The sequence below is a fragment of the Cupressus sempervirens genome, chromosome 9, assembly GCF_028749045.1.
Source record: "Cupressus sempervirens isolate cs-2001-9-10 chromosome 9, ASM2874904v1, whole genome shotgun sequence".
Lineage (NCBI taxonomy): Eukaryota > Viridiplantae > Streptophyta > Pinopsida > Cupressales > Cupressaceae > Cupressus > Cupressus sempervirens.
The window spans coordinates 511,368,161-511,440,249 of record NC_143126.1 but is presented as its reverse complement, the minus strand read 5'-3'; the positions used below and the strand labels follow the sequence as shown (position 1 = coordinate 511,440,249).

The 72,089-nt window shown below is 36.2% G+C and overlaps 1 protein-coding gene across 2 annotated transcripts; it reads right to left on the bottom strand.

The window, feature by feature from the left end:
- Positions 1–40,224: 40,224 nt before the first annotated feature.
- LOC149539598 (omega-hydroxypalmitate O-feruloyl transferase-like) lies at positions 40,225–44,558 on the bottom strand. Of its 2 annotated transcripts, none has more exons than XM_089800827.1 (3): positions 44,201–44,558; positions 42,394–42,986; positions 40,225–41,363 (listed from the first exon to the last, which is right to left on the bottom strand). In XM_089800827.1, exons 2-3 carry the CDS (start codon positions 42,856–42,858, stop codon positions 40,503–40,505), a joined length of 1,326 nt encoding a protein of 441 aa, XP_089656953.1. In that variant the 5' UTR covers positions 42,859–42,986; positions 44,201–44,558; the 3' UTR covers positions 40,225–40,502. The 2 variants fall into 2 exon arrangements, with proteins under 2 accessions (XP_089656953.1, XP_089656952.1); XM_089800826.1 differs by having other exon boundaries at positions 44,116–44,262.
- Positions 44,559–72,089: the final 27,531 nt, after the last annotated feature.

Sequence of the window (72,089 nt, the reverse complement as noted above, 5' to 3'; positions counted from 1 at the left end):
ACATATGATGAAAAACCATGAATGCCAACTATTATTTGTTTTGAGTTGATGGTTTCATATAGCTTCCCTAAAAACCTATCCAAGAGTTAATCAGTTGAATACAGAAACATATATAGCCTATACATGCCTTGATATATTCTTTACTCTCCCTTTAGCATACTTTCCCTCATAGGTATTAATCATTAGAAAATTTTGTAGTGCTCCCCTCAAGATTCATTTCAAGAACCTAACCACCTCCTGTGTATTATAAGTTGAGTGGTTGTATCATCTATTGATGTATCACTCTTTTGTTGCAATGAAAACCCCACTCTAACAAGTGGTATTAGAGATTAGTCACTATTTTTAATTATCAAACCTTCGGGTAACATTGAGGGGGATATTGGTAGAAAAAAAATTAGTGTTCTCCTTGGGATTCAAGATAAGGGTTTAAGTGCCTCATGTATACTAGAAGTTGACTGGTTGTATTAGAAATTAATAAATTGGTATTTTGGTGGAATGGAAACCCCACTCTAACATTACTACCCCCCTTAGTTTTTTCATGTATAACTCTCCCCCGTTGACATCAATGACAAAGGTGTTAATATGCCAATTTGAGAATCTAAAGTGCTCTCATTATTGTTCCAGCATTAGATCTAGCCAATCATACCAAGTGCCAATAGACACGGTTATACCAAAACATTCACAAGAGTTCTTGAATTAACTCTACCAAAAGAGACCACTCCCCCATAGGAGAAACATTAAGCATCCAATCTAGATATATGAGTAGTGCTTTGATTGTACTAGACTAATGTAACTCTGCATCAATTTATCTAAATCAAGTGGGGAAATTACACCAAGTACACCTCTAAGGTATTCAAATGTATCCTTGGCCAATGGTTTAGTAAAGATATTTTCCATTTTTTATTATGTAGTGACACAATCCAATCTGAAATCCTTTTTTGCAAATTTTTTCTAGAAAATGATACAATATAGAAATGGGTTTTGTCTTTGAGTGTAAAATTGGGTTCTTTGGCATGCTTATTGTATGTGTTTTATCATAGTGAGTACTAATAGGTTCTAAAAACTTATTACCTATATCCTTTAGCATTTGCTTCATCCATATGTTCTAGCTATAATTATTTGTCACTACCATATATTATTCTTCTATTGTAGATTGTGAAATACAATCTTGTTTCTTGGTTAGTCAAGAAATTAATCTTCCTCCTAAATAGACTGCACTACCATTTGTGCTCTTCCTATCATCAACATTACTTTCCCAATCAACCTTAGTGTATATAAAAAATATAAAATCATTAGACTTGCCATACCATAACCCAAAATCTAGTATTCTGTTCAAATATTTGAATATCCTATTTACTGCAACTAAATATATCTCTTTGGAGTCTTCTTGAAATCTTGCAATAATTTTAAATGCATTCACTATGTCTAGCCTTTTATGAGTTAAATATTTCAATCTTCCTATCATTGATTCTTACTATATTTTCATAGTACTGTGAGACTCATCCTTACATGATAATTTACTTCCTATAACCATAAGTGTTCCAACTGACTTACAGTTCTCCAATCCAAATCTTGTTAAAAGGACCTTAAGATAGTTGGTCTGTGATATGAAAATGTTTTCCTTGCTCTAATTTATTTACAATCCCAAGAAGTATTTAATTTCACCAATCATAGACATTTCAAACTCATTTATCATATCTTTTGAAAATTTTGCAGTAGCTTCATCATTTCCACCAAGAATGATATCATCAATACAACAATTATCAGTAATCCATATGATTTTTTCCTTTAAGTACATGTTACTATATGCATTACCTTTCTTGAATCCCAAGCTCAGCAATTATTTGTCTAATCATGCATACCATGCTCTAAGTGCGTGTTTTAGTCCATATAATGCCTTATTCAATCTGCAAACCATGTCTTTATCTTCTGTGAGTAGAAAACCATCAATTTGTTCAATGTAGACTTCCTTCTCAAGTTCTCCATTCAAAAATTATAACTAAACATCCATCTGATATACCTTGAATTTTTGTTCAATGAATATGCTAAAAACATTCTTACTACTTCCAATCTTGCAATAGGGGAAATTATTTATTCACAATCAATTCCTTCTTGTTGTGAGTATCCTTTTCATTCCAACCTTTCTTTATTTCTTACTAATTTTCCTTGCACAGTCATCTTGTTCCTTAAAACCCATTTAGTACAAATAACACTCTTATTTTTAGGTCTTGGGACTAATCCCAATTCTTGTTCTTCTTTATCTAATCAAGTTCGTCTCTCATAGCCTCCATCTAGTTTTCATCTTTGCATGTTTCATCTATAGTCTCTGGTTCAACCTATGATATCAAACATATCTCTTCTCTTACCTTGTTTCTTGTTAATACTCCTCTATTTCTATTACCAATTATTTGTTCCTCAAGGTGATTCCTTGCAACATCATTTGGTTTCCTTTGTTCTTGTCTAGGTTCCTCTCTAGTTTCCTCAATCTATACTTTTATATCCTTATCCATCTCAAAAAAGTGTTCATGTTTTGTGTTTTGATTGTTTGGTCTGTGACTTGTATTGGCTTCATTATTTGAATCATAATCAAATATTATTTCTTGTATCTTGAACTTTTCATCAATTTTTACCTTTGCACTTTCATCATTGTCAAACTCTTATTACAACATCTATATGTTTTTCTCTTTAAATAATAACCAAGTAATATAGCCTCATAAATTCTAGGATCAAATTTCCCTATGTCATTTTCTCTCTTGATATAGCATTTTCTTCCAAAGATTCTAAAATATATTATAGTAGGTCTATCCCAAACCAAAGTTCATGAGGTACCTTACTAGTTCCTTTTATGGTTTGAACTCTATTTATAGTGTATACTGTTGGATACAATTTTTCAATTATGTATTGTCTTTGATGTCACACAAATGTCATATCAGTCATCAGATAGTGTCTACCGAACTCAGAAGGTCAGCAAGGCAAAAGATAGTGTCTATCGAGCTTAGAAGGTTAGCAAGGCAAAGGATGGTGTCTACTAAGCTCAGAAGGTCAGGAAGGCAAAGGACAATGTTTATTGAGCTTTCAAGGTAATCAAAGAAATTTAGTTCTTACCAAGCTCACTCGGTAATCGAAGAAAATGTGATGGATTCAGTTCTTACTGAATTCACTCGGTCATCAAAGGTAATTTGGAAGAAGTGGTTCTTACCGAGTTCACTCGGTCATCAAAGGTAATTTGGAAGAAGCAATTCTTGCCGAGGGATTCAGTTCTTACTGAGAAAACTCAGCAGCCAAAGGATTTTAAGGATATTGCAATTTTAACCGAGTCAAGATGGTTAACTCAGGAAATTTCCAGAAGCCGTATTTACCGAGCAGGGTCAACCAGTAAAGGATTTCATTGTCTTATGAAATAATGTTTATTTTTTTAAGAGTAATATCTGTAGTCGACTGATGAATGGTTTATTAGTAAATGTAACATGTAAATGGCCCGACTTGATAATCTGAATGGTATAAGTAAGAGGTCAAGTTGTCAATTCAAAAGGGTATGATGTGGAGGTATGAAAAGTTAATGTGATATGAAGGTTGATTATTGTGGAAGCAAATTTGAAGGATGATCAGAGATCATTGAGGAGTAGTAGAGTCATATTTGATTAAAGAGGATCTAATGATGCTGAACAGAGACCTGTATCCAGAAATTTCAATTGCATCTTGTTCAGGTCAATTCATTGTTGCTTTCTAACCATTGTAGCAGTGATTTCAAATCTCTTAACAGAGTTGGTTTAACAGCCATTTTGTAAATCCTCTAACAAGGTGATAGTTCAGTTGAATTGTTCTAAAGACCTCTAGCAAGGCCACTCCTAATAGGGTGATTAAATCTTCTAACAGGGTCACACCTAACAGTGTGTATTGTAACTTTTAATAGGGTTGTCTCCTAATAGGGCTCACTTCAGAAAAGTGAAAAATTGGTGACTAGTTACTTGGTGGTTTTTCCCATATTGGGTTTCCACGTTAAATCTGGTGTCTCTTGTGCTCACTTTATTTTCAGTTACATGCATGAATGCTTGAAAAGAAAGTAATAGTTTAATTTATCGAGTTACAGCATTTGTTTACTAAGTACATGCAGTAACTAGATCTTTAAGACGTCTAAGGGATTTGTGGGTTAATTTTTTTTAGTAACTAATTCACCACCCCCCCCCCCCCCCCCCCCCTCTCAATTACTCTATCTTTAATCCCAACAATTGTTATCAGAGATTTTGGTGCTTACAAGAAAAGATTTCAAGGATCTAAGCTAAAGATCAAGATGTCTTACAAAAGGGAAATTCCAAGACTTAACAGGGACAACTTCTCAGCATGGCAAGGATTGATGAGGCTTCATCTAGCTTCCATTGGTGATACAAGGATGCAATACCTTGATGAAAAATATGAAGAATCTTCTGGTACATTATCTATCAATGATATTGCTAAAAAGAAGACTCACAATAACATGATGATAGATATAGCATATGCTCTGAGTTATGAAGAATTTGATGACATCAAGGATTGCAAAACTACCTTTGAAATGTGGAACAAGCTAAAAGAAATCTACGGAGGAGATGATAATGTGAGAAGAGCCAAAGCAAAAAGTTTGAGAGGGCAATTTGATCAAATGAGGATGAGAGAGGATGAAAACATTGCAAAGTATGTTGAAAGAGTTAAAGCATGTGTTAGTGCAATCAAAGCATCTAGAAGAAATACCAGTGAGGAGACAGTTATAAGTAAAGTTCTTAGAACCCTACTTCCTATTTATGCAATCAGAGTCTCTGCAATTCAAAAAAGGAGATGTGAGGCAAATCATAAAATAAATTTAGAGGCCATAGTTGGAAGATTGACTACATTTGAGCTAGACAACTATAACAACTATGTTCCAGCAGCCAAGAATGTTGAATCAACATTTGAAGCCAAGCTTTCACTAAAAGAAAAAGGGAAAAAGATGAAGGATCCACAATCAAAAAGTGATGAAGAATCAGAAAAAAGTTCAGACAGTGATCTTGAAGTGGTTGAAGTTCTACTAGTAAGAAAACATTCAAGAGGCAAAGGAAAATACAAAGGTAAAGTTTCTCTAATCTGTTTCTCTTGTGAAGAAATTGGACATATTACTACTAGGTGCCCAAATAAGCAGAACAAAGATGAGAAGAAAGGTCACAAGTACAATGGCAAGAAAGACTTCAAATCATTCAAGGATAAAGGTAAGAAAACATGTTTTATGGCTAAAGATTCTAATGATTTTGATGATGAAGAAGAAGATGAAATTGTCTACATTGTTGTGAAAGATGAATCTGATAATGATGAGGAAATGGCACTAATTTCTCATATGATAAAAAATGATACATGGATCATAGTTAGTGGTTGTTCTCATCTCATGACTGGTGATAAAACTAAGTTTGAATATTTTGAAGACTATGATGGTGGTAGTGTAAGATTTGGTAACAATGAACCATGTTGTATAAAAGGAAAAGGAAGAATCTCACTAACCAAGGAACTTGTATGTGATAATGTATATTGGGTAGAAGGAATAAAGAATATTTTTTTGAGTGTGACACAACTACTCAATAATGGATTCAAAGTAGAATTTATGCATGGAAAAGAAAGATTGCTGGATGGCAAAGGAAAGTTGATTGGATCAGGCATTCAAACAAAAGGTAACTTATTTTATCTTGAACTTGGTGAATGTTCATGTTGCATTGCTCAAATTAAAGAAAGTTGGTTATGGCATAGGAGGTTGTGTCATGTAAAATTTGACAACTTAATAAAGATCAGTAAATTCAGAAAAGTAAGAGGTAATCCTGAAATAAAGAAACCTAAGGTTGGTCTATGCAAGAATTGTCAAATTGGTAAAATGGGAAAGACTAGCTTTAAAAGCAAGAACTATCAAACTAAAGAAGTTCTAGAAATTGTGCATACTGATTTGTGTGGACCTATTGGCATTGAAAGTTATACTGGTGAAAAATTCTTCATTCTGTTTGTTGATGATTATTCAAGAGTGATGATTGTCATGTACCTTAGAGAGAAATCAGAAGCATTTGAAAAGTTCAAATGGTATTTAGCCAAAGTAGAAAAGGAAATAGGTAAATGACTAAAATTCTTAAGGTCTAACAGAGGTGGTGAATTCATTTCACATGAGTTCAATAACTTTTGCATTGAAAGGGGAATCAAAAGATAGATTTCAGCACCTAGAACTCCTGAACAAAATGGAATAGCAGAAAGAAGGAATAGATCTATAATGGATTGTGCAAGAACCTTAATGATTGAGAAAGGCATTATTATCAAATATTGGAAGGAAGCTATTAGCACTACAATTCATACCTTGAACCGAGTACAACTAAAAAAGGACTCATTCAAAACACCCTATGAGTTGTGGTATGGCTACAAACCCAATGTAAGTTATCTAAAAGTATTTGGAAGCAAAACATTTTGAAAGAGTCTAGAAAAGGTAAATTTGATGTAAAAAGTGATGAAGGGATATTTTTGGGATACTCTTGCAAAAGCAAAGCATATAGATGTTTGAACTTATCTACTCACAAAGTTATAGAAAGTGCACATGTGAAAGTTGATGAGTTTTCAGAAAGAATAGAAGAAGAAAGCAAAAAGGAATATGAAGACTACAGAAGATTCGTTTACATTGAACCTAATACAATACCAAGTATACCTATCAATTAGGAATCCTCAACTCCAGAGTCTTCATTAACCGAGTCACAAGAAGTTCAAACTGAGTCAACATCTACCGAGCTGCGAGAACCTGAGTTGCAAACAGAAGCTACTGAGTTAGCATCTAACGAGCTCGAGCAACCAAAATCAGAACTAGAAGTTGAGATATAGAAGGATAACAATGCAAGTCATTCAAAAGGAAAGGATCATGTGTTAGCCAAGTATGTCAGAAAGCATCATGCACCAGATCAGATCATTGGTGATAAATCAGAAGGAACAATGACAAGAAGTAAGTTGAAAGGCACTTGTTTACTTGCTGATTTTGAACCTAGAAATGTCAAAGATGCACTAGAAAATGAAATTTGGATTGAAGCTATGAATGAAGAGATAGAATAGATAGAGAAAAACAAAACATAAACTCTTGTACCTAGACCCAAAAACAAGAATGTGATTGGAACAAAGTGGGTATTCAGAAAAAAACTAAATGAAGATGGTAAGGTATCAAGAAACAAAGCTAGACTAGTATGCAAAGGATACTCTCAAGAAGAAGGTGTAGACTATGGAGAAACTTTTGCTCCTGTTGCAAGATTGGAAGGTGTCAGAACCTTACTTGCATATGCTACATTCAAAGGATACAAATTTTATCAGATGGATGTCAAGTCAGCATTTCTCAATGGCATATTGGAGGAAGAGGTTTACATTGAGCAACCTAAAGGTTTTGTTGATCTAGACAAGAAGGACATGGTCTGCAAATTGCATAAAGCATTATATGGTCTGAAACAAGCCACTAGAGCATGGTATGAAAGGTTGCATAACTATCTTATTCAGATTGGTTTTCAAAGAACTAATGACAACAACAGTTTGTACTTAAAGGAAGGACCAAATAATAAGATTGTTTTGGCAAAAATATTTGTAGATGATACTTTTTTCACAAGAAATGATGATCTTTGCAAAGAATTTTCAAAACAAATGAACAAGGAATTTGAAATGTCAATGTTTGGTGAGATCAAATTCTTTTTTGGTCTTCAAATTCAATAGAATAAGAATGGCATTTACATCACTTAATCTAAATACATTAAGGAGCTACTAAAAAAGTTTGGTATGGAAGACTGCAAACCAGTTGGGACTCCTATGTATACTAGATTAAAACTCACCAAGGATGATGAATCAAAGGAAGTGGATCAGACATTGTATAGATCTATGATTGGAAAGTTGTAATATGTAGTGCACACAAGACCAGACATTGCCCTTGCAGTAGGTATTGTAGCAAGATTCTCAGCAAAACCAAAAGAAAATCACATGATGGCAATCAAAAGTATCATGAGATACTTAAAAGGAACTGAAGATTATGGATTATGGTATAAACTTGGGGGAAAATTGGATTTAAAGATGTTCACTGATGCAGATTGGGTAGGAAATATTGATAACAGAAAGAGCACAAGTGGAGGGGCTTTCTTTCTCGAAAAAAGGTTGGTTTCTTGGACAACCAAAAAGCAGAATTGTATGTCTCAATCCACAGCAGAGGTTGAATATGTTGCAGTAGTAGTAAATTGCTCAAACATTGTGTAGTTTAAATAATTATTGAAAGTTATGAAGCAAGAAATCATAGAACCAGTGGTTATGTTTTGTGATAACACAAGTGCAATCAACATCTCCAAGAATACAGTGATGCATTCAAAAACCAAGCATATTGCCATAAAATATCACTTTGTTAGAGAATTGGTGCAAGAAAAGGAAATAAGATTGGAATATGTGCATACAAAAGAACAAATTGTTGATATATTCACAAAGCCTTTACCTAAGGATGCATTCTTGTATCTAAGAGGTAAGTTAGGGGTCATTCCCCTATCTGAAGCTCACTAAAATATAGTTTTAGTGATGCATCAACAGGAACAGAATTGAAGATCTATCAGTTGATGCAGCAAACCAATGAAGACATTGCATATGAATCAATACATCAGGTATAATACTATTCAGTTGTTTTATGTTGTCTTTGGCATCTGTTGTCAAAGAGGGAGAATATACTGTCATATGTTTCTGAAATTTGCTTAATAAGAATTTGTGTAAGAGGGAGAGATTATTATGAAAGAGGGAGTTTTGTATTCTCTCATTAAAAGACTTGTTTTCAAATTTCATTCTGCTATGACATGTTGTGTTGCCATCAATGCCAAAGAGGGAGATTGTTGGATACAATTGTTCAATTGTGTGTTGTCTCTGATGTCACAAAAATGTCATATCAATCATCAGATAGTGTCTACCAAGCTCAGAAGGTCAGCAAGGCAAAAGATAGTGTCTACTGAGCTCAGAAGGTCAGCAAAGCAAAGGATAGTGTCTCTCAAGCTCAAAAGGTCAGCAAGGCAAAGGACAATGTTTACCGAGCTTTCAAGGTAATCAAAGAAATTTAGTTTTTATTGAGCTCACTCGGTAATCGAAGAAAATGTGGTGGATTCAGTTCTTACTGAGTTCACTCCGTCATCAAAGGTAATTTGGAAGAAGCAGTTCTTATCGAGTTCACTCGGTCATCAAAGGTAATTTGGAAGAAGCGGTTCTTACCAAGGGATTTAGTTCTTACCGAGCAAACTCGGCAGCCAAAGGATTTTAAGGATATTGCAATGTTAAGCGAGTCAAGATGGTTAACTCAGGAAAATTCTAGAAGCTGTATTTACTGAGTAGGGTCAGATAGTAAAGGATTTCATTGTTTTATGAAATAACATTTATTTGTTTAAGAGTAATATTTGTAGCCGATTGATGAATGGTTTATTGGTAAATGTAACATGTAAATGGGCTAATTTGACAATTTGAATGGTATAAGTAAGAGGTCAAGTTGTGAGTTCAAAAGGGTATGATGTGGAGGTATGAGAAGTTAATGTGATATGAAGACTAATTATTGTGGAAGCAAATTTGAAGGATGATCAGAGATCATTGAGGAGCAGCAAAGTCATATTTGATCAAGGAGGATCTAATGATGTTGAACAAAGACTTGTATCCAGTAATTTTAGTTGCATCTTGTTCAAGTCAATTCATTGTTGCTTTCTAACCATTGTAGCAGTGATTTCAAATCTCTTAACAAAGTTGGTTTAACAGCCATTTTGTAAATCCTCTAACAAGGTGATAGTTCAGTTGAATTGTTCTAAAGACCTCTAGCAAGGCCACTCCTAATAGGGTGATTAAATCTTCTAACAAGGTCACACCTAACAGTGTGTATTGTAACCTTTAATAGGGTTGGCTCCTAACAAGGCTCACTTCAAAAGCGTGAAAAATTGGTGACTAGTTACTTGGTGGCTTTTCCCATATTGGGTTTCCACGTTAAATCAAGTGTCTCTTGTGTTCACTTTATTTTTAGTTATATGCATGAATGCTTGAAAAGAAAGTAATAGTTTAATTTACCAAGTTACAGCATTTGTTTATCGAGTACAAGCAGTAACTAGATCTTTAAGACATCTGAGAGATTTTTGGATTAATTTTTTTTAGTAACTGATTCACCCCCCCCCCCCTCCTCTCTCAATTACTCTATCTTTAATCCCAACATATATGTGATGAAGGGTGCTCCCCTTAATACCTTAAACACATAACAGAAACAAAGAAATAACAACAAATTGCAAGAACAAAATATGGGCTTCTTATTTTCACCACAAAAGAAGAATTATAGAATTTGGAATTACAATACGCTAACCTACATGGGTGCCTTCATTACAATAATTTGCAAGACGAAGTTGTGAACTATCACCCAAAGTTTTTTTGGACAATTTATGAGCATTTCTTAAATAGGCAATTTTATGCCACTCAGAAAGGTTCCAGACACTCAAACTTAATACTTAGGGTCGGCAAACCATAATAATACATATAGAGTCACCCAAATACATCTTAGACATTTATTTTGGAAGTTTTGGTCGACCCAACTTTAGAATGCCATAACTTTTAAACCATTACTCTAATTTTCTATTATAACCCATTTTCAAAATCCTCAGCTTCTGATCTACATGCTTGGATCTGCAAAAGTGCCCATCCATTGAGTTTTTGGGGAGGCACTTTTAGGCCTTCAAAACTGAGCCCAAAGTTTTTTTACCAAAAAATTATACCAAAAATCCACAATAACTTCGCTGATACTTATGATATGGCATTAAGCCTCAACTAGCAAACTGAGATGAACCTTCACCTCTGAAATTAGGATATTTTGAGCTCATTTGACTGACTTACTAAGTATTAAGCCTCCACAGACAACAACCTTGCATTAAGACAACCCTTATTCAAACAATTGAAATGAAATATTTTTGGTTGATGCAAGATCTCTCTTACACCTAGGATGTTCATGCATTAATACTAATGTTGTAACTATTTCTCTCTAGTAGATGTGTGCTACACTCCCTTCTAGCATCTTGTTTCACTTATTGACATGTTCCTTCTTTTTGCTATCCCATTATGTTGTGATATTTTAGGAGTTGAAAGATATCTTGTGATTCTATTGTCTACATAAAAGTTTTTTATTGATTTGATGTAAATTCTCCTCCTCTATCAAATCTTAAATATTTGACTCTCAATCCATATTCATTTTCAACTTTATCATTAAATATCTTAAACTTGTCAAAAGATTATAATTTTTCTCTTAGAAATGCTACCCATGTCATTCTTTTAAAATCATCAATAGAAAGAATGAAGTTCATTTCACCATAGAATTCTCTTGTCATTGTATGTCCACACAAATTAGTATGAGCAATCTCCAACTTTTCTAATGCAGTGAATATTTTTTTATTCTTATTCTATTTAGCCATTACACATTCCTTGCATTTCATGTTAGAAGGTTTAATAATATTTGGTAAATCCCTTGCTGCATTATTGCTACTACTTCACTATGTTATCAAAGTTTATCTGACAAAATCTTATATGCCACAACCAACTATCATCAACTTTGGCAACCAAACAACTTATTTAAGTATGGTTCAACTGAAAGACATTACCTCTAGTTATTGTACTTGTTCCAATTAGTTTAACATTTATGTCCTTGATTGTGCATTTCTTCTTAGTGAATTGCAAATAATATCCTTTGTCAACAAGTTGTCGAACACTTAACAAGTTATGTTTCAATTCATCAACAAAATAGACATCCTTAGTATCAGTTTTACCATCAAGTGTAATAGATCATTTTCCTTTAATAGGACATGGAGAACTATTACCAACTCTTACTACTCCACCATTATAGCTTCTGAATTCAAGAAAAAAATTTGTCACAGTCATGTGATATGAATGTCAATTATCTATAATCCAATCAAAATTTTGTTGGACTAACTACCAGCCTTCCCCTTCAAGATTAGTGACATGGCTTAACTGCCTCCTATGTTCTATAAGTCTAGTGGTTGTATCAAGCATTAACAGGTTGATATTTTGGTGCAACAACAACTCTAGCTTGTAACAAGTGGTATCAAATCTTGGTCATAGGTTTGAATCTCCTCAAGTAATGCTGAGTGGAGAATTTTTGGACTAACCACTAGCCTTCCCCTTTGAGATTCATGACATGGGTTAACCACCTCCTGTGTTCTATAAGTCTACTGGTTGTATTGAGCATTAACAAGACAATCTTTTGGTGCAATGCCAACTCTAGCTTGTAACAACTTTTTCTTCTGTACATGTAATACAAGTGTTTTTTCTTCTCTAACAAGAGTTTCTTCTTTAATAGAAACAAATCCTATCTCACCTTCATCATCTTTGTATAAGAATTTTATCTCTTTGAAATCTTTTGGAATTTTTGACTTGTAAGGCTTTCTAAGTTTCACCTTTCTTTCTCTCTCAAGACATTGATATGAAAAATGACCAAATTCTTTACAATTCAAAAAGAAAAATAGTTCTTACCTTTAGGTTCTCTTTTTATAATTAATGCAACAACTTCATTAATCTTCTTTTCTTCTCCTTGCATTTCTACCCATTCTCTAGCATGATCACCACTAGTACTCACACTTATAGTTAATATTATTTTATCCTTATGCATAGTAGCTTTAGAAGTAATCTCAGATCTAGGTAGATTAGGCTTCAATCTAGATTCAAATGCTTGCAACTTTCCAATCAAAGTTTTTCTATTAGAATATGACATAATTGGACTGGATTCTTCTATTGTAATCACCTTAGTTTCATAACTAGGAGTTAATGATCTCAAAATTTTATAACATACCTCATCTTCTAATATACTTCCTCCACATCCTCTTATGGCTACAAAAAAATCATTGAGCCTTTGAACAAATGACCTAACCAATTCATATTCTTGCATTCTTGCATTTTCAAGCATAGGTTTCCAATTTTGTAGCCTAGACTTCTTTACATATTTATCTCCTTCATAAAGTTATAACCTTGTCCAAATATCAAAACTAATTTTCAGACCTTTTGCATCAACAAGTTCCATTTATAGAAGTGCAGAGCTCAATGTTTCTCTAGCATACATGTTGTACATAAACATCTCCTTCTCCTTATTATTTTAGGTAAATAGATCCTTTTCTTCCTTGATATCCTTTTGAGTTGTAATCATCTAATAATAAATCCCCATGTAGATAAAGTGAGTTCTCATCTTATCCTTCTAATTGTTATAATTTTCTTCATTAGCCTTTAAACTTTCCTTCCTTAATGCCATGGATCTCCTCAAGTTGCTAAGCTTCCTTATCAACAAGGACCTTGCTAGATTGTGGTGACTGATCAAGAAAGTATTGTACATACTTCATAAATTCTTTGGGGCTTGGGGCATCGGCCCAAAGAAAAAAAATTTGGTCTCTATTTTATCAGGATTTTGGGCCAACGTGTAATTATTAATTATAACCCTAAAGAAGTAAAAATACTTGTATAAAAGTGCTTAGGTTAGGGATTATTTCATAGTTGTGATGTGAAATTGATTCTTGTGGTGCTATTGAGTTGTAAGGGATTATGGATTGTAATCAAGTTGTAATTACTGGATCGTAATAATATTGGACTTGCAGTTTGGTGGATGTAGCCCGGGGATTGGGTGAACCATGTTAAATCTTGGTGTCTTGTGTTCTTTTCTATGTGATCTATTATTTTTTGATATTGGTTATATTTGAATGTAATTGTTATTTCTCTCTATGGTTTAATCCTAACAGACCTCATGCTCTAATACCAATTGTTAGAAAGAGAAGTCCACCACCAACACAATTGAGACTATGGGGTGGGGTGGGGGGAGTGGGGGTGAATTATTCATGTGAAAATCAAACTATTAAATCTAAACTTAATAATGAAAATAGTGATAAATATCAAGAGATAAAACATGCACAATGACACAATAATTTGTTAACTATGGAAACCTTTGATCAGAGGGAAAAACCTAGTGGGGATGGCACCCATATGATGATGTACCAATAAAATATTCCTTGTGAAAGGATTTGATCCTATTAGGAGTCAATTACAATAAAATTAGTACATTAGTCCATTCTAGGAAACATTTGACCCATCTTAGAAGGTTATAACCTTATTAGGAGCATGAATTTGAAGACAAGTGAGCACATTGTCCAAATTGCTTCAAAAATTGTATACAAACATATCTTTGGGATTACAAATCCAAAGAGTGAAATGACCAAAGCTGTAACTCAATTCCTAGTATAGTTCCTTTGAAATTCCCAAACCAACATCAACTCAATCCTCTATGCTACTCTAATCAATTTCACATCCTCAACACACTAACATTACATATATAGTCACTATGTCACACTTATACCCAAAGAAAACATTATTCCTTTATACATTGTCCTAACAACTAATTATTTTGATGTTTAAGGGTTTTCCCAATATATAATTATTTCATATGACCTCATTTTACGATAATACACTAAGGTTAACATGTTACTTTACACTTTATAACTTCCAAAATAGTTTCCAATACAAACAGTCATCCTAACAGTGAACATATCGCACATTAAGCTTCAACAACCTTCCTAGAATGATCTTCAAGATGTACTAACACGAACATGTCTTCAACCATGATTCAAGCTCACTCACCTTAATTTCATCTCTCTCATAAGATATATCCATAAATCTACAACCTGTTTTACTACACATTGGCCTGCTACCAGTCTTCACAAAATTATTTATAATTTATGCAACACTAAATCAAAACATATGCAAACATAGATGTAATATCTTAACACATTTTGCATATGATTCTAAGCTTGCATAGCTTAACTTTTTGAGTCCCAACATCCCTGAAAAATCCAACCTCTATGATGTGCAAAATCCATGTCTATCATGAACACACACACACACTTACACAGATATGTATGTGTGTGTATGCATGCATGCATGCATGTATGTTGACATCAATGATAAACATGTCATCAGTACAACACATAACCATCATATCCAAGGGCCAACCACCTCTATAATCCTAATAGATGATTCTTAATTATTAGAGTTTGATTTGGAATTATAGGAATCGATGCAAGTGAGTCATGAAGATTCTAGAAGAATGGTTTGTTTGGTCAAACCATGTTTGACTATTCTTCATGAAATCAAATGTAAAGTTAACTATGGACAATGCTATATGAAATTTATTGTGTGATTTGAGTTGTATTTTTAGGCATATGGTATACAATTGATACATTTCAAATTCAAAGTGAAACATGTTAGGGAAATTTTAAGATGGTGGAACATTTAAGGTTTTAAAGTATATTATATATTTTATTAGGGTGAAAGAATTATCTATTGATCATGGCATGGTTGTAAGAGTGGAGGTGTGATCAATACAAAAGATAGTTGGACATAAAGTGAAGTGTTTGTGTGAGATACATTGGATCTAATTAGTCAAAGGAAATGGTGTTCTACATATCATTCTACCTTTTCTTCCCTAGCAATTGCATCTTAAAAATCCCTTTACCATGTGGATCTTAATAGGTCTTTTATTGTAAATCCTTTAGTGGTGTAGAAATTTAATTAGCATTTTGAATCATATAACAAGGATACTCTTGATAGGGTAATACTTCTAGCATTCTTGTAAATCCTTTAGTAGTGTAGCAATTTAATTAGCATTTTAAGTCCTATAACAAGGATACTCTTGATAGGGTAAAACTCCTAATATGCTAGAGGTAAATTCCTTGACAAGGTGGTATCTAACAAGTTTAAGATCCTAATAGGACATCCTTCAAAAGAGTGAACAATTTGTGGGTACTAATCCCCATTATGGTTTTAAACCAAGTTGGGTTTCTATGAGACCAAAATATTTATGTTTTCATTACTTTGTGGATGTGTTTATATGTTTGATGCTTTCATTTTTTGTTATTAAGATTATATTGTGATAAGGGTTTGAGTGGTTGAAAAGTTGTTTAATCGATTGATTACCAATTCACACCCCACCCCCCCCCCCCCCCTCCCCCCCCCCACCCACCCCCCTCCTCCCCCCTCTGTCAATAATTTTATCCCTTAGGACTAACATTTTCTTTAGTGGCAATTTATCTTGTGAAAACCTCTAGTTAGTAAAGAGGAGTGTTCACCTTTCTAGGAGGGGGGCTTCATGTGCTCAATTTACTTATTTTTCCACAATTTCTATGGAAGTGGGGGCCTTTTCTTTGAAATTATCCATTCCTCTTTGCATGGAAAATGGTTCTTTTTTTTTTGGTGTTTAGTAGTTTGTTGATATTGTTAAAAGGCTTGCTCTAAAATTTCCCATTTGGTGGATGCTTGCTACTAGTTTGGGGACTATTCTTGTTATATTTGAGAAGGGGGGGATTTAACTTGCCAAGAGGAGGGCCTGATTGTGTTGGATTGCTTCATCTTCTTCTATGTTCCCTATAGATGTAAAGAGATTTCCTAAGGAGGGGAGGTAGAGCCTTCTTCATGGATGTTGAGCTTGTTATTTGGTGTATGCTAGTGCGACGAGTCCTAGCCTTGAAAAAATCATTGCAATTCTTCAAAGGTTCCTTATGTTGGGGATTAATGATGTCTACCATAGCATTTTTCAAAAATCTAGTAGTTTTTTAGCTTTGAGAGTTGGTATGGTTGATAAACAACTTGTTCCTTGAGTTTAATGGTTGTTGTTGTTGTGATGGAAGTAGCTTTCACTTTCATATCTATTATTTTAGAGGTTGGATCATGAATATTGTTTTGATAGGTAATGGGTCAAAACCCAATTATTATTTTTTGAAATTAATTATTATTATTATATGTTAAGCTTAAGTAGAGTTGAACCCAAGACCTCTGAGATGAGATGCTCATATTATAGTTGTGTTGTAGACTCTTGTCTATTGGAATAATCATTTGAGTTACCTTGAACAATATTTTTTTGTTCTCTTGTGACTAGTTATTTGCTAATATATTACAATGTAACACTCTAGGCTTCTATTTTTTATTGAGTTTTATAGCCAAAATAAGGGTTATTATTGACCTTGAGGATGAGCATAGTGTGATGTTATCTAGGAGGTGGGCTCTATATTTTTTGTTTTCTTATTCCTTTGCAATTCACATAGAGGTGGATGAAACTCCTATAGAGGTGGATACTTTTTCATGTTTAAGGAGATTTTTAATCTTTTTTGGAATCCCTCATGTGGATGTTTATAACCCATTTTTTATATTTAATGGTATGCTCCTTGATTTTCTAGTCTATCATTTAGTTTCTCCTATAGAGGTGGGTCCCTTTACTATTGAGGTGGATAGGTGTTGAAAACAATTGGTTAATTGCATATTGTCTTTGATGTTACACAAAATGTCATATCTTTTTCAGTCAATGTATGCCAAGCTCACTTAGGTGATGAACATAGTTTCCTATTTCCACTGAGAATTCTAGTGTCTACCAAGTTTAGAAGACAATGTCAACTGAGTTCACTCAGGTGACAAAGAGAAGTTTGCAGAAGTTGAGTGTTAACTAAGCTCACTCAATTAATGAAGGAAAAGTTGGATGGTACCAATGTTAACTAATCTCACTCAGTTGCCAAAGGAAGTTTTTGAAGATGCGGTGTTAATCAAGTTCACTTGGTTAACATATGAAAATCATTTTTGAGTTAGTCTCTATCAAGCAGGGTTGGCTAACGAAGGATTTTCTTATTTTGGCATATTGAGTTTAATGGAGTTGTTTCTTGATTCTAACCAACTGAGGAGATGAATATTAATTATTCTGAGTTGTATTCAGGTTGACTTGACAATACATAAGGTATAATTATAATGTCAATTTGAGGATTGAATGTGTGCAAATGTATGGAAGGATAGAAGATGCTTAGAGGAAGTGAATCAGAAGGATAAGTAGAATATCCTTGTGGAGCTACAAAGATACATTTGATTAGAAAGGATCAAGTATACAAGCTAGAATTGAGATCTATAATTAGCAGTTCATTTGTATCAAAAATTAGGTCATCTCATTTTTACACTCTAACCATTGTAGCAGTGATCCAAACCTCTTAATAGAGTTGGCTTGATAGCTATTTGTAAATCCTCTAACAAGGTGGCATTTTTAGATTGAAGTATCTAATGACCTCTAATAAGGCCACTCCTAACAGGTTGATTAAATCCTCTAATAGGGTCACACATAATAAAAAAAAATTTAACCTTTAACAGGGTTGGCTCCTAACATGGGTCACTTTAAAAGAGTGAAAACCAGTAACTAGTTGCAATTGGTGGTTTTTCCCAAATTGGGTTTCCACTTTAAATCTTGGTGTCACTTCTATTTATGTTATTTCCTTTATGTGTATCCAAGTAAGTTAATTAAGGTTAATCATTGATAATATCTTAAGATTTTCATAGTTACAGTTGTTATTCAAGTTATTACCGAGTTACAACATATTATTAGTATTAACCAAGTTCCTGTGAGTTTGTCAAGCAATAGTATTCTTAGTGAAGTTTATATTTTGTGTTGACATCTAAGGGATCTGGGATTTATTTTAGTGGTAACTGATTCACCCCTCCCCTCTCAGTTACTCCTCTTATATTTCCAACAATTGGTATCAAAGCATCTTGGTTCTTACGAAGAAGGTTCCAAGGACCTAAGCTAAAGATCAAGATGTCTTGCAAAAGAGAAATTCCAAAGTTGAATAGAGATAACTTCAAGGCATGGCAAGAACTTATGAAGGTGCACTTGGCAACCATCATTGATTCAGGTTTGAAATATCTAGAAAATGTTGACAAGGCTCCTACTAGAACATTGACTATTGAATAGATTGTTGGAAAAAAAATATAACATTATGATGATCGACATCACATCGGCTCTTAACTATGTTGAATTTGATGAGGTCAAAGGATGTGCTACTATTCATGACATGTGAACCAAATTGAAGGATATCTATGGAGGTGATGATAATGTGAAAAGAGCCAAGGAAAAAATCTTGAGAGGTCAATTTGATCAAATGAAGGTGAGAGAGGTTGAAAACATTGCAAAATATGTTGAGAGAATCAAAGCTAGTGTCAATGTTATCAAAGCCTCTGGAGGGACAATTGAAGATGTGATAGTGGAAAGAAAGGTACTCAAAACCATTCTTCCTATCTATGAAATCAGAGTGTGATGACATGTGATCCAAATAATAATAAAAAAATTGGATGCTCTAGTTGGAAAATTGAGTGCATTTGAACTAGATAACTATGATAATTATACTCCTAGTTCTAGCAATCTTGAGTCTGCATTTGAAGCCAAGTTATCACTCAAGAAGAAAGCTAAAAGGTCTAAAGGCAAACAATCTAAAAGTGAAGAGGAAGATAGTTCTGATAGTGATCTTGAAGCCATTGAAGCATTACTTGCAAAAAGGTATCTCAAAGCCAAAGGAAAGTACAAAGATAAAATTACTTTAATGTGTTTCTCTTGTGAAGAAGTTGGACGCATTGATGCAAGATGCCCAAACAAAGAAGACAAAGATGAAAAGAAGCACAACAAGTAAAAAGGCAAGAAGGATTTCAAGAACTTCAAGGACTACAAGGACAAAGGTAAGAAAACTTGTTTTATGACTAAAGACTCAAATAGTAGTGAAGATGATGAAATGGTCTATATTATTGTAAAAGATGAAGGCACTTATCTCTCATGTTACCAAAAATGATACATGGATTATTGGTAGTAGTTGCTCACATCATATGATTGGTGATAAAATAAAGTTTGCACATATGGAACATTATGATGGTGGAATTGTGTGATTTTGAAACAATGAACCATATTGCATAAAGGGAAAAGGTTATATCTCACTAACCAATGAACTAAGATGTGATAATGCTCATTGGGCTTAAGGAATAAAGTATAATCTACTAAGTGTGACATAGTTGAATAGCTTGGATTCAAGGTAGATTTCATGAATGGGAAGGCCAAGCTACTGGATGGAAAAGGAAATCTAGTTGGATTTGGTAAACAAACCAAAGGTAATCTATTCTACCTAGATCTCAGTGAAAGTTCATGTTTCATTGCTCAAGTAGAAGAAAGTTGGTTATGACATAAAAGGTTATGTCATGTAAACTTTGATAATCTGATCAAGATAAGCAAAAACAAAAGAGTAAGAGGTATTCCTAGTCTAAGGAAACCTAATATGGGACTATGCAAAAATTGTCAAATCGGTAAGATGGGCAAGACAAGTTTCAAAAGCAAGAACTATCATTCTGAAGAAGTCTTGGAGTTGGTCCATACAGACTTATGTGGACCTATTGGATAAGAGAGCTATAATGGAGATAAGTATTTTATTCTATTTTTTGATGATTATTTTAGAATGATGACTATAATGTATCTAAAAGAGAAGTCACAAGCTTTTCAAAAGTTTAAGTAGTACCTAGCAAGAGTAGAAAAGGAAAATAGAAAGAAGTTGAAGTGTTTGAGGTCAAATAGAGGTGGTGAATTCATCTCTAATGAATTCAATGAATTATGCACTAAAAGAGTAATCAAAAGACAAGTATCAACCCCTGGTACACCTTAGTAGAATGGTATAGCCGAAAGAAGGAACAGATCCATCATGAATTGTGCAAGAACTTTGATGATAGAAAAGAATGTTGCAATAAAATACTGGAAGGAAGAAATCAGTACTACAGTGCATACCTTGAATAGAGTACAACTAAAGAAAGACTCAAATCAAACTCCTTATGAACTATGATATGGCTAAAAACCTAATGTACAAGTTACTTGAAAGTATCTGGTAGCAAATGTTATATTCTAAAAGAGACTAGGAAAGTTAAATTTGATGTCAAATATGATGAAGGTATATTCATAGGATACTCAAGCAGAAGTAAAGCATATAAATGTTTGAATTTATCCACTCATAAGATCATACAAAGTGCACATGTGAGAATTGATGAGTTTGCATAAAAGAGTGAATAAGAGAGCAGCAAAGAACCTAAGGATTATAGAAGGTTTATTTACTTTGAACCTGATACATTGCCAAATTTAATTGGAAGTCAAGAGACTTCACCTCCTGAGTCCCCAAAATCTCCAAAAGCACTCGAGTTGCAACCAATGCAACTTGTGTCACAGTATGAAGGAATCAAATCCCAATCAAAGGCTACTGAGTTACAGCCAAAGATAACCAAGTCTGGAGGACCTGAATCATAGACAGTGGGACTCGAGCTTGATATAGAAGATCATGATGAGGCTAGTGGAAGAAGTTCTTAATCCAAATTACCTATGTTAGCAATATATGTTAGAAGGCACCATGCACCTGATCAGATCATTGGATACAAGTTAGATGGTATAATGACAAGAAACAAATTGAAAGGTACATGTTTTCTTACTAAATTTGAACCTAGATCAGTTAAAGATGCTTTGGATAATGAAAATTGGATTTAAGCTATGAATGAAGAGATAGAATAGATAGAGAGAAATAAGAATTGGACTCATGTTCCTAGACCCAAGGATAAAAATGTCACTAGCACAAAGTGGGTTTTTAGAAATAAGTTGAATGAAGATGGAAAAGTTTCAAGAAACAAAGTAAGGTTAGTATGCAAAGGTTATTCTCAAGAAGAAGGTATTGATTATGGTGAAACTTTTTCTCTTATTGCAAAATTAGAAGGTCTTGGAACTCTACTTGCTTATGTTGCACATAGAGGATTTAAAGTTTATCAAATGGATGTGAAATCTGCAATCTTGAATGGAATTCTTGAAGAGGAAGTTTACATAGAACAACCTAAAGGTTTCATAGATCCTACCAAAAATGATATGGTTTGTAAATTGCACAAAGCAGTGTATGGTCTCAAGAAAGCTCCCAGAGCTTGGTATGAAATACTTCATGACTATTTGATAAACATTGGTTTTCAAAGAACAAATGATAACAATAGCCTGTATATCAAAGAAGGACCAGACAAAATGATTATATTGGCAAAAATCTTTATGGATGACACATTGTTTACTGGAAATGATGCCTTATCCAAAGCCTTTTCAGAAGAGATGAGTAAAGAATTTGAGATGTCCATTTTAAAGAGATAAAATTCTTTTCTCAAATTCTTTGTTGGATTACAAATTCAATATAAGAAAGATGGTATCTACATTACTCAATCTAAATATATCTAGGAGAAACTAAAGAAGTTTGGAATGGAAGATTCAAGACCAATTGGAACACCTATGTCTACTAGACATAAGCTTTCCAAAAATGAAAAAAGATGATTCCAAGGAGGTAGATCAAACCACATTTGGATTGAAAAAAACAATGTGTAGTGCATACAAGACCTAATATTGCATTAGCAATTGGTATGGTGGCAAGATTCTCAGCAAATCTTAAAGAAAAACATATGATGGAAATCAAGAGAATCATGAGGTATCTAAAGGGTACTAAAGAATATGGATTATGGTACAAAAAAGGAGGCAATCTAGATTTGAAAGCCTTCACAGATGCTGATTGGGCAGGAAGTGTTGATGGCAAGAAGAGCACCAGTGGTGGAGCATTCTTTCTTGGTAAAAGACTAGTGTCTTGGACAAGTAAGAAGCAAAATTGTATTTCTCAGTCTACAATAAAGGCAGAGTATTTAGCAATAGTAGTTAATTGCTCTAATGTTGTTTGGTTCAAGAAATTGTTGGTAGGTATGAAGGTAGAGATCAATGATCTAGTGGTTATCTTTTGTGATAACACTAGTGCAATTAATATATCAAAGAATCTTGTGATGCATACCAAGATCAAACACATTGCAATAAAATATCATTTTCTAAGAGAATCAGTGCTAGTTAAAGAGATAAGATTGAAATATGTGAATACTAAAGAACAAATTGTAGACATATTCGCTAAGTCATTGCCTAAGGATGCATTTTTGTAGCTAAGAGGTAATGTTACCCATTTTTGCGCCCCCCGCCAAAATTTCAAATTTGTATGCCCAACCTGTCCAATGGCTAGTTCCCAGCTTTTATATTATTTTAATGGCCCAAAAATATTAAAAATGAATGAAAAACCTTATGTTATTTCCTTATTTCCTAAATTTCCTTCCGCCAGCCTGCAACCTTATGCATCATCAGATCTCAGAGGATTAACGGTCGACGCATCCCCGCATTTTCAAGATGCGAGATGTTTAAAAAATGCAAGAATGCCCCTTTCTGACGCATGGACAGCATGACATCACGTGGGGTCTTTGTCAGGTTTCAACAGCAAGTTTCAGCATTGGAGGGCGCTATGGCGCTATTGGGAAATTGGTTCTTCTCACCATTAGCGACATAGTGCCCAGCCGGTAAAAGAATAGACGGTGAGTCCCCCCTTGTTTCCTTGTGTTTCTCCGACACCAAATTTTGATAAGTCCCCGGAGGGCGCTATGGCACTATCAAAAAATCCATGCCCCTCGCTATTAGCGGCATAGCGCTCAGTCAAAAAATGATACGGCGAAAACATCAAGCGATTGTGGGTCCTACTTCCCTTAGCGAGCCGCAAACGTAGATTTTTCAGACAGGTGGGTACGTGGCCTATCCTCATTGGTTGGTACACTAACAGGTCATAACCATCTTACTCGTTGCCAAATTTAAGGAACATCAATGGTGGGCATTATGTCACTATGGGAAGTTGCACGATATATACCCATAGCGACATAACGCCTTGGTGACGCATGTCCTAGGTGACATCACGACGGATGGTTACAAAGGTTTCAAAGTGCATGTTTCAATCACTGTCAGATCTTTGAGGATCGAGGGTTGGTGCTTCCCCGCATTATCAAGATGCAAAGACTTTAAATAATGTGGGGAAGCAGTTTGGCGACACCTATCTCAGTTGACATCATAGGCCCACCCTTCCCAAAGTAACATTATGGCTCATCCTATGTGGCAGATTGTCAGGTGAGTCAGTGTACGATAGGGAGCATCTCATTGGTTAGTTCAGCTAACTTGGCTTATAGTTCTACAGATCTCTGAGCACCATTTGATGTAGGCTGATCTACAGTTCCTCGCTTCCCCACATTTTCCAAATGCACAATCTTTAAATAATGCGAGAAAGTGGGTGGAGGGCACATGTCCCAGATGATGTCATTTTCCCACCCTCCTCATAAGAAGATGTTGGATAAGCCCTCACCGTCTGATGTAATCTGATCCACGATTGGCATTATGTCACTATGGAAAGTTTCATGTTATTTTGCCATAGCGACGTAACGCTTTGCTGCCACGTGTCTCTACGGGACTAGTGTCTCTGTGAATCACCAGGTATAGTACGATTACTGAGTCAGAAGCCAAGTGGTTCATGGGCCCAAAAGTTTTAAGGGCATAGTGCAATATTATGGCGAGTCCTCACGATCATCAGATCAGTTCAAATCTACGGTGGGCACTATCTTGCTATGGGAAAGTGCTCTGAGGATATCTATAGCTACATAGCGCCTAGATGACACATGTCTTTGCGAGCCCAGTCAGGGTTGACAGTTAAGGGCTAGCAGTTATGTTGTAGGCCATCGCGGTCAGGGTTTAAGAGGTTGGCGTAGTTAGTAAAGAAAGGGGGCAGTCAACTCAGAAAGATCCCGCAAGGTGGCAAAAAGAAAGAGGTTCATTGGCCCACGTGGCTCCTCCTGCTTACGGGTCTCATTTGACTTGCTGACTATGTTGACTCCCAGTCCAAAAATAGGGGAAATCAAGAGTTTTACATGAATCTAATCTTCATGATCGACTCTAGCTACCAGAAGTGAATACGAAACATACAGGAACACTCTAGAACCCCAACCTATCTATCTACCTGGTCAGAGCAATTTAATGGTGTCATTTCTATCCTCTCAAGGCACTTTTTTGCAACAAAGATCAGATTTTCTTTAGATCCCCATGATTGTTCCCTACAGGACTTAATAGCAGGTGGTTGCGAGATAGTTTTGGAGGGAAAATCTCAGTTATGCCTACACTATAAAGGCAAATTTTGTAGATTTTGTTAAGGTCGATCCTTCTCTGACTTTTCTTTGCTATTGCTTTGCAATTTTAGTGTAAAATCCCCTGTGCCTCTGAACTATATGATTTCTGCCTTATCTCCTTCAGCCATTGGTATGAAAGTGCAAGAATTCTTTACCTCTTACTGGTGTTTTATAGAGATCTATAATCTACATGACTATATCTCCCTGGCCTATGAATGATAATATAAGTGAATATCTCTTCCTTGTGTCATTCATCTTGGTTTTCTAATCTGCATGTGATTATTAGATCAAAGCAAGTCTGAATGTGTATATCCTTAGTTTCATTATGGTTCAATAGTGCATATATGGGTAGAGATTGGTCTGAACACTCTATTTTGGTGCATCACCTCTTTAGATTAGATTAGGTAGATTTGCTTTCATGCTCTCCTTCTCCCTTTTCCTCTCCAAGAGTAGTTAGGTGCATCCTGATAGTAAGAGGAAGTCGGCCTTCTCCGAAGACTCAACCTCATAGTTCAAGTCCCACAGCTTGGAGGTTGTTTCCATGTTTCACTAGGTTGTCCTCATGCATAGGCTTTGGACAACGGTGCAAACCTAAGTGACAACAGGTAAGTCAGGGGTTATTCCCCTATCTAAAGCTCACTAAATAAATTTTAGTTATGCATCAACTAGAGCATGTTGAAGATCAATCAAGTTGATGTAGTATTGAAAGGATAGATTGCATATGAATCAGAACATGAGGTACATTGATATTCACATAATATTATCTTTGGCATGAGATGTCAAAGAGAGAGAGTTTTTCTATCATATTCATAGAAATTTTACAAAGGGAGAGTTCTGTGATGAGGGAGAATTTGCAAAGATGTCAAAGAAGAAGAACTTGGTCTGATATCAAAGAGTTTGAGTTTGCTATCAGAAGAAGATGTTGAAGACAGAGTTTACTAACTGAGGGAGAAACTGAAGGCAAAGGGAGTTCATACTGATAGAGAAAGTTCTCTTAGATGAGAATCAGAATAAAACTAAGGATATTTTCCTGACTATTATTTTTCTCTAAATTTCATTGTATTATGACATGTTGTATTGTCATCAATGTCAAAGAGGGAGATTGTTGAAAATAATTGGTTAATTGTGCATTGTCTTTGATGTTACGCAAAATGTCATATCTTTGTCAATCAGTGTATGCCAAGCTCACTTGGGTGATGAAGACAGTTTCCTATGTCTGCAAAGCATTCCAGTGTCTACCAAGTTCAGAAGACAGTGTCAACCAGGTTCACTCAAGCGACAAAGAGGAGTTCACAAAAGTTGAATGTTAACCAAGCCCACTCAATTAATGAAGAAAAATTTGGATGGAACTAGTATTAGCCAAGCTCATTCAATTGTTAGTCTTAGATAGGTTTTGACAATTGAGTGTGAACACACTTAAGCAATTCTTAATATGATGATGAGTATAATACAGAAATTGAGCTACAATAGGTGTCGAGTGATCTTCAGGTGCCGAGAAAAGTTCAAGTGTTGAGTGATAAGTAATGCCGAGTCACTATAGGTGTCGAGTAGAGTATAGATGTCGAGTGAAATAGAATTGCTATAAGAGCTGAGTGAGATAGAATTTCTATATGTCTCGAGCATCAGCAAATAGTAAGTGTCAAGTAACACAGAATCAACATATGAGTTTGTGCCTTTACAAACTCAGATGTAAACTATTTTTGAAGCTGACTCAGGATGAATCTCAAAGGATCTTGAAGATAAGATCTAATCTTTTGCATTACCTATGTAAACAGCATGTAGCCAATAAGAAAAATGGAGAAGGGATGCAACCAATAGGAAAAGTGCAAGAATTGAGCAGGAAATGAAGAGTAAATTTTTATTGTAGATTGATATCTAACCCTAAGTCCTTGAAATCTTTAAAAGGAGGAAGAAACCCCATTATATGTGCATTTTTGAGAGAAGTGCATGGGTGAATTATAGAAAAGTACAAAGAGGTCTAAAGACTTAGAAAAGAGTAGAGAAGCATTGCATAATCCAGTTGATCAAGAATAGAGTATCAGAGTTTTGAAGAGTGACATATCAAATCAAGCAAGGATTAGAGCAGTTAGAGCTAAATGAGGATCTAGAATCAGCAATTAAGGATTGCAAGTCATCAGATCAAGACATTCTACCATACTTTCTAACCATTGTATTGTGAGAATGGAAATCCTATGTTGATATGTTGGCTTAGCAACTATATTGGTTTAGCAGCCATATTGTAGATCCTTGACAGGATTGTAAATACTTTAATAGGGTGGCATTCCAAGTGAATGTTTGTAATTCCTTTAACCAAGTCACTTTTAGTAGGGTGTAAAGTCTTTAACAGGATAGGCCTTTCATAGGGTAGACCATTGGAAGTGGTCAAATTCTGTAACCTTGAATAGTTACATATTGTTGCAGTGATACTTTGTGGGTGTCATCCCCACCCCACTTTTACCTTCTCATTTTGGAAGGTTTTTGGGTTACCAAATTTTGTGTTATATGTTTCATGCATGACTTTACTTGTATGTTTATTATATGAATTAGATGCATGAGAATATTTTCAATTAAAAGGATTTGAAAAGGTTAAAGTTAGTTACTTCTGATTCACACCCCCCCCCCCCCCAGAAGTAAACCTTCCCACTTGTAAATTCCAACATCAGTTACCAAAGTAAGTTTGTGAAGGTGTAATGTTAACCAAGTTCACTTGGTTAACACAGGAAAATAATTTATGAGTTAGTGTCTATCGAGTAGGGTTGGCTAACGAAGGATTTTCTTGTTTTGGCATATTGATTTTAATGGAGTTGTTTGTTGATTCTAGCCAACTGAGGAGATGAATATTAATTATTCTAAGTTGTATTCAAGATGACTTGAAAATAGATAAGGTATAAGTATAAGGTTAAGTTGAGGATTGAATGTGTGCAAGTGTATGGAAGAATAGAAGGTGCTTAAAGGAAGCAAATCAGCAGGATAAGTAGAATATCCTTGTGGAGCTACAAAGATACATTCAGTTAGAAAGGATCAAGTCTACAAGCCAAAATTGAGATCTATAATCAACAATTCAATTGCTTTAGAAATTAGGTCATCTCATTGTTACTCTCAAACCATTGTAGCAGTGATCTAAATCTTTCAATGGAGTTGGCTTAATAGCTATTTGTAGATCCTCTAACAAGGTGGCATTTCTAGATTGAAGTGTCTAAAGACCTCTAAGAAGGCCACTCCTAACAAGGTGATTAAATCCTCTAATAGTGAAACACCTAACAGTGTGTTTTGTAACTTTTAACAAGGTTGGCTCCTAACAGGGGTCACTTCAAAAGAGTGAAAATCAGTAACTAGTTGCAATTGGTGGTTTTCCCCAAATTGGGTCTATATGTTAAATCTTGGTGTCACTTGTGTTTATGTTATTTCCTTTATGTGTATGTAACTAAGTTAAGTAAGTTTAATAAGTGATAATATCTTAAGATTTGCATAGTTACAATTGTTATTCAAGTTGTTACCAAGTTATAGCATATTATCAGTATTAACCGAGTGCCTATGAGTTTGTCAAGCAACAATATTTTTAGTGAAGTTTATATTCTGTGTTGACATCTAAGGGATCTAGGATTTCTTTTAGTAGTAATTGATTCACCCCTCCCCTCTTAGTCACTCCTCTTATATTTCCAACAAAAGGGTTATGTGATTGGGGGATGGATGTGTAGTTGGGTCAATGTTGTTTATCACCATATAGTTTGAGACAACTTTATGTACCCAAATAGGAAGATTTGGGTAGTTTTCCTTTTTTGGAATGTCACAACAAGGGGTTTGGTGGCTAAGAATTGTTGGTAATCATTCTTGGCCTATGTTTTGTATATCATCTTATGTGGCCTTGTGTTCTCCAAGTGACATTTCTACAAATGTTCTTTGCTAACAGTGTGTCATTAGTAGCCTTCTCTTGTAATTCTTGCACATTAGTGTGAGCCATTGTTCTCATGAGAACTCTTTGGTTATAGCTTTGTTAGGAGCAATTGCCTTATTTCAATTTGGTTGATTAATCAATAAAAAATAAGACAAATAAAATAACATTTTAATATTATATAGATTGCATATAAAGTAAATAAAAAATATGTTGATGTTAAACCATAAATTACAAACACTTTAGTTAGTGCCCCATATTTGCTAGATTTTGTGAAAATATTTGTATCTTATCCATATCCTAATTTAACCCACCTTCTTTTATGTTATTTTTATTATGACAACTATCTATATTACAAACTGGCATATATTATAACCATAATTCAAATATTAATCAAAATTATGAACAACTTGCCTTACATAAATCGATAAATATATTGTACATAACATAAAATTTAGCTTTGAATTTGGAATACCTCAACTTGAGAAAATTACTTTAAATATTTTATTTGAAATCTTGTGTAACCTATACTTAATAAAAGTAAGAGGGAAAAATTATTTGAATCACAAATAAATTCCTTTCCCTATATAAAAAAATTCAAATCATCATTTTTAATAGAAATGTGTTTTGTACAAATACAATATATAATTATGAGTAAATCAAAATTATTTTTATTTTACTATTATTAGGGTAACATTTATTTCTATACTTAAGCTGCTAGAGGAGAATTTAGAAAATAGTAAGTGGAAGACCCCATAGGGCCCTCCGTCAATTTGTTAATAGAAGATTGCTATGAGTTGGAAACTCCCAAAGTCCTATATGTATGACACCTAAAAGTCCCTAGCAAGGAGGAACACTAAATGGAAACCTCTCACTCATCCCAACTTGAAACTCAACTGTGATGTTGCTTTGAGAAATGGATGTGTTGTAGGAAGGGCTATTGTGAGGGACTAGATTGGTCAACAATTGATGGATTATGTAGGCAATTTGGGTAACATTTCAAACAATGTGGCAGAAGCCATGGTGCTCTTTTGGAGATCAAAGCTAGTTGTCAGCTTAGGATGGAAAAGTTGTAATATTCCTTGCCCAAACTGACTAATTTTAGCTCAAGGAATATTGTCAAACACTTGTATTGTTGTCTTTCAATGCTAAGAAATTTAGAATGTTTGCAAATGATATTACAATGCCTCTTACAATGAACTAATATGTGAGTGCAATTATTTTGATATTTTCAATGCATATACATGGAAACTAGATATGGAATGCAAACCTATAGCCAATTGAAATTTTGACAAACAATTGATATACAACTATTATGCTAATCATATATGCTATTAGATGGACATTTCATCAAACAAATGGTATGAAACATGTATCTTCTTTATTGAATTCATTCTCATGTACAATGTTGCTATGAGTTTGCCAAGACACATGGGCTTACAATAATGACTACAGTAATGCCAAAGTATGATTCTGAATTATCATAGCAAAATCATATGCCCAAAAATAACAATTCTAACTACTAATAGTTGCAAGAGGAACCTAATGATAGTGATGCCCAAGAATGGAGATGAATCAAGCATAAGTATTGTAGCGCGACATCGTTCTTGCATACTGTAGCAACCAACAATAAATGTATTCTCCAATTTAAGCACAAATAGAACTCCTAAATTGAAGCTCTCCTAAATACCAAATTCAGTGGATATTTCACCACTTCAAATGGTTGCAACACTGAAGAGTTAACATTCTCCAATGGCTAACTAAAATTAGAAACCTTAGTTTCTTCTTCCAAGTTCTTATCAAATGCAATTCATAATAATCGGATGATTAACAATGAAGCTCTCATGTCTATTTATTCTTTTCTTTCACCCTTCTAGAAGGAAATAAAATATTATTTAATTGCATTCTCTAGAAGCTTCCCCCTTTCCAATACAATAATTAATTGTATTTCTAGAAAATGCACTCTCTAGAAGCTTCTCCCTGGCAATACAATAATTAATTGTGCTTCTAGAAAATTAAATTAATTAAATATAAAGTCACCTTTTAATTTTAATTTTTTAATGAATTTATAAGAAATTAATTCAATCAATTTCTCCTTATTTCTTCACTTAGCCTTTGGAGAATGTAAAGGCTAAGAACTCCACCGAGTTGCTAAAAAGATGAGGATATTACAGTCTGCCCTCCCTGAAATTGCTTGTCCACAAGCAGCTTCAAGTCTAGATGATACAAAATTTCCTCATTCTCTGATGTCGCATCCTCTACTAACAGGTCCTTCCATTTCACCAAATACTCCCTTATAGTACAATGCCTCAAGTTTCTTTCCCTAAAATCAATGATAGCCTCTAGTACCAATACCAATTTTCCCTCATCATTGAAGGTTGGAAGCACTATAGAACGAACAATATGATGTCCTAGTGCCTTCTAGAGGCATGACACATGAAAAATGTTGTGAACCTTGCTCTCTGTTGACAAATCTAACTCATAAGCCACCTCTCCCACTTTCTTGATAATCCTAAATGGACCATAGTATCACGGCTTAAGTTTCTCAGAACCACTCTTCTTGAGAGTGGATCGACGGTAAGGCTGCAACATAAGATACATCATATCTCCAACCTCAAAAGTCTAGTTAGTCCTCTTCTGATGTGCATACTACTTCTATTGATTATGTGCCTTGGTTATATTATCCTTGAGAGTCTTAACAATGTCTTGACTTTCCTGTAACAAATCACCTAAACTGGAAACTCTACTATCACTCAAAAATAGATCCATAAAATTGGGTGCCTCATACCCATATAGGGCCATAAAGGGTGACATCTAAATAAACATGTGATAAGTGGTATTGTAGCAATACTCATAGAGATAAATCCACTTTATCCATGCATTTTGTTGCCCTGCTATATAATTTCTGAAATATCCCTCCACCCATTTATTCACTATCTCCGTCTAACCATCTATCTGAGGGTGGTAGCTAGTACTCAAAGTGAGATTTATAACACACAGCCTGAATAGCTCCTGCCAAAAGTGACTCTTAAACCTATTGTCTCTGTCACTCACAATGCTCTAAGGTAAGCCATGTAATCTGAATATCTCCTTGAAGAACAACTCTGCCACCTGTGTAGCAGTGTATGTAGCAGTGATTGGCAAGAAGTGTGCAAACTTTGTAAGTCGATCCACAACTACATATATGTAGTCCCTACCTTGGGCTCTAGGCAGTCTTGTGATGAAGTATATAGATAAACACTCCCACTTCCTATCAAGAATCAAAAGTGGCTGAAGTAAACCAGCTGGATAGGAGTGTTCTTGCTTATTCTGCTAGCAGGTGGGTCACTCCCTAACATATTGAAGTACTTTTGCTTTGAGCCCTTTCCATGTAAAGTGCTCTATAATCTGTCGGTATGTCTCATAGAAAATAGGATGTCCTATCATAGATTAATCGTGAAAAGATTTCAGAATCATCCTCATAACTATTGAGCCTAGGACCAAAAATATTTGCCCTTTGTAAATGATGAACTCATTCAAAAGGGTGTATCTGATGTCCTCAATAGTTCCATCTATAAATCCAGCTGTCTAGGCATCCTTTACATACTCTACAAGAATAAAGTGTCTCCAATCCTCCAATATATCAGTCAATAAGCTCAAATGGGGCCTACGTGATAAAGCATCAGCAACTACATTCTATGTGCCCTTAAAATATGTAATATCAAAGTCATAGGATTGTAACTTGCTCACCCATTTCAATTGCTTATCATTGAGATCTTGCTGCCCCAAAAAGTGTTTTAGGCTATTATGGTCGGTTTTGATACAAAATTTTCTACCTACCAAATATTCCTAAATTTAGCCAAAGCATGCATAATGGCTAACATCTCCTTATCATTTATGTTGAAGCTCCACTCTAGCCCTCTTAATTTCCTACTCTCATAGGGTGCTTCTCCTACATAAGCACTGCTCCAATGCCCTCTCCGGAAGCATCATAGTGTAGATCAAAAGGTTTGTTGAAATCTGGTAATGCTAACACTAGATAGGAAGTGATCAACTCCTTAAATTTCTCAAAGCACTCCTGTGCCTTAGGAGTCCACAAGAAAGCTCCCTTTCTCATCAAATCTGTCAAGGGTGCTAAATGCCTAGAATATCCATCCACAAAACTCCTGTAAAAACCACATAATCCAAGAAAGCCTCTTAATTGTGTAAGGTTTACCAGTGAAGGCCACTCCACAATAGCATGAATCTTTTTAGGATACATGCGTACACCTTCTGCACTGATGGCATGACCCAAATACAACTCTGTCATACCCAAATCACATTTAACTCCTTTGCATACAAGGACTCTCTACCCAATATATCCAACACCATGTCAAGGTGAATGAAGTGCTCCTCCCAAGATCTATTGTACACCAAGATATCATCGAAGAAGACAAGTATAAATTTCCTCAACTGAGGATGGAAAACCCTATTCATTATTGCCTGAAAAGTAGCAGGTGTGTTAGTTAGCCCAAATGGCATAACTAGGAACTCAAAATGGCCACAATGACATCTAAAGGTTGTCTTATTGATGTCTTGCTCTCTAACTCTAATCTAGTGATAACCTGATCTCAAATCTATCTTTGAGAAGAAGCAAGCTCCATGAAGCTCGTCTATCAACTCATCGATCTTGGGAATGGGGTACCTGTTTTTAATTGTCTTCTTATTAAGCACCCTATAATCAATGCACATCCTCAATGTCTCATCCTTCTTCTTTACCAACACCACTAAAGAAGTGAAAGGGGACTTACTTGGTCTAATGTGGCCCATAGCAAGTAACTCCTTTATGGTTTTTTCAATTTCATCCTTCAACCTCTTCAGATGCTTGTAAGGTGTAATAATGATGGACTTAGCCCCCTCCTCTAACTCAATGATATGCTCAACACCCATGTTTGGTGGTCTACCTGGTGGAATGTCACTGAACACCTTAGAGTGTTCAACTCTAAGCTCCTGAATATCAAGAGGATATTCAATTTTCTACTGTCCCTCCTGTGATGGCATTAACATGCACTCTACTGCCCATTCTACCTAGTCATGTCAAATCAATCTAGTTATCTTCCAAAAAGAGACCATTCTAAAATCACTGTCCCTAATTGCCTGAAGAATTTGTGTCTTCCCATTCACTTTAAACCTCATCTCCATCTCCTTGAGATTAAGAGTGAACTCACCAATATCATGCAACCAACTCATCCCAAGGACTATATCTGTATCTCCCATAGGTACAACAAAGAAATCTACCTTAAAGGCATAATTATTAACTTCCAAAGGGAGTCCAATGATCTTACAATCATAATTGAGGACATAACCATCAGCTACACTCACTCTAATTCCCTCAAACTTCTCTATTTGTATGCCATGCTTCTCTACTAACCTAGCATCAATGAAATTATGAGTGGCACTGGTATCAACCAAAGTTATAACTCGTTGTCTAGCAAGTACTCCTTTCATTTAAAATGATCCTTCCTACTTAATACTAGTGAGACGAGCTTCCTTAAGTTGCTTATTTCCTTCCCCATCTGTGGACTCTATTTTAGACAAGTTTTCAACCTTGTCTTCCTTTTTTTCACCATCTATTTCCTTTATATCAAATTACTGGTATGAATTATCTAATTTTGATTCTTCATAGTATGCCCACATAATTATTTTAGCTTTGCCCTTTGGTCTAAGAGGACAGTCATGGTTTGCATCATAGGGTCCCTTACAGTAGAAACTTAATTTTTTCTTCCTCAAATCATTTAATGTTTCCCTGTCAAAAGGTACTAGAGTTTTATCTTTAGAATCATTTTTAAAATCAGTTATCCTTACTAGAAGATGCTCCTTTGGACTGAAATTTATTTATTGGGACTGCATGTTTCATACTTCTTGCCTTTTTCATAGCTTCCTGTAAAGAAATGGGATCAAATGCCTTTATCCAACTTCCCAGTGGTTTGGCTAGGCCCTCAATGAAAAGAACTATCAATCTACACTTTGAAATGTTTGGGACCATGACTACCAATTGCTGAAATTCACCAATGAAATACTCCAAGTTGCATGTTTGTTTCAGCTGTGCTAATTCCTAGAAGTAAACCTCTAGATATTTCTTGCCAAATCTTTCAACCAACCTATCCACAAAGTCCTGGTACTCTATCACCTAATTATGTTGAAGTGTTACCATACCACGGTACCACCAATCATGTGCTACTCCCTCCAAATATAAAGTGGTTTATTTGATAGCTTCATTCTTTGTCATTGGCCTCAGTGCCAAGAATATGTCAAGCTTATGACAAGCTTGAGCTGTCATCTTACCACTCCCATCAAATGTAGGCATAGTAAGCTTGTTTGTAGTCCTCTTCAGCTCACTATTTTGACCCCTAGGCCTCCTATCCTATCTGATTAACCTGTAATGTTCTCTCCTCTGATTTACAAAGCATTCAAAGGTCATCCTCTCCTGAACCTACAGTGCCAATAATTCTCATTCATCATTTGCAGCCATAAGGATATTTGCAAATGTCTCATCCTCAACTTCGTCTATTGGTTCCTATATTGGTTCCTCTCTAACAAAAGTAGAACATGTGGGTCTGTCTATTGTTTTGGAAAGAGTTCTATGACTTCTAGATTATCCTATTGCACTCCTATTATCCCTTTGTTCCAAATTCCATCTATCTTGTGGGTTCATGTGCCCAACCATGGTGGTGAGTGCCTGCAAAGCCTGAGCCATTCGCTTTTGTCCTATAACCATTGCTCTAAAAAATTCCCTTGTTTCTTGATCCTTATTCCTATTGTCACTTGGTGGGCTATGCTCTTACCTATCACTTGTGGTGTCTTGTTGCTTGATAAAATCTTGTTCCCTATCAAACAAACCTTGCCTAATAGTGAAACATCTATGAGAGCCAACCCCAAGTGGCTTGTGATTGCTAAACCCTTAGGATGGTAGGATTTAGCTCTGATACCAATGTAATATCCCTTGCCCAAACTAATTGATTTTAGCTCAAGGAATATTATCAAACACTTGTATTGTTTCCTTTTAGTGCTAAGAAATTTAGAATGTTCACAAATGATATTACAATGCCTCTTACAATGAACTAATATGCAAGTGTAGTTCTTTTGATATTTTCAATGCATATACATGGAAATTAGATATGGAATGCATACCTACAACCAACTGATATTTTGACAAACAATTAACATATAACTATTATGTTGATCATATATGCTATTAGATGGAAATTTCATCAAACAAATGGTATGCAACATGTATCTTCTTTATTGAATTCATTCTCGTGTACAATGTTTCTATGAGTTTGCCAAGACAAGTGGGCTTATAATAATGACTACAGTAATGCCAAAATCTGATTCTAAATTATCACAGCAAAAGCATCTGCTGAAAAATTACAATGCTAACTACTAATAGCTGCAAGAGGAAACTGATAATAATGATGCTTGAGAATGGAGATGAATCAAGCATAAGTATTGTAGCGCGTCATCGTTCTTGCATACTATAGCAGCCAACAATAAATGTATTCTCCAATTTAAGCACAAATAGAACTCCTAAATTGAAGCTCTCCTAAATACCAAATTCAATGGATATTTTAGCACCTCAAATGATTGCAACACTGAAGAGTTGGCATTCTCTAATGGCTGCCTGAAATTAGAAACTTTAGTTTCTTCTCCCAAGTTTTTATCAAATGCAATTCACAATAATCTAATGATTAATAATGAAGCTCTGACCTCTATTTATTATTTTCCTTCACCCTTCTAGAAGGAAATAAAATATTATTTAATTGCATTCTCTAGAAGCTTCCCCCTTTCCAATATAATAATTAATTGTATTTCTAGAAAATGCACTCTCTAGAAGCTTCTTCTTGGCAATACAATAATTAATTGTGCTTCTAGAAAATTAAACTAATTAAATATAAAGTCACCTTTTAATTTTAATTTTTTTTAATGACTTTATAAGAAATTAAGTTAATCAATTTCTCCTTATTTCTTCACTTAGCCTTTGGAGATTGTAAAGGCTAAGAACTCCACTAAGTTGCTAAAAAGATGGGGACATTATAAAAGTCAAGATTGAAGGAAACTCTAAGGTGATTGTGGATATAGTGAAAGGTGGTGTGGACTTGAGTTGGTCAATATATGGCATTATGGAAGATATTTGGAACCTCCTTGCCAAGTTGGAAAGCTGTAATTTACAACACATCTATAGGGAAGGTAATATTGTGGCTGATTCTATAGCAAGTTTAGGGTTGTATGTCCAAGGTTAAGGTGTTGGCGGCAGATGAACACTCTCCCATAGAGGTTCAAGCCCTTATTGAAAAGGAATAAATTATCATACAAAGGGAATAATGAACAACTTTAGAATGGATTTTTATTATTGGCTAATTTGGGCAGTGCTTATTTTTAAGTGGGACATGGACTTGAATTCAAATTTAAACTACAAGAAGATTGTTTGGAGTAATCTAAATAATGAACGGTGAATTGGAACTCGTGTTATGTTGTCATTACAAGAATAAATGGGTGGATGATGAAAGGGATTATTTGTGATTTTGTTAGAAAAATATATGAATTTGATATTTATTACCTTTTCATTATTATTTTAGCTTGGATTAATAAACACAATCTTTAGAGGCCTACAAGTCATTTGATTGATTGTATGGAAAGTAGTACACACGTGTTAAACTTATGGCGAAGGGACTTATTTTTTATTAAAAATCTTTGCTATAATTATAGAAGCTTTGATCATTTTTTTAACTGCATTATTGAGCATTCTATGAACATTTTTTTTCTAAGGAAGAGAGGAAAGAGTAAGACCATTACCAAGATTGTCAATCTAGAGATTTTGATGAATTCTGATCAGGACTCTGAAATGGGTGCCGATATGGTGCAAATTGAACCATCCAGGATTGAAGATTATGTAAGAAAACATTGTACTTGGATGACTCTATATGAGAGGGGCCTGGTTCCTTTCTTGGAGGCCATGGTAGGTCATGACAATAATTTTTCATCTTAGTTTGTCAAATCTTGGACATATAGAAGGATCACTATTCATGACATCTCCTTTCATGTGAATGAGGAAATTTTTGCTATGATAACTAGATTATCTATGGAAGGAAGAAAGTTACGAAGGTAACCGATGAGACGAACCGGAACATATTTTCCAAAAAAGACAAAGAGCCTATGCAGTTAGAGGTGGGTTTAGTCATGAAGAACTCCCAAAGCCCTGGGATGAGGTATGTCTTGTGCTTATGAAGTACCTTATTCTGGAAGGTATTTGTTGTCTATTACTTTTACCATTTCCCACTTTTGAACCATTTTAGGCATCATGATGAGTTCTTTATTCTATTTTTCCTTTTACATGATCTTGAAACCACTATGTTAGAGGTTAGGGATAGAAGGAAGAAAGGCAAAAGTTCCACTATTCTGCACCAAGGTCTTATCCTCTATCTCTATAACTTTCATTTGGCCCTATGTCCTCCTTGTTGTGTTGCCCTAGTTAATAGTCAAGGCCCACAAAATTCTACTAGAACCGGTGGTGGGGGTTGTTCTGCGGCCCCCACTCCTTAGCCTTCCCCTTCTTCTACCTCTTCTCTAGTAATTCCAAAAAATACAAAAAGATTTCAAATGGGTCCCAGACTATGAAAAAACCTAAACTAGAAAATTTTGTGGAACTTGACCTTGTTGATATAGAAGAAGAGAATGATGGTGGTCGTAGAAGGCCGGGTAGACTGGTCAAAAGTAGGGCTAGATAGAAACCAAAGGCTTATAGAAATTTGGATGGTAACAAGGAGTTGGGGTTAGAAGCTAGTGAGAAGGAGGTGAGTGAGAATATGAGAATGGGGAAGGATGAAGAGGACACTAAGGTGAGGACAAAAGAAAATACCTCTGACTTAGAGGATGATAAAATCAAGAAAAGGAAGAAGGTTAGCTAGGTCACCACCCATGTGCTTGCCAGTTTCACTATGAACACTATTGACTTCATCTCCATTTGTATCCCTTATCCCTATATTGTTGAAGATACCTCGTTGATGATGGCTACCTCCCCTATGAGGATGGAGAAACAAGATAAGGATATGTTTTCTATTAACCCTAATGTGGTTTAGGTTCAGGACGAGGAGATTCCTAAAGAAAAATGTGATGGATGCCAAGAGCTATCCAGTTTGATTGGGCACACTAAACACAAGATGGAGGCCCTAGATGAGAGTTTTAGAACTCTCTCCAAGTTTTCTTTGAAGGTGACCCATGTTGCTACTCCTACTCTCCAGTTGTTGCACAAGGAGAGTGAAGATGAAGGTCTCGGCACAAGGGATTCTAAGAAATTATATGGTTTCCTTGTTGACGATTGAACCAAAGTTCTACTGGCAAAAAAGGGAAAGGAAAAGGCTATAGTTTAAGCCTTTGTTTTATTTTGTTTTATGTTATGTTCATTGGACTTGTTGTTGCTAGTATATGTCAACCCTAAACTATTTGTACTAGTCGATGGGCCTTACAGACTTAATTATTTTTTAATTAAGTAATTACAATAGATATGTTGTTGGTAGATATTGTAGATATGCTTATAAGTTGTTAATGGAAGAACAATATGTTGGTTGCTAGTAATTTTGTTTTGATTACTAGTGACTGTGATACTCTGTTAGATACTCTTCGAAGTGGTAGTATTGGGTTGGGAAATCTATTTTTGATATTAAGGGGCACAATTGGGAATGTGTTGGTAGTTTGATTTCTAGTCTCATGTTGTGAATGGTTTATCCATAGTGTTGAACAAAGGTCCAGCCCCCTGATTTTTTGGCCGCTTTACTATAAAAAATATGTATTTCTATAATATTATTATTAAGATAATATATTATTAAGATTATGGTAATCTTTGAAGAGAAATATGGTTACAATTACAATTATGGCTATAATTATACTAAGGTCTCAATATCATCTTTAAACTTTGAACAACTACAATAGCATTTGTTTAAAACTAATAATGACAATGTCCAAATCACTATTTTCACTATATTATAACTGGAGCACTTGTTTTACTTGTATCAATAGACAATAATTGATTAATTTATGTGTTCACAATTGAATCATTTGTACATGACTAATTGGACATTTATAGATGAGTAGTGTAAAATTTATTATAATTTGAAGCTCATAGTTATTAGGACATATTTAAATAGATACCAAACAACACAAAATTCAATTCAATGTATAATTCAAACTCTAAGAACTTAAGTATACTTCCATTTAATAAAATGTTAAAGAATACCTCAATGAATTGATTTTTTTCCCCTAATTATTTTCTAATATAATCAATCATAGAAGTCCTAAGGAAATACTTTTTTTTTAAAAATGGTTGCACACAATGTAATTGCAAAGTATGAACAATCAATATTATGACTAGTCAAAATCTGATACCAACATCCAAATAATAAACCTATAAATTGTACACCTTCTCCAGATAGTAAAATATCATACAGATTTCATATTGAACAGAAACATCCTTAACATTCATCTGTAAATATACCTGATAACGATCAAACCCAGCTGAAACGAAATGGGAGTTGTTACAGGCTATCAGATTTCGATCACAGGAAGCCAAATTGACAGCGAAAACTCGCCGATTTATTCCAATTCTGAAAACCCAAGAATAACCAAATCATCTAAATATGAAACATTGAAAGACATCATGAGGAGAAGTAACAATTTGGGGAAATTGGGGGAAGAACAAGGAGGAGGTTTAGAACTGCAAGAATTTTTGGAAGCGATCCATGGCGGATGCAGGAAGGCCAAGGAGGACATTAATGCTCTGGCGTTGGCTGCCATGAGAGAGGAAGAGGACGACTTCTTTAGCAGGCAGAGTGACAGGCCCGGATTGAATGGGTTCTCCCCACCCGAAATCCGAGGTATGAAACGCCAATCGAGACCAGGTGGTGACCAACAGAGTGGCCGTCAATGAAGGCCTGGCGCGCGTCTTCTCGAAGAAATCAATGGCGGATCGCATGTAGCCATCTGTGACGATGGCCACCGCCTTTTGCACCAAACCCACCGCATGTGAGATCGGTTTGTCCGCCAATTCTCCCGCCTTGCAAAGAGCCGCCGTGATCACAATTCCGTTCCCGAAGTAGCCCTTTGGCAGGGGAGGCTCGAATTTGTTCCGCCCGTCTACTGCAAACATGAGCTTCGTTTCCTGCTCTGCCGCCATTTCTAGGGCTTTGCTGCGGGATCGCCATACCAGCGCCGCTAGGGCTTCGAATGAGGAGCATTTGCTCAGGGCGCCGTCTTCTTTTGCCAGTTTCTTCAGTTGATCGAGTTTCTCCGGGCTGAAGCAGAAGGATCTGTATTCCATTTCCTCCGCTTCGTTGCCCCCTTTTGAATTGGTGATTTCTTCCAGCTGTGTGAATTCCATGTGGGGGAAGTCTGTTTTGGGCGGCGATCGAGCTTTCAGCAAGGATCGGTCCATGTATGGGGGTACTGATAGAGGCAGGCCTCTGGCGGTTTCCGCCCATGAGTTCACGAATTCCATTGCCCCGATTCCGTCGAACATGCAGTGGTTCATTCCTAACCCTAGTACAAATCCTCCGCACTTGAACATTGTCACCTGCAAACCATGTTTTGTCCATTGTTAATACCCGATTTGAGTAGTGTAATTGGTGAAGAATCTTGGTTTAGTCTACAGTGCCGGACAAGCATTTAAGAATGGTAGACAGATGATTTTTATAGATCATGATGTAATTGTCCATAGTTTCTGAAATTATCATTGTGGTACTGTACATAGTTTATGAAATCAGCTGTGATGCTAACATTATCAGAATTCTACAGTTCATTTTTTAAATTTCAATTGTAACTTTTTCTAGATTCAATTGTGTGTCTATTTAGCATCAACTCTGTATATCTTTCTATCCTTCTCACTCATCCTGATCATGGATCGATGCTAAATAAATGCACACAATTAAATCCAGAAAAAGAAAAGAATGGCTTATAATGTCTGAAATGGGTTGTGTGAATTTATAATAACAGGTTGTGTGATGTTATGGATCAAACTCTATATTTCTCTGTTAAATGCATTTATGACTTTTGAGATAAAACTCTATGATCTGTTACAGTGAAATGTCATAAATTCACACAGCTGCTGCCAGAGTTGTATGCTTATTATGGAGATATGTCATAAATTCACAGAGTTAGATTCTGGAAGCTAAATATGCTTATCATAAAGACATGTCATATTAACACTATTAAATTTCCCATCTATGATAATAGTAATTTGCTTCTGGTTTCTATTGTGAGATTTTTTTAGTATCAACATTTCTGATTACATTCTGTGATCCATCATCTGGATGAATAAGGAGAACGAAAGATTGCAGACCACAAGTAATAATAAAGAAAGATAGAGATGTCTAATCTGCAATCGCGCATTCTTCTCCTTACACTCTCTTATTCATTCTCATAATAGATCACAGAATGTGATTCAAAACATTGAAACATTGATCTCACACTTAGAACCAAAAACAATATTACTATTTCACAGTTGATTCCAAAAGCTATGTACAATAAACATACTAGAAATTCGAATTAGCCCAAAAAAAACCATTTTTGAAGAGGCAGGGGAAATGGGTGTAAATCTCTCAAACCTGAGCAACAAGTGGAGGGATTTCAAGAATGTTTGTGGCGCCGGGGACGTTGTAGACGAGCTTTTGAAGAGTGGAAGGATTGGGTTTGGCCATGTCCCCAACATCATTGATGCAGCAATCTGCTTCAGCCTCCACAAAGACTGCCCCTTCCCCAGTGCAATGGACATTGAGCTTCCCCTCTGGACTGAACCCCACTCTCCCTGCCAGAGGATAGTAATGAACCAATACCTTCCTCAGAGCCTCTTTTATCACTTCACTTGGCTTCTCATCTTCTCTCCACCCATCCCCTTCCTTCCGTGCTTTGAAGAAATAGACTGTTTCCACAATGACAGCTATGTTCTGATCAAGATTAGACAGAAAATAGACATGATTCTCTGTAGCTTCTGCAGGTTGAACCAGTGTAGGTTCCTGCCTCTTCACGTTCAGTTCCACTGTAGGCCGTGAATCCACTCCAAATCCTTCCATTTTCTCCGCTTGTACACAGCTATGCAATTCAATAAATCTTACTTCGAGAAAGAGAGGCACGCGAATAAATCAACACTAGGCTTGATTGTTTCTTCTGCAATTCATTTACTGCCTGCAAATTCCAACACCTGCGAAAAACAAACAAATGTCAAATCTAGCTGGCATTAGTTTTTCATAATCTATAAGATTAGAAGGTTGATTCTAATTTTCCATAATGCCCAAAAGATTGTTTGAGAATCAATTGTGCGTGCTTTTTGAATGGATTACGCTTGACAAGTCAAGTGACAAATAACACCTGGCAAGTGAAGTCCTGCATTCAGAACATCTTCTATGAAGCCCATTTTACCACTTGTAATCATGAAGGCCTTCCAAGAACAATAATCGATGAGCCAACTATGTACAATTGAGAGTGAGAATGAGGGGTGTGGTTAGAATAGGGATTCAAATAGCATACACAAAAATTAAAATAGATCGTGGTGATTTATCCAGATGTTTCCCCAAAAGCAATATATTGGAAACTTGGATTCAATATATATATATTTCAATATGTAGAATAAGATCATTAGTTATGATATTCAAAAAAATATATATACAAAATATTAGTGATTAACATGAGAGATAAGATCTACTTATGAAACATAGATCAATGAGTTCAACTTAGAAATTACACTTGAATCCTTATACCAATATCATGAGAGATGGGTTCTTGTGATTCACTATTTATTAGATATAGAGTACAGGATGTGGTTGGAAACTCGGATTCAAAAAGCACATACAAAATAGATCATTAGGTACACATGGTTCGAAATGTTCATATATGCAGAATAAGATCATTAGGTATGATATTAAAGAACATATACAAAATACTGGAGAGATGGAATCTTCTATTCACCACCTATGAAGCATGGTGATGAGTTCGACTTACAAATTACGGTTCAATCCTTATCCTAACATCACAAGAGATGGGTGCTTATGATTCACTACTCAAAAAACATGAATCAATGAATTCGACTCATAATTGACACAATTGAATCCTGATACTTGCGATAGAAAATATCTCCAACTCATCAATTGATTGAGATTACTTCCCACAGAAAATATCTCGATTCAAATTACCCATCATAAAAAATATCTCCTACTTATCAACCGATTGAAATCACAGACCAACAACTATACTCCAAATCATCGATTCAAAAAAGCATACACAAAACATATACTCTTGATTCCAAATAAGACACACCCAAGATGTTTCCTTACTCATGAAAAGCACTGAACCAGCATGAATATCTCCTTTCAAATCCCCCACCTCCAATATGAGACTATACTTGAGAAGAGGCACTACCTATTTCATATGAATCTTCTCCCGTCTGGATGTCAGAGCATACGGTGTTGTACAAGGTTATAGAAGGGGGCATGGTGGGGAAGGCATATAAATAATGGGGTATGATCTGATTCCCTACATTGCGTGACGAAAGGCACATTCTCCACAACTCACGATACTCAAAACCAGGTCTAATGGGGAATGAAGGAGGAGGAGAAAGATGAGGATGAAATGCGTAGGCCATCTACCAATTCAGGTTGAGCTAAGCAAGAAAGGGCTCAGAGTTGGCCACTAGCTACCAATGGCAGCCCCACTCTTCCGTTATAAATTTGCCTGGTTGTTGGTTTTGCTTATTTAATTGCTGTGCAGGAATTTTGGTTACAAGGCTGGTGACTTTCGTTAGTTTTATTGGAAGAAACCTCACCTAACATACGCTTTTGTTGCGTACACCGAGCAATTGAATACGTTGGTCAAAACCCACAGAAACATTTTTCCATGCATGGAGAAGAATGAATGAATGATGAGAAAGACGTTTTCCTCCATGGAGCATTCTCACAATTACATCTTGCTTTGCTTTCATGGAGTAACATTCTCGTTCAACGTCCAAGCTCTTTATGAAATGTGTTACTATTGGTAAGTATGTTGGTTGAATTGTTTTTTTAATTCCATTGACTAATTGCATTGGATTTTATCGGTGGGACAATATCAAGACAACTGTATTTAATGTTTCATGAAATCTTGATTAGTTTATGTGTGATCAGAAAACTAATATTTTGTTATGGAATTGTTTTATATTCAATTAAAAATATTATTCAAAAACTAATTAGTTGGATCTTTTTGTGGGGTCTATATAGGGAGGGGGTGTTTAGGGGAAGAATGTCATTTAACTTCACTCAATTTCAATTACTAATGTTTAAAAATAATGATAACTAAAATCTTATTAATAAATATATTATGTATTGATAGATGTCTACTTGTATTCATTAATGGACTATTAGAATATTTGTATTGGTAATTTTTGAGCAACTTTTAGGACATTTGTGTAAAAGTATTGATAAATTTTAAGGTGGTTGTAGTACATAGTTGTTAGGGCATCTTTAAGTAAGTATAAGGTGACACTTCGAAATGACCACCTTTTACCCCTTGTACACACACCAAATCTCGCGCAAGTCATTATTGCCAAGAAGTTAGAACAATAGTTGTAAATAGCTAGGCGGGCGCCTTCAATAATGTAGGGGCTTCCCAATGAAGCACTCTTCCCCTGCACATATAGAACTAACAAAAAAATCATTGAAATCCAATTTGTTGTTTATAATTTGCATGTGTGGAGAGTAGCTAAACAACTTCTAGTGCACTTCCCCTAGTCCCTTCTATATACTTTGTGTGTTGCGTAAGAATTTTAATGTGTTCTATATCCACCACATATCACATGAAGCTCTAGCTAATCAAGTCATACCATATGATAATATAAAAACAAATGTGATATTCATGAATTTATATTTGGTGAAAAAAATTAAAGCTTCGTTATACAATTTTTTGTTCAATAATTATTTTACTATTTGAAAAGATCAACCGTAGCAATTTATTTTGTATGTCTTCTCTTTTTGCACATTAAAGTTGTAATTTATGTTATTGAATAAAACTTTAATTTTTGTTTTCCTATTTTTTCTTAGGTTTCTTACTTCCATTTCATTTATATTAAAATTAGTAGTTCAACCTCCTTTTTGTTTCACTTGTTGATTGATTGTTTGGGACTAATACTACTCACATAGCTAGAGCTTTGGTTCAATGGAGCAAAATAGAAGAGGGTTAAATTAAAATCAATTTAGCAGGACATCAAAAGGAAACCCAGGCTTGTCAAGGGTAGGATGTGTTTCCTATAACTCAACTGGTAACCTTAGCAATCGAAACCAAAAAGTTGGTGGAAGGGACAAATAAATGAGGTTGACATTTATGTGTCTTTACTAGCAATTGAACTGGGGACCAAGCCAAAGGTGGAACATTTGCATCTAGATGGGGATTCTCAAGTAATCATTAATGTGATTGTCAATGGTAAAGCTTGTGTATGGAAATTTTTTTTTTTATGAAATCTTGATTAGTTTATGTCTAATTAGAAAACTCATATTTTGTTATGAATTTTTTTATATTCAATTAAAAATCTTATTCAAAAACCTTGAGCTATCCTCTTGCTCTACCAAGCATTCTATTGAATTGAACTCTTCTAAGACTTAATGACATTACATATATAGTCATCAGGACACACAAGTTGGCTTTGAGTTCACAATCTCCAATAATAGGAAACATGTTATACAATATAGGACTAACCCTCAATGAATTAATGATTAGATATACATAATACATTATAAAACCTTATGTAGCCTTAGGTATAGGTCCACACGTTAACCACTTGTCTAGATCCAAGAGTGCATAAGCTAACTCTTAAATATAAAACCTTGCCAAATTAAATATTAGGCATCATATGATGAACAACATGGGAAACCCGAGAAGATGAAGCATAACTTCCACCAATTGTAATATTAATTTTTGTGCACTTAAGATAATGATCCATGATAGGTCTACAATATGAAGCCAAGCTCGTAGAGTTTGGAAAACACAAACAAGTGTTCGCCGAATCAAACTGCTAGACATATAATTGGAAATTAGGAAACAAACAAATATATTTTTATGGATACAAGATTACCAAAAACTCCTACATCAAAACCACATGATAAAACCACCCAAAAAGTGACACCCATCTTATCTCCAATAAAAGATACCCTATGATCACCCTACAACATGTCATTGTTGAACACCAACCAATGCCAAGAGGGGGGGTGAATTAGTAGGTACTATAATATTAACCATTGTCAATCATTCCATTAATTTATATGTTAAAGTAAATAAATGAAAATAGAAGCACCATAGAACACAACACCAAATCCTCACCTGGAAAACCCAAATTGAGAAAAATTACAGTGAAAATGATACTATATAATATATGTTGCTATAAAGTTTAAGGCCTAAGTCCAACAAACACAACATCTCTGATTACAAAAAGGTACACTCCCTTTTTAATGAAAATATTATAGCTTTGAGGATTAAAATTTCCTCTTGGAAATGACTACTACGTATGATATTATAGATAAGATAATTGAACTAATTAGAACTACGTTCTTGAAATGTTGATTATAGTTATCTATTTTAGCTCCAATTGTCAATTTTGGTAATCTTATTATCCTCGAAATAGTTTGTACTTCTACGAATTAGTATTTACATTACTATTACACATCATCACTCTATCTCTAAATCACATCCACCACTGTATATCTATGACAAGCTTATGACAAAATTGTGCTCTCCAAAGTGTGCAAAAGGGAGATGTATCTTGTAAATCATTCTAGAAGATTAAAACAAACTTCAAAGCATCCATAATTGTTTCCATGATCAATACACATCAATGTTAAAATCCAATTATCATACACTAGCTTCAAATAATAAAACAAATGAGTGAATTATCCAGGCAACTAGAAAAAAAAAACATGGTTTGCCAACATCAATGCAGAAAATAAATACATCATCTTCCACACACATTATAAACATATCAATTCATAAAACATGAAAAAACAAGGAAAGAGAAATGCAAACTATTCTTGTGTACTACTACTACTACTATGTTTCTAAACAACTCAAGACTTAGGGTGACATATCTATAATAGTGGATCACAAATGATCACAAAAATATTATAATGCATCTATAGATTTTTCCTTGCATTATGTTCAAATTAAAATCAAAGAACTTATTATTTATCAACAATGCAAATATAAGTATTCTATTGTAATGTTAACCAAAACAATAATTACCACTCAACTTAAATTCATCGGACTTAATAAATCAACTTTAATTCTTTGACAAAGATCTAGGAAATTCATATGCAATCATCTTCAACTTGTTTGATAGCATGTGGAATTTTTGTGGTGACCAATCAACATTTATCATAGATACACATTATTAAAAGATATTCAGAAAGAGGTTAAGATCTCTATAAACATATTATTTAAACCATTCCAACAACATCTAACATTTGTATCACTACCTATGAGTTTACTTCAATTACTTTGCTACTCCATAACAGCAACACAATAATTGTTCAAAGTTTCTTGACAAGTTTGACATCAATGACAACCAATCATCCATATGTGCAATAATCTCCCCCTTTTTCATTGATGACAACACTTGTGAACCATCCATGTAACTAGGACTCTCTCGGCCTTGACATCAAGGAAGAAGGGCCCAAAAAGAAATATGGACAAATGCACCTTTATCATTATCAATTCCTCCCTAGGAAATGCAATACTAAAAAGAAGCTTCAGACCCAAAATTGTGTTCTACCATTTTAAAACTTCAAGAATTTACCTCAAATAAATTTTCCTTCAATTATATCTTTGACAAAGAAAAAGTAGACTCCCATAATGAGATAAGTTAAGATAGAGTTTTGTTCTGACATTCAACTTGCAAAAGAATCTCTTTTGTTATACTATATTTATTTTTTGTATGTGTTTTCCTCTCAACCATCTCATAATCTCTCAAAATTTCTGACAAAGTTACCATCTTTTAGTCAACTACTTCTCTTAGTTGTAAAAAGTATTTCTTAACTTAATTCCTTTGATACTACAAGAGATCTAGCTAACTATGTGTTTTTTTAAATCTAGATTTAGACAAAGCCACAATTTTCCTTTCTAAATGACAAGTACTATTGGTATGATGAATTCAAGATCCAATTGAGTCTATTTGAGCTTTGATGCACTTGTTGGCATTTTGCCACTTCATACTATAGTTAGACATAGTAGTAGCAATCTTCAATTATAACATTTTTCAAATAAAAATTATAGCTTGATATGAGCATTCTTACACAATTTCTTCATATCAACTTACTTATTGTCAGATAATCTCTTCACAACCAATTCTTCTTTCTTTTCTAGAATAGACAAATGATTCTTAAACTAATCCATTATGAACTTCAATCATTGTTTAGAATCAAGTGCTTCATCAATATGAACATTTAATAAGAAATCAAGGAACATCTTATAGCATCACTAACCAACTTGGTTTTGAATAGTACCTTCTTACTTATGGAACCTTTTCTCTTTGATTTAGGATTCTCTATTAAGCAAGAGGTGTGTATCCTTGACCACTGTGTCTTCCTTATTTAGAAAACCAGAGTTATCATAAGATAATTCCCTTATGCTTTGAGCTTAAATTATGTTATCCTTTACCAACAGTCTTTTTTTACCTAGCAAAAGAGGGCTAATAGGGTGCTTTCTTGTTCTCCACCCCTCTTTTTCTCATGGATGATGTCTTTTCAAGAACTCCTCTTGAAGATAAACATCTTGTATCAAATATCTCTTCCTTTCAAGGGTATCTTCTCCCTTGTGGATGTCCTTTTGTAGCTATCTATTCCCTTGGCTGAAAAAAGTATTCAGTCTTTGCTAAGGTTATAAGCATACATTATTTTTTTAGGATAGCTCCCTGTTGTTGGTATACTATCTTAAAAAGTGTACACTTGCTTTGTAAGATTTTTTATCCCACATTTTAGTGGTCTCCTAGAACATGGATGAATTTATGCTTGAGTTGTATTTTTTCCTCAATTTTTCTTTCTATTTTTGACCATTTTTTGTCTATCCCCAAGATCCTAGAGCATATTAATGCAAGAAATCTATTGGACTAAGATAAAGGCCAACCTCAATTTGAGGCACTTTGCCTCGGGATCCCAGGTCCATTTTTGGGTTTGCAATTTTGTTTCTCTCATAATAGAGTCAACACTTTTATTTTTTATCCCAAAATGGCTTGCTCAATTCATTTTATCACCCATTAGTCATATGCATGAATTCCACCCATGCTATCAAATTAAGAATGAGATTTCTACCTTCATTCAAGCCATCATTTGCAAGCAAGATTTCATGGTGGATTCAAGGACTTTAATCCATGCAAGAAATAATTCATTGAAGGACATCATTTTATGTCATCAATCATGCATTTCCTTCTCAAGATCTAGCTTCCTCTTTCATAGGAGATAGTGGAGTTGGTCATCAAGGAAGGAGATCCACATTTATCAACATCGCATAAGCATTCATCTTTCAAGTAGTTCAAGCATTTGAGCATACTTACATCCATGGATCTATGATTTGAAACTTGGGCAATTGTTGATTGACAACATTTCTTCTTTCCTCATGGGCTCCTACTTTCTTATAAGGATCTTTTGATTTTTCAACATTGAGTGTAATATGCATATCTTTGAGATTATTCCTTTGTAAGGTACTCGTAAAAATTTTATCCTCTTCAAAAAATGAAGATTTCAATGATGATTCATTTCTTGAAGAAGAAGTTTTCTACCTTTATTTTGTTTTCCTATGCTGGGCCATATTAGTTTTTTCAAGAGCTATTTCAATTAGACTTGAGCAATTGTTGATTGACAATATTTCTTCTTTCCTCGTGGGCTCCTACTTTCTCATAAGGATCTTTTGATTTTTCAATATTGAGTTTAATATGCACATTTTTTAGATTATTCCTTTGTGAGGCACTGGTGAAAATTTTATCCTCTTCAAAAAATGAAGTTTTCAACGATGATTCATTTTTTGAAGAAGAGATTTTCTACCTTTATTTTGTTTTCCTATGCTTGACCATATTAGCTTTTTCCAAGAGCTATTTCAATTAGCTTGTATAATTCTTTTATATTTTCAAAAATGTAAAACATGTTATTAATACGCACAACATCTCAATCTTGATTTTATTGTTCAAATAATGCATAGATCTTTATTCCTAGATTCAATTTCCTAGGATAATTTGCGATATAATGAGGTCCCTAACAAATGAAGCACTTTATATTTTCAAGGACTCTCTTGTTTCATTTTTTCAAATAAGGTGGATGAGATCATTTCAAAGCTTTCGAATTTCCCTAAAATGAACAATCTTGAATTTTTTTTGTGGGATTGCTTACCATGTTTACTTCTCCCACATATATACCCATCTTCAAAATCTAGGTTTTTCTTCGAAGAGCACTTTTTGCATCTATAATGTTGAACACAAAACCTTTTCCTAAATTGATTGAGATTAATGAATTCTTTCAACTGACTCATAGGTAGATAATTACAAAATTCCTTTAGGTTGTATGTGTGGTTATATTCATCTACATGATTTTGAAGTGCTTCTAAAAGACATCATTTTCTAATTTATAACCAATGAAGGTTTTAAACTCAAACAAAATACATGCTTCTACTAACAATCTTTTTTTCTACCCAATGTAACCCTCTACCTTTGACCTAATCCATAGGTCAAGGAGTTTAGGTATAATTTTTTAGTGGTAAGATCATTGGCTTTGTTGGCCATTATCATATAATGTTGTACTATTTAATGATGAAAATTGACCTATCACCATAAGAAGGTTATTAGTCAACAATAAAATTTCATTTCAATGGATCATTGAATGTTGTTCTCATCTAGAGACAATAGGACAACGAGCCTCATGGGATATAGGATTAATCAAGGAGGTGGTTGGCATTACATAGAGCTTGGTAGCATATGCTCCTAGTGATTATATTCAAAGTGACAAAGACAAACCTATCGAGGAGATGGTGGATTAGCAAGTTAGTATATATATGTGTATTTTATGTTAGTTTTTTGGGTATACAATGTTATCAATGAGTAAGAATTTTTGGGGTTGATCCCTCACTTTTCTTGGTGGTGGTTATTTTCTCTTGGAATGTCTGTGTAATGTTTAATGTTTATATAAATATTCCTCCACATAAATGTATTTTTATATGTTTAAATCATATTGTTTGTTGATTTTAGATTTAATTATTTATACTACCATGCATTCAATTATAGTTAATCAATTGAGAGTATGTTTAGTTTGCATGGTCTATCAACATGCATTTATTTGTAGTAGTTTATCCTATTTTAGAATATTGTATATACTCAAAATGTGAAAAACAAATTAAATCCAACAAACATACAAAATCTTGTAAGACTCGTGGGAACATTCCAACATCCAAATAAATATAAACTAGCAGTTGGGTATGTGCAGGATCATGGTCAACCAAACTATGGCCTTAAGTGGCAGTGAAAAATCAACAAATCAGGGTTTTGTCAAATTGATGCGTTATTTTGCAATTATGAACTTTATATTAAAAGGTTGTAAGAGAAGAATATGTAGGAAATTGAATGTAATTTATAAAGCACTAGGCCTTATCTCGAAAAAAAAAATTTGATTGGTCAATTTTTTTATTATAATGCAGTAGTCTGAAAATTTTCAAGGAAAAAATAAAAAGTAGATGTATGTCTGACCACCTTTATAAATATCAAACGATAATATTTTTAATATAATTATAGATATAGGAAGTGGACCCAGGCCTGGATGTGATGCATATTTTTGGGTAATCTTATTTTAAATAAATAATTAATTATGAATTTTCTACTATAACATTTTCAAAATTTGAAAAACTACCGCGTCTGACCACCTTAACTAATTTAAAATTTCATAAAATTTAATTTTTCTTTTCATTTTCTTATAGTAGGCAAAACATAGAATGTGATGCAACTTTTGGATTTTGAAAATTTTATTTCATTTGAAAGTTATAGCTATTTTTCAATCAGTATGTCAATCAACACTTTACATGCATCTTCATTAGAAATTAACTAATAAATATATATCGAACTCATAATTTGACAAAATTATATCGATGGAATTTTGAGAGTGTTCTTAAGAAGCCCTTTTCATTTTATTGAATTTGGATGAAAAAAGTTGTCAGATGGTCAGTCAAAGTCCGGATGTGAGATAAACATTGCTCAAACATGTTTTTTGAATTGACCTAACAAGCTTGGTAAATACCAAGCCTACTCAGGTACCCAAAACAGGATCAAGTACCTAATTTGGTTTTGGTTAAGCAAAAAAAGGCGCAAAAAACAAATTTTCAAATTTGACATATTGACCACATTGTACATTATAAATCAAAAAGATTTAGAAACGCTTTTAATTATGTTCTACATTTAATTAATAGAAAGGAACTCTTCATCAAAAAAGATATAATAATATATCAATATTATTATTTCTTATTTTATTATTATATATTATATAAGAGAAAGTTATTATTATATATTATATAACAACTATCATTATTATAATATTATATACAATATTAATATAATTACATAGTATATTAGGATCGTAGTACTATATATTATTATATAGTATTCTATATTATCTATAGTTTTATAAATTTTATCTATATAATATTAAATATATATAAATATAGAATTATAAATATAAAATGAAATTTATATCTACTATAATATATATTTTAACATAGTATTTGGAAATATTTTTTAGTATTATATATTTTAGTAAATAAATATATTTTGATTTGATATTATATAATTTAAATATAATTTCTTATGTGTCAAAAGGGGTCATAGGTTAACCTATGACCCCTTTTGACACATATGATCAATGATAATATATCCCTAAGGGTCCTAGAAACCCATATGGACATATGTTGTCATGGTATGTTCCAAAAGGGGTCATAGGTTAACTTATGACCCTTTTCAACCCATATGATCAATGATAATATGTCCCTAGGGTTCCTAGAAACTCTAGGGACATATAGTGTCATGGTATGTGTCGAAAGGGATCATAGATTAACCCATGACCCCTTGCGACCCATATAAACAAATGGCATAGGTCCCTAAGGGTCCTATCAACCCTAGAGACATATGTTGTCATGATATGTGTCGAAAGGGGTCATAGGTTAACTTATAACACCTTACAACCCATATGAACAAATGACATAGGTCTTTAGGGGTCCAAGGACCCCTAGCGACAAATATTGTTATGATATGTGTCAAAAATGGTCATAGGTTAACCTATGACCCCTTGCAATAATATGTTAACCTATGACCCCTCTCAACTAATATGATCAATGATAATATATCCCTAGGGGTCCTAGGACCCATAGGGACATATATAGTCATGATATGTGTCAAAAAGGTTCATAGGTTAACCTAGGACCCCTTTTGACAAATGGCATAGGTCCCTAGGGGTCCTAGACCCAAGGGACATATGTTGTCATGATATGTGTCAAAATGGGTCATAGGTTAACCTACGACCCCTTATGACCCATACAAACAAAATGACATAGGTCTCTAGGGGTCATAGGGACATATTTTGTCTTGATATGTGTCAAAAGGGGTCATAAGTTAACCTATGACCCTTTTCAACCCATATAATCAATGATAATATGTACCTAGGGGTCTTAAGACCCATAGGGACATATGTTGTCATGATATGTGTTGCAAGGGGTTATAGATAGACCCATGACCCCTTTCGACCCATATGATCAATGATAATATGTCCCTATAATCCCTAAGGACATATGTTTTCATGATATGAGTTGAAAGGGGTCATAGGTTAACCTATGACCCCTTATGACCCAAATGAACAAATGACATAGGTCCTTAGGGGTCTTAGGACCCCTAGGGACATATGTTGTCATGATATGTGTTAAAAGGGGTCATAGATTAAACTATGACCCCTTTTGACCCATATGATCAATGATAATATGTCCCTAGGGGTCTTATGACCCCTAAGGAAATGTGTTCTCATGATATATGTTGAAAGGGATCATAGGTTAACCTATGACCCCTTACAACCCATACGAACAAATGGAATAGGTCTCTAGGGGTCCTAGGACCCCTAGGGGCATATATTGTAATGATATATGTTGAAATGGGTCAAAGGTTAACCTATAACCCCTCACAACCCATACAAACAAATGGCATAGGTCCTTAGGGATGCTAAGACCCCTAGGGACATATGTTGTCATGATATGTATCAAAAGGGGTCATAAGTTAACCTATGACTCCTTATGACCCATATGAACAAATAACATATGTCCCTAGGGGTCAAGATATGTGTCAAAATGGGGTCATAGATTAGTCTATAAACCCTTTCGACCCATATGATCAATGATAATATGCCCCTAGGGATCTTAGAACCCCTAGGGACATATATTGTCATGATATATGTCGAAAGGAGCCATAGGTTAACCTATGACCCCTTATAACCCATAAGAACAAATGGCATAGGTCCCTAAGGGTCTTAGGACCTCTAAGGACATATGTTTTTCATGATATGTGTTAAAAGGGGTCATAAGTTAACCTATGACCCCTTACGACCCATATGAACAAATGACATATGTTCTTAGGGGTCGTAGGACCCTAGAGACATATTATCATGATATGTGTTAAAAGGGGTCATAGATTAACTTATGACCCCTTATGATCTATATGAACAAATGACATAGGTCCCTAGGGGTCCTAGGACCCCTAGAGACATATGTTGTCATGATATGTGTCGAAAGGGGTCATAGGTTAACCTATGACCCTTTTTGATGAATATGATCAATGATAATATGTGCCTAAGGATCTTAGGACACCTAGGGACATATTTTGTCATTATAGGTGTCAAAGGGGTCATAGGTTAACCTATGACCACTTATGACCCATGTGAACAAATAACATAGGTCCCAACCTATAACCCCGTTTGACACATATCATGACAACATATGTCCCTAGGGGTCCTAGGACACCTAGGGACATATGTTGTCATGATAGGTGTTAAGGGGTCATAGGTTAACCTATGACCACTTATGACCCATGTGAACAAATAACATAGGTGCTTAAGGGTCTTAGGATCCCTAGGGACATATGTTGTCATGATATGTGTCGAAAGGGTTTTGACCCATATGATCAATGATACTATGTAACTAGGGGTCCTAGGATCCCTAGGGACATAGGGTATCATGATACGAGTTGAAAGGGGTCATGGGATAACCTATGACCCCTTACGACCCATACAAACAAATGACATAGGTCTAGGGGTCCTACAACTACTAGGGACATATGTTGTCATGATATCTGTCAAAAGGTGTCATAGGTTAACCTATGACCCTTTTCAATCCATATGATCAATGATAATATGTCCCTAGAAGGGGTAAAAGACTAACCTATTGTAGACACCTAAATTTGATTACACTATTTTAGTAATCCTATTTAGTTATCTAAAAAGGCATTATTAATTAAATTTATATTTAATTAATCCTTTGTCATCCTCTAGTTGATTAATTTAATTAATCATCTATAGTCCTAATTGATAAATCAAATAATCTATTATTTATCAATTAAATCCTATTCTTCTATCTAATTCCAAAAATCCCCATTTATTAAATAAATCTATTTGATAAATGAAATCCTCAAATTCAAAAACCCCTAACCCATCTCTAATCCTCCATTTAGCCTAATCCACCCCATCCACCCATGCTAACCAAGCTTAGCCACTAACTCACCCACCCTCATTAATGCCATCCACTTGCACATCTCTAACATCCCTAATCTAATCCTAAACCCAAGCCTAATCCACCCCCTAATGTTGTCACATTCCTTAAACAAGTTTAAGACTTTCCTAATCCAAACCAAAGTCTCCCCTCAAAAAACCCAACCACTAAGTCATGAGTGCTCTTACAAAAACATAAAGACTCTTACAAGCCCACTCATGACTCTTACACCCATCTTCCACACTCTTCCCTCTTCCACACTCATTCCTCTTACATCCCTCTTACATACTCAACCCCACTCATCATGACTTTAACCAACCCTTAACCCTACCCTCTCACACTCATCCTCCTTGTGACAAGTGTCACCTTCCCATTGGTGCTAAACAAGCACAATCCATGTGCTCTCCTTTGAGTGCATCCTAGCCCTCCTTAAGCCTTCATCCATCCTTGCATCTAAGCCCTCCATCCCTCTACCCCTTAGCCTATAAATTGAATCCCATCCCAAGCCATTTCATCAACAATCTTTGAGCTAAAGTTACCATGCTATTTTGAGAACCAAAGCCATCAACCATACCCTTATAATGCCAAATTGAGAGCTCACAAAGCTACCAATTTGCCATTACCCATCTCCATTGAAGCAGCTTTTGAGCATCTTGAGCATACATCCACAGCAAAAGGACACATCTACAGAATCAAGAAAGCATGGAGTGTTTTCTCTTGTGAGGTTTGCACTTCTTATTTTCTTTCTTAGTCTAAGCATATATGTGAATTTAGTTTTTGGTTTGTGAATGTTTACTTCATTTGTTAATGTTCTTTGCATACTGATTCTGGTTCTACATTTTGGCACGCCCGGTGGGACCCCACTATGGGTCATTTAATCATCTATTTTCATCTATATGTCATTTTTCTAACCATCTAATGTTTGTTGTTGTTTGAGTGTGTTGTGAGGGTGTTTTGCTTGTTTTTTCAGGTTAAAGAACGCACTTAGGAAGAAGAAATACCATCTAAAAAAAAAAAAAAAATTCGCATTTTCAGCTTTTTTTGGCGCAGTTTTGGCGTCTGCAACCTGTTCTGTCTGCGAAAATCGACTTCTGCAAAAATCCGCGTCTGCAAAAATCGACATCTGCGAAAATCCGTGTCTGCGCAAATCGACATCTGCGAAAATTCACGTCTGCAAAAATCGACGTCTGCGAAAATTGACATCTCTGTTTTGTCCTCTTCGTATTTTGGTGCCTCTGTAGTTCAACGTCTTTGTATTTTGGCAGACTGTGTTCTCTGCTTGCTTATGTAGAAAAAACAACAAAAAAAGTTTTAAAAAAATTTCCCATAGTTAAGCTCTCATTTTTGAAGATTTTGGCTAACTAACTAAATTGCTTTTTTTTGTCTCATTGCAGGTTGGAGCACATATGGAACCACTAACCATGTTTCTTGCAGGTTTTCATGTTGCTAAAAAATGAACTTGAATGTTTAACCATTTGTCTTTGAATGCATGTTGCTAAAAAAACAAAAAATGAACTTGAATGGTTAAACACATTTTTCATTGAATGAATGTTGCTCAAAAACACACTCTTGAATGTCATGGATTAAAATCAACTTTCTTTGGAATGCATGCTTAAAACAAAAAAATCCAATCTTGAATGCCAAGGATCAATTAACCACTACAAATCTCTTTTTCACATGCAATCTAGGTAAAGTTGGATTTTTGGACATTTAAGAAACTTTGTTAAGTTAAAATACAAATTTACAAAAGTCAATTTGAGTAGTTCCTTGGACTCACCTCTTTTCTAATCACCCATCAAATATTAACCATTGGTTGCAATCTCAGCGCCATTTATGGGGATGGGTCTACTTGAAAAAGGTGTTAAATGTTCCACAATCTAACTCACTCACTTGGTATTTGAACGTTTGCTTTAACTTTATCAAAATTCTTAAATGGTCAAAACTCTAGATTAAATCGATCACACTTTGAGTTTGGGCACTAAAATTGAACAAAAACTGACGTGGAGAGCCTCCGGGCGCGTGCTTGAAATCGAATCTCACACACTTTTGGTTTGGGCTTAAAACAAACTCACACTCAATCTTGAATGCCTTAAAAAAAATTAATCGATACTTGACGTGGAGGGCCTCCGGGCGCGCGAGTTTGCTTTTGTTGACCCTAACTCTTCTTATTGTGTGCATTCTTCGATCGATTTACTTTTGTTGGCGCTTCAAGTTGGAATTGAACATTGTCTCTTAAACATGAGTGCTTGCAAAGTCTAGATTAGCACACATAAGAGTCAGTTGGTAAAAGAACAAGCGTGTTTTTTAGCCCAAGGTCATCCGAGTCTTCTCTCCCCTTGTCGTCTTTCGAGGCCATCTTGGGTGCATAAGATTAGGATCCAAAACCTTGTTTCTTTTTTAGGAGGCCTGCTTGGGGATTTCATCACCCCTTGGACGACCTCAACTCCAGCGTTCCGGCGGAGTATAAGAATCGGGAGGTGAATCAAAAGACACCTCTCTTGGGATCAAGATTTTGTCATTCGGGCTAAGCCTCAAGGAACTTTATACCCTTCAGAAGTGAAAGAGGAGAAGTGGGTTACCGCTCCTCTCGGCTGTGTGACATCCTTTTGGTATCATCTACGGATTTGGGCCTCACGTACCTTGCGTATATCGAGGACTCCCTAGCTAAACCAATTGTCTGCCTTGCAAAAAACCATCTAGGATGTTAATGTGTTTGGAGTGACTGATCGAAACATTTGTAGAACATACACACTCCTTGGCGCAAGTACCACATTCTGAGAACCACAAACTTCTATCTGGGTGTTCCTATCTATTGCTTGTTTTTATTTTTACTTGTTGAATGAATGTTTGCCAAACTTGGTCAATCCTAGCTTAGGGCACACTTAGCGTAGTCAATGCCTATTTTGGAAGTTGAACAAGTTGAAGCAAAACAACTGAGATTTTTCCCAAAGCCAAGCAGATTCAGGAATTTATGTCGGAACAACCCAAACCCAAACAGAAGTTTCACAAGGTCAAACTCAAGCCATCTCTAGCATACCAAGAACTTTCAGCCAAGAGAAAAGCAATAACACCAAGCCCACGAATTTCCAAACTCCACAAAGCAGAGGACAAAGCTACCGACGAAGCACTTCAAGAGGCCTGGTTAGAGCGCACCATCAAATTTAGCCAACATCCAGGAGTTAATCCTGCTTATGCCTTACCAACTAGGCATGATTTCTATGATTAGACACCCTTGTTTCTCCACATCTTCTTGGATAAGCTTCACTCTAGAGTCATCTTTGTAGAAAAGCCAGCCATCTTAGGTTATCCCCTTAAGCATTATTAGCTCATCCATCTCATTTAGAATCATACCATCTAGCCAGTAATCAAAATTCTGCATATCTAAGCTTTCAAAATTGTTGTCACCTTGCTAAAAGTTTGTCATTCCTAAAATCTTTCAAATCCACCAATCTCACCAAGGTTATCCCTTTGACATAGCTTTGTCTAGGGTAATCTAGCTTTTTCACTTGTTATCCCTCATCACCTTGAGCTAAAGGTTGGGATTCACAAGTGGTCAATCTCGTGTTCTTCCTAAAGGATCATCAGTCTATCCTTAAGTTGACACAATCACCACCAAGCTTCCACATAGGAAAGCAAACCTTTTGTACTTTGACAACATATCTTTGAAGTTAGAATCCCCAACCCAATCCTCCTTAGGTTTTGTCATATAGCTTTGCCTCAACCTAGGAAATCATTTGCATAGAAAAGCCTTCCCCCTTTTGCATCCATTAGCATTATTGCATCTCATCCCTAGGAGCATTTTTTCATGCCACCCGTCACTCGCTTAGCCAAGAAGAAAGAAACAATGGAGCCCTATCATTTAGATCGAACAGCCTCACCCCCCTTGAGCACTCAGACATCCTTCAGCCCAGAGCCAGCTATGCCATCACCTACTGACATTGAAGCTTTCATGAACCAACCAGGAAATGCAGTATTGGTAAACGCCATTATAGACAAAAACAAAGAGACAATCATGGCTAATTTTCGAAGGGACAATGTAGGAACCTTTGACTTTGGAAGACCCCCTCCATTATCAGATCCATCTCACCCATTGTTTGGGCAGCTATCACCACCCATAGGCTCTTATGATCCAAATTATCCTCAATATATTCCAAAAAAAGAGCCTCCAGCCAATCCATATGACCCAACAGACCCAAACATACCATCATCCACCCAAGTTGAAATCTCCATGCCGCAAGCCAACCCAGCCACCACCACTCCATCCTTGGTTCATACCTCTCCGCTCCAAACACCCTTTACCCAAAACACCTCACCGTTCACCCCCTTCACTATTGCTGCTGCTCTCCAACCCAGCCTTCCCAATCCACCCATCTCCCAAATCAGTGCTAGCATCTTTGGCCAACCTCAGCAATATACAACAGGGATGCCACCCATGGGGCCAAGTAATCAACCTTTCATCGCCCCCAGCTTGTTCACCACAGCCCAAAGCACAATTCCATCATTTCCATTAGGTCTTGGGAGCTCAATACCACCAGCCACAAATCCACAAGCTACTACCTTCACTCCACAAAGCTATCAAATCCCACAAGCTACTGCCAATCTTCTACCAAGCTCCCAAGTGACCCTAGCTCCCGCCACCACTATACCAAGCTTCCAAATCCAACCACCAAGCTATCAAACCCCATCAATTCCATTCCCAAGATTTCAATTCCCACCACCTCCACCACCAACTAATCCATTACCTCCAATTACCAACTACTTTTCAATGCCACTTCTAGGAGGTAATCCACCACCCCAGCCAACCACCAATTATTTGCAGATGCCATCCCAAATGGGGGCACAACCCACATATATTGGTCAAACCCCACAAGCCCTCTGATCCTTTCCCCAAGCCTCACAACCATCTTATACCTTACCTCCACAAAGCAATCCATTTACCCCACAGCCAGCTTATGTTCCTCAATCCCAACCTCAAATCCCATATCAACAGCAAGCCTCGCAGCACATGCAGCAATATGCGCCACCTCCCCCTCAACAACCCGTCATCCACCATGCAGCTGCCCAAACAATGTACAATCCCTATCAGCAAATCCCTCATAACCATCCATATTCAATGGCCCCATCTAGCACATACCTACCTCAAGGCACTCCTACATTAGGGGCACCCCAACCATCACCTATCAATTCAGAGTGGGAGCAAATGAAGACAGCTCTGAAAGCCATCCAAGAAGGGAATGATCCAAAGACATTCAAGTTTGAGAATGTGTGTCCTTACCCATTTGACAGAGCCATTACCACGACACCATTTCCCAAACACTTTGAGGTACCTAAATTTGACAAGTTCAGAGGAAAAGGAGACCCTGTCACACATATCAAAGAATTTTACATGCATTGCCAGGACGTGGCATACAATGATGTCTTCCTCTTGCGCCTTTTTCCCAAAAGCTTGGCTGGACCAGCTCTTGAATGGTTTTATAGAATCCCCTATGGCACAATTAAAAACTTTGCTGAATTATCTGAGGCATTTGTAGCCCAATATGCCCATCTTGTTGAAACAGAGCTATCAATAGTTGATCTTGTCCACACCAAGCAAAAAGGTGGAGAAAGCCTTGCCGAATACCTGCAAAGATGGCAAACCCTTACCACCCGCATATCCTGCACCTTGCCAGAACGCCATGTGGTGAAAATGTTTATTGATAATGCACATCCCAGCTTGGCTCACCACATGACCATGAACTGTTTGCAGACCTATAAGGATATCAAAGAGAAAGGAATGATCCTTGAGCAAGGACTCATCAAAGATGGTGTGGTAAAGATTTACAAAGAGGCCAACCAAAATCAATCACATTCCAATGACAAGTCTAGGTATTGGAACAAAAACAAGCATGTTGCAACAGATGGGGTTACTGACACCAGACATGTGAATATCGTTGGTCCTTCTCAAAACCAGTCTAACCCACCATATCAAACAAACAACCAACAAGCTACCAATTACCAACAACGAAATAACCAAAGCTATCAAAACCACAATACAAGACCCAACTTTCAAGGGTCTAACAATCAAGCTAATGCCATCAATGTAGCTGCAGGGCAAAAGCCCAGATTCCAACCTGCACCTAGAAACTATACACCCCTTGGTGAGCCATTGGATGTTATTTTTGAGAAATTGGCTAAGGAAAACCTCATCAAATTTCCTCCTACCCAGCAAATTGATCCAAGCCAATCCAAAGCTGCATGGTACAAGGACAATGAGTATTGCAAGTTCCATAGGGTAAACAGTCACACCACCCTCAAATGCATGAAACTGAAAGACTATGTGCAAGACCTCATTGATCAGAAGGAAATCACTGTTGGTGCCCAAACCTCTCCCAATGCAGGCTTACAGATTTATCAAAATGCTTTTCCTCCACACAACAACCAAAATCCTGGAAAAGTACCTATCCAAAACCACACCAACAACCGCCAGCCAAACCAACAGCATGGCAAGAACAATGACCACACTTCATCCTATATAGACTATGGTAGCCTTATAGGTTGTATATCTGAGAAAGAGCCTTCTGTCAATGTTATCAATATCCGAGGACCAGACAATGAGTGTGCGGTCACCACTCGAAGAGCGCGATTTAACATCGCAGGCCCACCAGTTTCATCAACACCATCAGCTCCATCAAAATGCTGGTACAATATCTTGGAACACCTTGGGAACATGCCAGCCCAAATATCCATTTTAGACCTTCTCCGCACTAGTCCTGTGTACAAGGACATCCTTGACAGTGCTCTCATAGAATCTCGTGTCCCTTCTGATATCAATGCTACTGATTTTCGTAATCTTGTTGGACACCTTTCATCCTCATGTGCCCTATCTTTCAAACCCACCGACATACCCGCGGTTGAGCCAGATCACACCCTTCCACTTCGCATAGCCATCATGGTATCCAATTTTGCCGTGAAAAGAGTAATGATAGATAATGGATCAGCCTTGAACATTTGCACCCTAAAATTCATAAAACAAGCTGGGTATACTGAGGCAGATATGATCAGTGAGGTTATCACCATCAAAGCTTATGACAACTTGGAAAGGACCACAGAAGGGACTATTTTGCTACCAATCAAGGTTGGGCCAGTCATTCAAGAGACAGTTTTCCATGTTGTTGATCTAAACCTACCATTTAACATCCTCCTCGGTCGCCCATGGATTCATGCTATGAAGGCCGTTCCATCCACCTACCATCAGTGCATCAAATTTCCGCATCAAGGCACTGAGGTAACCATCCATGCCGATCCAGAACCCTTTGCTTACTGCAATGCGGTTGAAGCTTCATATACAAACCATTGCCCTCGAATAGACATCGGCACAGCCATCGCCAGCTCATCCCACACTTGTAATGACGCAGAAACCATCCTTGCCTCCACCCTATCTACTGTAAAGATCAACAACAAAGGATGTGGAGAATATAGTCTATCAGATGCATTTGCTGTCGGAGCAATCCCACTTGATCCACATACCCATGGACGGCCAACATATCACAAAGCTAAGGAGATTCCACCTCCTCGATACAAACAGTTTGGCCCAACCACCTTTGTGTCCTCAAAAACCCCTCTTCATGAGGAGCTCACTCCAGATATCAACAATTGGCTACATAAGGATGCACCTCCAAGAAATCAAGCGCGCCTTGATCACTTCAGCCAGAAGTATCCCCAACAACATAAGCTTGTCACTGAAAAATGGAACTATCAAGGAGGTGGACTAGGACCAGAAGAAAGGGGCATGCAATGTCCCATCGAAGCACATGATTGGGAGATAAAGTCAGGTCTTGGCTTTGGCATACCCACAACTGGGGGCACCAACGAGAATGGTCACGCTTTTTTGAACATCCACCGTGACCTTGTCAAAATCGAAGACATTCCTGAGGAAGTTGAAAAGAGAGCCTACGACGATATCCTAGAGCAAATCTTCCTAGGAGACTCTGTTCTCCGAGAACTATCCATCCATCTCATTGACCTACCACTTGCTCATCCACAACTCATAGATTGGGACCAACCAAGTGTCATACATATTGATGAGTTTGCATCAGAGGAAGCGCTTCTAAGATTCATGGGAGCTGAAACTCCTCATAAGAACACAAAGCCAGATTCTGCCTACATCTACAAGCTAGATCCCAAGGGGTATTTTGGAGAAAATCCCCAACCTAGTTTCGATACACCCAAAACTGGAACTAAGGTAAATCTGGGACTAGCTAAGGCAGCGAAGAGAACCCCTCAGCAAGAAAATCCAGAGCCACAAGCAGAACATGAGGATTTAGTATTGCCTCCTCAAGATAATCGACCAGAGGTGTCTTCTATTCTAATAGAGGATACTAGAGAAGTCAACATTGGTTCTTCAGAGATTCCTAGAATTGTTCACATTGCTGCATCCCTATCACAAGACCAAGCTGACCTCCTCTTTGAGATTTTACGAGAGAACATTGGCCGATTTGCATGGTCATATCAGGACATGCCAGGACTCGATCCAAAGCTTGTAGTTCATCATCTTGCAGTCGATCCAAAGATCAAGCCCGTCAGACAAAAGCTTAGGAAAATGCACCCCAAGGTGGCATTACTAGTCAAAGCTGAACTAGAAAGAATGTTAGCTGCTAAGGTTATCCGACCTATCGACTACTCAGAATGGATCTCCAACATGGTCCCTGTCACTAAGCCTTCTGGTGACATCAGAATCTGTACTGATTTTAGAGATCTTAACAAAGCTTGTCCAAAGGATGATTTTCCCTTGCCCAACATAGATATGATTGTAGATCTTACAGCTGGACATGAAATCCTGTCCCTTATGGATGGATTTTCTGGGTATAATCAAATCAAGATTGCAGAAGAGGATCAGCATAAGACAGCATTCACTACCCCCTGGGGAACCTTTTGCTACACCATGATGCCTTTTGGCCTAAAGAATGCTGGGGCTACCTATCAAAGAGCTATGACAGCCATTTTCCATGATCTTATCCATAGCATTTTGGAAGATTATGTGGACGATATCCTGGTCAAATCTCACACCTTCATGGATCATCTTGCTGACCTGGAAAAAGTCTTTGATAGATTGGCCCAATATTATCTCATGCTAAATCCCAAGAAGTGTGTCTTTGGGGTCACATCTGGCAAGCTTCTAGGCTTCATAGTTTCTAAACGGGGTATAGAGATCGACCCCAAAAAGGTCAAGGCTATCTTAGACATGCCTCCTCCCCAGACACTGCGATAGCTTCGCTCTCTTCAAGGAAAACTTCAATCTGTTCGGCGCTTCATCTCCCAACTTGCAGATAAGTGTACACCATTTTCACACTTGCTAAAGAAGAATGAGAACTTCAAGTGGGATCTTTTATGTCAGCGCAGCTTCGATCAGCTCAAGCAGTATCTCACCAATCCCCCTATCTTGGTTCCACCAGTTCCTGGTCGTCCCTTGATCTTGTATATATCAGCAACACCTACTGCTCTAGGGGCACTTCTAGCACAACATGATGATTATAGCAGAGAGAGAGCCATCTACTATATCAGTAGAACCCTAGTTGGTTATGAACTCAATTACACTCCTAAGGAAAAAGCTTGTTTGGCAGTTGTTTTCTCAACTCAAAAGCTTCGCCACTACATGCTAAGTCATACCATCCAACTAGTCTCCAAGATTGACCCTCTCAAGTATATGCTCTCCAGAACAGCACTTACAGGCCGTTTGGCCAAATGGGTTATGCTACTAAGTGAGTTTGACATCCAGTATGTGGACAGAAAGGCAATCAAAGGGAAAGCTATAGCAGATCACCTAGCTGATGCACCTCTAGTAGATGCATATCCTTTGCTCACAGAATTTCCAGATGAGCATGTCTGCCTAATTGAAGAACAGCCCCCATGGAAGCTTTATTTTGATGGCTCATACACCTCTCATGGATCAGGGGCAGGAATATTATTAGTTACACCTCAAGGAGATTACATTCCAAAAGCCTTCAAGCTACAATTCCCTAGCACCAACAATATAGCAAAATATGAAGCTCTTGTAGCAGGATTAAAGATAGCTGAAGAATGGAATATCACTGAGTTACAAGTCTTTGGTGATTCCCAGCTCATCATCAAACAAGTCTTAAATGAATATCAAACCAAAGATGAAAAGCTATTACCCTACAAAGAGCTAGTTGATCAGCTGACCCAGCATTTTACAAAGCTTCAATTTACACAAGTGCCTCGAATGCAGAACAAGGCAGCAGATGCCATGGCCACTATCGGCTCACTCTTGGAAATTCCCCAAGAAGCTACGCAATATGAGTTTTTAGTTGAGCAGCTCCTCACACCTGCCTATGCGAATGAGGATTCAAATCGTGTTTGTATCTTGGTTGGTCCCCAATCCCCTTGGTACCATGAAATTCACGCTTACCTTAACAATGGTATCATATCCCCTCACCTCACACGTACCCAACGCCAGAACCTCATCCGAAAATCATCCCTCTATGTTATCATAGCCAATACCCTATATCGTTGGGGTTATCACGATACTCTCTCTCGATGTTTAGATGAAAATGAGGCCGCGATGGCATTAAAAGAAGTACATTCCAAACTTTGCGGTGCCCACACGAGTGGTATTGTCCTAACACGAAAAATCCTTAGAGCAGGCTACTATTGGCCTACCATTGAAGAAGACTCTTGTGACTTTGTCAGAAAGTGTCTCCCATGTCAGCAGCATGCAAATCTTGTGCACGCTCCAGCACAGGATCTACAACCTATTGCACCACCTTGGCCTTTTGCTTGTTGGGGCCTTGATCTAGTTGGAACTATCACACCTCTCTCATCTGATGGACATAAATGGATAATAACAGCTACAGACTATTTCACTAAGTGGGTGGAAGCAGTCCCCCTAGTCTCAGCTACAGGAGTTCAAGTCTCCAAGTTCATCTTGTACCACATTGTTTGCCGCTTCGGCATCCCATCCACCATCTTCACTGACCACGGAGGTAACTTTGAAAATCTCAACATGGAAGAATTATGCACTTCCCTCCGCATCCATCACCGCTTTTCTAGCCCATATTTCCCACAAGGTAACGGCCAGGCAGAGGCAACTAATAAAACCCTCCTCAAAATCTTAAAGAAAGTTGTCAATGATTCCGGCCGTGATTGGCACCTTCAAATAAATCCGGCTCTATGGGCCTATCGAACTTCCTTCTGTACATCCACAGGCACAACTCCATACTCCCTAGTCTATGGTGCTGAAGCGGTATTACCTATAGAAGTTGAACTTCCCTCACTACGCATATCTTTGTGAGGGCAAATCTCAGATGAAGAATACAAAGTAGCTCGACTCACCCAGCTAGATCTCTTAGACGAGAAGAGACAACAAGCCTATGACCATCTCACAGTCTATCAAACTCGTCTCAAAAGGAATTTCAACAAGAAGGTGCTCCCACGACACTTTCAGCCAGGTGACATGGTCCTCAAAGAAAATATGAAAGTCCAAGCAGATCGAGAAAAGAAAGGCAAGTTTGAACCTACATGGCTTGGTCCCTATGTGGTTACTGCCTCCTTTGGCTCCGGAGCCTATCAATTATCTACACCAGAAGGAGAACTCTTGAATGATCCCACTAACATCATTCATCTCAAGAAGTTCTATGCTTGAAGATCCTTGGTATACCCAGCTTTTGAAAAATACAAGAAAAAAATAGTAAAGAGAAATAAGCGTCCAATGGTGAAAACTTGGCAATTCAAGCGCCTTGGATAGGTACCTTGGTGAAAACTTGGTAATTCAGGCGCCTTGTGTGCTAAAGACTAATCCATTATCTATCACTATCCTATCCCTCATCCATCCACCCACCATCCCATAAAACACCTGCTTGTTCCCTTGGTGTTCCAATCAAATATCCAAAATCTGATGGAGCTTGTCAATACCTCCTATACAGCTTGTAAATCTTGTACCAAAGCTTGTATTATACCTTGTAAATCTTGTACCATACCTTGTATATATCCAAATCTTGTCCAAAGCTTGTACCATATTCCATCTTGTAAATGATCTTGTATCCTAGCTTGTATCCTATCACATGCACACACAGAATCCCATTTTCCTTAAGCTTTTCACAAACCATCTACCTATCCACCTATCAACTATTATAGACACCCCATCCTTCACAAACATTTCCATCTCACAAAAAAAACAAAGCATGAACAAACTTGTACATTTGTAACATATCTCGGTCTATCAGCTTGTATATCCTCTTTAGCTTAGTATCATTGTATCTATCCAGCATTCGTGTCAGTTTGTCCTTGATCAACATCTTGCACACATCGCACACATTGGTTAGCTATTCCAATGCATCCTTTAGCTAGATCTCATGTCACCAAAGTGCTATCCTTCTTAGTTCAGCTTGCCAGATGCATTACTCATCCTGATCCATCAGCTTAGGTGCTCTCCGATAGGTCCTTGCAGGATATAGCTTTCCTCATGTCTAATCTTGGTCCGTTAGTACCTCGTCCTACCCAGCTCATTGGCAAATAGTTCTCTTTTGGATTTTCTCTTTCTTTTGGTTTGGGATCTTCCCTTTTGGGTCTTGAAATATCTTTTCCAAGCAATCTCCTTGTTCCCTCCTCAAGGTTGCCACGATCTTCCATATCATGGTATGCTACGAATGGGGCAATTAGAGCGTAAGGTCTTGATCAGGTCTTTTTCTTGTTTTCTTTTTCTGCTTGTGGGTTACCTAGTGTCGTTTCCACGCTGCTTCCTCTGGGATTCATGTGTGATACTGGGGCAATCCTTGTGTGTTTGTTTTGAGTCAGTTCGTCAGTCCTCTGGATAGTTGGTGAAAAGGCCTTGATGTTATTGGTAACCTTGGCAATTAACCAACAGTCCTATAGCAAATCTAGTGCTCAACTACATGGTGGTACTTCTCTTTGAAGTATCCCCCCACTCAAAAAGCTTCAATGGATTCCTTTTATAGCGCTCCGCTCCTCCATCTCCCCCCCCAATCTTGGAAATTCTTAAGCTTTCTTTACTATTGTGCCTCTGATCATTCTCCCGTAGTGAGAGTTTGAGCTAATTCAGCCCCTTCTCTTCGCCAACCTGCGTCTTAGCTCGCCTCAAATTCTTGTACTTTTCAAGAAGTCGTCGAGCCTCATTTCTCTCCCCGTCGCCTTCTTGAGGGGGCATCATCTAAGTCTAGTCTCTCCTCTTCTTATCCGAGACTGGGACAACCTTGTTGCTAAAACATCTTCCTCATGTCGTCTTCATTCAAACTTCTTTGAAATAGTGTTGTCTCAACACTATGTCAAAGAGGGGCAAAATGTAGACACCTAAATTTGATTACACTATTTTAGTAATCCTATTTAGTTATCTAAAAAGGCATTATTAATTAAATTTATATTTAATTAATCCTTTGTCATCCCCTAGTTGATTAATTTAATTAATCATCTATAGTCCTAATTGATAAATCAAATAATCTATTATTTATCAATTAAATCCTATTCTTCTATCTAATTCCAAAAATCCCCATTTATTAAATAAATCTATTTGATAAATGAAATCCTCAAATTCAAAAACCCCTAACCTATCTCTAATCCTCCATTTAGCCTAATCCACCCCATCCACCCATGCTAACCAAGCTTAGCCACTAACTCACCCACCCTCATTAATGCCATCCACTTGCACATCTCTAACATCCCTAATCTAATCCTAAACCCAAGCCTAATCCACCCCCTAATGTTGTCACATTCCTTAAACAAGTTTAAGACTTTCCTAATCCAAACCAAAGTCTCCCCTCAAAAAACCCAACCACTAAGTCATGAGTGCTCTTACAAAAACATAAAGACTCTTACAAGCCCACTCATGACTCTTACACCCATCTTCCACACTCTTCCCTCTTCCACACTCATTCCTCTTACATCCCTCTTACATACTCAACCCCACTCATCATGACTTTAACCAACCCTTAACCCTACCCTCTCACACTCATCCTCCTTGTGACAAGTGTCACCTTCCCATTGGTGCTAAACAAGCACAATCCATGTGCTCTCCTTTGAGTGCATCCTAGCCCTCCTTAAGCCTTCATCCATCCTTGCATCTAAGCCCTCCATCCCTCTACCCCTTAGCCTATAAATTGAATCCCATCCCAAGCCATTTCATCAACAATCTTTGAGCTAAAGTTACCATGCTATTTTGAGAACCAAAGCCATCAACCATACCCTTATAATGCCAAATTGAGAGCTCACAAAGCTACCAATTTGCCATTACCCATCTCCATTGAAGCAGCTTTTGAGCATCTTGAGCATACATCCACAGCAAAAGGACACATCTACAGAATCAAGAAAGCATGGAGTGTTTTCTCTTGTGAGGTTTGCACTTCTTATTTTCTTTCTTAGTCTAAGCATATATGTGAATTTAGTTTTTGGTTTGTGAATGTTTACTTCATTTGTTAATGTTCTTTGCATACTGATTCTGGTTCTACACCTATGACCTCTTTCGACCCATATGATCAATAATAATATGTCCCTAGGGGTCCTAGGACCCCTAGGGACATATGTTTTCATGATATGCATCGAAAGGGGTCATAGGTTAACCTTGACCCTTTACGACCCATATGAACAAATGACATAGGTCCCTAGGGATCCTAGTACCCCTAGGGATATATATTGTGATCAGATGTGTTGAAAAGGGTCATAGGTTAACCTATGACCCCTTTTGACCCATATGATAAATGACAATATGTCCCTAGTGGTGTTAGAAACCCTAGGGACATATGTTGTCATGATATGTGTCGAAAGGGGTCATAGGTTAACCTATGACCCTTTTTGACCCATATGATCAATGATAATATATGTTGTCATGATATGTATCGAAAGGGGTCATAGGTTAACCTATGACACCTTACGACCCATATGAACAAATGACATAGTCCCTAGGGATCCTCAAACCCCTAGGGACATATGTTGTCATGATATGTGTCGAAAGGGGCCATGATTAACCTATGACCCCTTTCGACCCATATGATCAATGATAATATGTCCCTAGGAGTCCTAGGACCCCTTGAGACACATGTTGTCATGATATGTATTGAAAGGGGTCATAAGTTAATCTATGGCCCCTTTCAACACATATAATAATATATTTAATATATACTATATAGTATATAATATATAAATAATAATATATAGTATATAATAATAATATTTGATAGTATATAATAACATAAAATAAATAATAATATATAATAAGTAAACTATATATACTTTATAATCATCCCATAAAAAAAGTGTCCCTAGTTTAAAAATTATGTCCCCACTTGATTTCTCCCCATTATTTGGGTGCACATTTCGAGTACCCTATCCCATATCGAGTACCTAATTATTTTGGGTACCCGATATGGGAATGAGTACCTAATCTATTTTATCGGTAAACTTTAACCAAAATATTCCCTATCACTGCAAACTCAAGAATCACATTTTTCTGACTTTTTTACAGGTTTCAACAATTTGTTTGTAGAAAAGAAAACAAAAAATGGTCTTGGGCACAATATTTGAA

Excerpts from the sequence above, each read along its gene's own strand:
- LOC149539598 (XM_089800827.1), bottom strand. The coding sequence starts at position 42,858 with ATGGAAGGATTTGGAGTGGATTCACGGCCTACAGTGGAACTGAACGTG. Across the intron at positions 41,364-42,393 it reads TCCCTCCACTTGTTGCTCAG|GTGACAATGTTCAAGTGCGG; the intron begins GTTTGAGAGATT and ends CATGGTTTGCAG.